At 41.8% G+C, this 70,822-nt stretch overlaps 5 protein-coding genes and 1 long non-coding RNA gene across 8 annotated transcripts; 4 read left to right on the top strand and 2 right to left on the bottom strand.

Annotated features, from left to right (window-relative positions):
- Positions 1-1,586: 1,586 nt before the first annotated feature.
- On the top strand, positions 1,587-8,354 carry LOC144894563 (rho GTPase-activating protein 24-like). The gene is made up of 9 exons (XM_078787685.1): positions 1,587-2,895; positions 4,349-4,462; positions 4,638-4,845; positions 4,925-5,057; positions 5,648-5,721; positions 5,805-5,926; positions 6,031-6,265; positions 6,368-7,237; positions 7,703-8,354. Exons 1-9 carry the CDS (start codon positions 2,844-2,846, stop codon positions 7,971-7,973), a joined length of 2,079 nt encoding a protein of 692 aa, XP_078643811.1. The 5' UTR covers positions 1,587-2,843; the 3' UTR covers positions 7,974-8,354.
- LOC131137839 (putative monooxygenase p33MONOX) lies at positions 8,260-13,525 on the bottom strand. The gene is made up of 9 exons (XM_058086197.2): positions 13,369-13,525; positions 12,783-12,959; positions 12,639-12,701; positions 12,284-12,459; positions 11,748-11,862; positions 11,526-11,653; positions 11,349-11,452; positions 11,086-11,267; positions 8,260-10,114 (listed from the first exon to the last, which is right to left on the bottom strand). The coding sequence occupies exons 3-9, from the start codon at positions 12,661-12,663 to the stop codon at positions 9,900-9,902; spliced, it is 945 nt and encodes a 314-aa protein (XP_057942180.2). The 5' UTR covers positions 12,664-12,701; positions 12,783-12,959; positions 13,369-13,525; the 3' UTR covers positions 8,260-9,899.
- Positions 13,526-13,822: 297 nt separating this feature from the next.
- LOC144894551 (uncharacterized) lies at positions 13,823-27,022 on the bottom strand. Of its 2 annotated transcripts, XR_013625164.1 has the most exons (4): positions 25,972-27,022; positions 22,838-22,999; positions 17,686-17,863; positions 13,823-14,660 (listed from the first exon to the last, which is right to left on the bottom strand). It is a non-coding gene; the product is annotated as an uncharacterized LOC144894551 (long non-coding RNA). The 2 variants fall into 2 exon arrangements; XR_013625163.1 differs by lacking the exon at positions 13,823-14,660 and having other exon boundaries at positions 17,519-17,863.
- On the top strand, positions 14,050-30,142 carry pof1b (POF1B actin binding protein). Of its 2 annotated transcripts, none has more exons than XM_058086196.2 (12): positions 14,050-14,604; positions 26,017-26,255; positions 26,337-26,361; positions 26,439-26,513; positions 26,605-26,697; positions 26,904-27,017; positions 27,888-28,040; positions 28,125-28,241; positions 28,322-28,459; positions 28,538-28,608; positions 28,688-28,802; positions 29,056-30,142. In XM_058086196.2, the coding sequence occupies exons 1-12, from the start codon at positions 14,260-14,262 to the stop codon at positions 29,059-29,061; spliced, it is 1,491 nt and encodes a 496-aa protein (XP_057942179.2). In that variant the 5' UTR covers positions 14,050-14,259; the 3' UTR covers positions 29,062-30,142. The 2 variants fall into 2 exon arrangements, with proteins under 2 accessions (XP_057942179.2, XP_057942178.2); XM_058086195.2 differs by having other exon boundaries at positions 14,055-14,604; positions 28,122-28,241.
- Positions 30,143-34,155: 4,013 nt separating this feature from the next.
- LOC131137837 (homeodomain-interacting protein kinase 2-like) lies at positions 34,156-36,603 on the top strand. The gene is made up of 9 exons (XM_058086194.2): positions 34,156-34,520; positions 34,593-34,784; positions 34,850-35,031; positions 35,096-35,219; positions 35,407-35,520; positions 35,621-35,707; positions 35,782-35,978; positions 36,057-36,317; positions 36,396-36,603. The coding sequence occupies exons 1-9, from the start codon at positions 34,317-34,319 to the stop codon at positions 36,589-36,591; spliced, it is 1,557 nt and encodes a 518-aa protein (XP_057942177.2). The 5' UTR covers positions 34,156-34,316; the 3' UTR covers positions 36,592-36,603.
- A 2,745-nt stretch (positions 36,604-39,348) lies between these two features.
- Positions 39,349-49,857, top strand: LOC131137841 (protein sprouty homolog 3). Its single transcript, XM_058086201.2, has 2 exons — positions 39,349-39,859; positions 45,631-49,857. The coding sequence occupies exon 2, from the start codon at positions 45,672-45,674 to the stop codon at positions 46,590-46,592; it is 921 nt and encodes a 306-aa protein (XP_057942184.2). The 5' UTR covers positions 39,349-39,859; positions 45,631-45,671; the 3' UTR covers positions 46,593-49,857.
- The last annotated feature ends 20,965 nt before the right edge of the window (positions 49,858-70,822 follow it).

Genomic DNA, 70,822 nt, shown 5'->3' on the forward strand with positions numbered 1-70,822 from the left:
AATATTCATTTCTGGTTTGCCCCAGTCAGTTTTGCACATAGTCACGTACAGCGGAACCTCGGTCAGTGACCGCCCTGGTTAAGGTGTTTTTTGGTTAACAATTTGTGCGCATTCTCTGGTTAGCGTACAATATGGCATCTTGTTTTAATACAATGAATGCATGAGTCTATTATGCAATTTTTTTCGACCCGTTGCCTTAAGTTGTAGCCTCCTATAGAGCAGCTACACACAATAACTCGCAGAGAAAAGTTTTTTTTTTTCATAATTTATATGTATTTGGTATTGTTGATTATGTGTAAACTGCATGTGTACATTGGATTTACATAATTTCATATGGTAAATATTGATTCAGTTGGCATCTGTTTCTGTTAGAGTCGGACCTTCCGGAACAAATCAATGATGCTAACCAAGGCTCCACTGCATTGGCTTCATTAGTTAAAATCTGAGGAAAACAAAATACCGCAAAAAAAATCAAAACAAAGAAAAATTTGACCGATTAGCCTGTCCAATGTCTTCAGTCGTTGCTGACACAAGCAGCATTTTCCCGCACATGATTAATTCCAGTGGGTACGAGGCGGTACTTTTATTTACTATTTCATTTATCGGAAAGCTTGTTACACACAAACACGCACACACTCGGTAATGGAGAGTATGTCGTGCGGCGTCACTTGTATCGACAGACAGCCGTTAAAGCTTTCGGCTGGGATTAAAAGTCTGAGAGTCGATCAATCAGGAAGATGCGATTATTACAGCATGCCTTTATAATCAATTGTAGTACCGTACTTTTTTCATGATTGTTATTATTATTATTATTATTTTTGATTGGGTGGGAGAAATCAAAGACAAATGTTTGGTAACCATTCTATTTTGCTTTGCATAAAATCTTTGCAGAGTAATGAGCATTTTGGAAACAATAAATGCAGTGGGATGAAAATTTCAGGACTATGACAGATGTAAATACTGTATTAAGACTAGGATTTGACAATACCGTATATTGTCTAATCTTCTGTTTTGTACATGAAGCTGGTAAGGCACAAGAAAAAAAAAATATTGAACTGAAGCCTTTTACATGGAGTTCAAAAGTTGACAGGGACAGCCAGCCTGGCTCACTTTAATGTCCACTTGAATCATGGTGACACCGTGTGTGTGTGTGTGTGTGTGTGTGTGTGTTGCAACCGGCCATATCTCAGCAGCAGCAGCAGCAGATTCAGAGCCAGATCATCTCTCTCCCTCTCCATCTATCTCTACATCTCTCTCCCTCTCTCTCTCTGCTGTGATTACTTGAGTAAAAAGAGCGCTGCGTCGCAGAGAACCAATTTTCCTAATGCACAGGCGCGCGCGCACACACACACACACACACACAGTACTGTTATTGATGAGGTAAATGGGGAGGGGGGCAACACAGGGGCACACATAGTGCTGGGAAATGTCGAGAGAGAGAGAAAGAGAGAGAGAGGGAAAGCGAGAGGGAAAGGGAGGAGAGTGGCAACAAGGGAGAAGGACAAGCTGGACGGGGGACAAAGACAGGGACAAGTGGCGGACAAGAGGGGGGGGCGGGATGGAGGAGCGGGACGAGGAAAGCCAGATGTTCTAGGATGGCAAAGGACGTCCAGAATGAGGGAGCGGATGACTCCTTTAGAATGTTGTTGTTTTTATGCGTGTTGGGAGAAGGACCTTGCAAGACAGGCAGATGGAATGATACTGCTTTTGTGTCTCAGCCAGTGATTCCTTCCACTTGAAGTACCCAGAAGGGACACAAAAAAATGGGATTACACAGGCACAAAGTCCGTCCAAAGTACCCAGAGACCAAAGGAAGAGCTTTTGTTGTCCACCGTGGGCATGGCTTAAATGTAGAAACCATTTTTTTAACCAAAGACTAAAGCGGAGGAGGTTTTATCAGGAGGAGGCAGCACCTTTTGGGTAAAGGCACTTTGAGGAGTCTGGAGTTTCCTTGGGAAGATTTCTAGGAACATTTCATTTGGACAAAAACTGCTCGTCAAGGACATGATCTCAACATCTCCACTTTTCAACCACAGGTAACTCCCGAACTAAATGCTGAAATTGTACAACAAGACGCTGGAAGACGCTGCTTCAATGATGGAAAACCCGAAACAGGTTTTTAGGTTCTAAAATCAGAATCAAGTCTTAAGAACCTTGGTCGCCCTTCCTTAACATCCTAAAGGAACCAGAACTGTAGGTCTTCTCCATCCATCCAGTGTTCCATTTTGATTCCAGATTGTCTATCCCAGTTGACTTCAGGCCAAAAGTGGACTACAACCCTGGAATAGTCTCAACTGTCAAGTTGGAATTGATCCTCTGTGAACCACTAAACCTTTTCCAGGAACTTGACCAAAAATCTTCAATCCCGCCAGTTTCTCACCCTTGAGATCATTGGCCAAAGCTGAGTCAGCCAATTGTTTGCGAATGGACGACGACTAGATGATGATGATGAGTGGGACACACCACAAAGGGCTACCATGCTTTAGCCACGAATGCTAACTGATGCATCAACTTCAACCTTTTGTTCATCTGGAGATCAGGGTTCTCTGATAAATTTGGACTTCTAACACTACCTGTCTCTGAAGATCCTTAAGAATCCTAACTTCAGGACATCCCTTCCATAAACTTCCTTGAAATTTTGCCAGATCAGGATATAATGAAGTTGGTTCTCCGAGTTTGTCAAAGCGATTCAACATAGCTTCTATGCAAACTAGCCTTCAAAAAAGCAACAGCGACAAGAAAAGGACAAGTTCATCATTTGCCATCATCATCACCGGGGCAACCGGAGAGAAAGAGAAAGCAAAAGAGAAAGAGAAAGAGAGAGAGAGAGGGAGTGCAGCAGCATGGGACTCAGCTGCTTCAAATCCTGGAAACATGACAGAGCAGGCCTCAAAGGTGACCCACTCTATCCACATATTACTTCTTAATCCCACTTGGTCATCTACGTATGTGTGTTTCGTCCTTGGGGGGGGGGGTGCTGACTCAAGGTTTTCAAGGTTCTGAGGCCAAACTCCATGCTTGATTTGACTTTGAAGAGGGGAGGGCGAAATAATTCGAGGCTACAACAAAAACCCAACGTACATACAACGTACCCGCTCGTTAGCATAATGCAAATGTGTAATATTCCATCACTGCCTCTGTTACTACCTCAATCATATTTATTTATTTAACAACCCAATACAATACACTCATATGTGACTTTACTCATCTGTATACATTATTTGCACTATGGCCCATTTATCATTGCACTAAAATGAATATATGTGCAATATGTCTGCTCCTGCATATGCTCCTGTGCAATACTATGTGTATATTTTGGATATCTTGTATATATTTGTATATATCTTGTTAAATTGTCTTTTTTACTCTACTTTTATATACCTTTTTTTAAACTTGCACTGCACTGATAGGAAAAGCTCTCCAATCTCGTTTCGACAATAAAGGCCATTCCATTCCATTCCATTCCATTCCATTCCAAAAGCACAGCAAACACTTGATTTCACAGAGCGATACATTCATTCATTCATTCATTCATTTTCTACCGCTTTTTCCTCACAAGGGTCGCGGGGGATGCTGGAGCCTATCCCAGCTGTCTATGGGCGAGAGGCGGGGTACACCCTGGACTGGTGGCGAGCCAATCACAGGGCACATATAGACAAACAACCATTCACACTCACATTCATACCTATGGACAATTTGGAGTCGCTAATTAACCTAGCATGTTTTTGGAATGTGGCAGGAAACCGGAGTACCCGGAGAAAACCCACACATGCACGGGGAGAACATGCAAACTCCGAGGCTGGAATTGAACCCTCGTCTCCTAGCTGTGAGGTCTGCGCGCTAACCACTAGAAAACCGTGCCGCCCCAGAGCGATACAGTATCAAGCAAAAAGACCAGTTTGTGACGTGCGATACCGTATAAAAAGCGAGAAAAAATTTGGGCAAAAAAAATGCATAATCGTATGAAAACTGGGGTGTACAAAACCGAGGTTTGTCTGTATGTTTTGGTATAGCGAAAGAAAAAATATTTTGTGTCTAGAACGTTCTAGTTCGGTATAGTATTTGAAATATTCCTAGCAAGAAGAGCGTGCCGAGGTCTAGGCTGCAGGTATCTATGGACTGTTGACAATAGTTGATATAGTATAGAGCCTTGTCCTCTTGTGATCTTGTCTTGCATTAACGTAATCGGATTTCCTCATTTGCTCTAATCATTCAATAGCCTCTACCTCAAGACTGACATTGGCTAGTCTGAAAAAAAAAAAACACTCGATTAGCCATCTTGGTAAAAAAAAAACTTGGACATTCACTCCAAAAACAATTAAAAGCAGAGCTGTGTTTGTGTCTTTAGGGAACCGAGACGTGTTGGCCAGTCCAGGCTCGTATTTCTTCTTGTCCAACAGCGCCGGCCAAGGGGACGAGTGGCTGAAAAGCCTCAACAAGGGGGTCTGGATCCCTTTCACAGGTATAAAAAACAAATGAGTCCTTTTGTAGGCTTGTTTGGTTTGGTTCAACCAGACATTGCTAAGCAACTTTGTTTGGAATTGTCCCTCCATGTGATGGTCCATCCAGTTTTGCCACAGATCAGTAAACAAGTCTTTCTGTTGACCCTACGGACATTTGGACTGTCTCCTCTGTAGGTGTTTTTGGTCAGCGCCTGGAGGAGACGGTGCTGTATGAGCGCCGTTACGGGGTCCGCTCAGTTCCCCTGGTGGTGGAGCAATGTGTCAACTTCATAAGAGAGCGAGGCTTACAGGAGGTTGGCTTGTTTCGCCAGCCAGGACGGGCCAGTCTGGTGAGAGAGCTGCAGGAGGCGTTTGATGCCGGGGAGCGGCCTTCGTTCGACAGGTGCGGTTACTCCATTTTCCTGTATGCCTCCTCAGTGTTGACATTTTCAGACTGCGAATTTGACTTGTTATGCATGCAGTAACACAGACGTCCACACGGTGGCATCACTGCTGAAACTCTACCTGAGACAGCTTCCAGAACCTTTGGTTCCTTACAGTCACTACCAGGACTTCCTGCTCTGCGGCACAAAGCTTTCCAATGACCCCATAGAGGTGATGTCCCACTATGTCTTGAATGCAAAAATGGTAATGGTAATGTTTTAATTTCATTTGAACATGCATCAGATTACAATTGAATGCATCACATAATCAGTTCACAGTTCCACATGTCCAAAAGGAGTAGGAAGAAGCAAAGCTTATTAAATCCTACCCAACCCTAACCCATCTGGTACTTTTACAATTAGTAACTGTTACATTTGTTCACTTCCTGCTTTCCTAATATAGTTTTAATTTTTTTGTGTGTTTTTTTTAAAATCACGTACGGTGATATGACCATCCAATGACATAATGGGTACCATAGTAAGTGTCAATATAGTGATATATATATATATACTGGTTCAAGACTCTTCATCCTTGTATTTAGCAAACATCAACTGCTTTTTCTGTATTGTTTCTTGAATTGGCTCATCGTTGTGCATTGTTTGAGGGTCTTACTCAATCCATTCCATAGTTTGATTCCACATACTGAAATGCTATGGCTTTTTAACGTAGTCCTAGCATATAATATCTCTTATAGAGAAGAATTGGATGACATTTTTAACAACAAAAAGGCTGCATTAAACTTTTTTTTTTTGCTGTTTCAGGGTCTAGAGGAGTTAAGGAATCTTCTTCAAGAGTTGCCAGTGGCCAATTATAATCTTCTGAAGTTCATCTGCCAGTGAGAACTTTCACAAACCCGAACTATATCGAAAAAGGAGGAGGTCCTGAGTTAACCTCTCCACTTGTTTTTCTTGTGCAAAGGTTTCTTAATGAAGTCCAGAGTCACTCAAAAGGGAACAAGATGAGCTGCCAGAACCTGGCTACAGTATTTGGACCTAATATTCTCCGAGCCAAGGCTGAGGACCTACAAAGCATCATGGGAGGTATATGCTGTATCAGGATGCTTTATGTTATGAATTCTGGATCTCACTTGGTGTGTTTTTTTTGGTACATAGTGTTAAAAATACCCTCAAAAAATGCATTGCAGGTGCAGCACTAGTCCAGGTCTTGATGTTAGAGCTGATCCGAGAGCATGAGTCTCTGTTCTCAAGAGTCTCTGCACCAGTTCCTGCACATCATGACGGAGGTTTTCAGGCATCACCAAGTGCTCTGAGACAACCTCATTTACACCAGCCGCCATGCCTTCGTCAGATGTCCCTGCCGCTTATTACAGAGAGATGCGGCGAATCGGGACACAATGCTCTGGATGGCCGCAATACCAGGTACTCTCCGTGAACCCTGACTTCCACAGTACTGCAGTCATCAATCCGCCGTATCTGATAGAACTTGGAAAGACTAACTTGAGTTTTTCTTGCTTACTGTAGCTGTAGCTCCTCTGCGGCTAATGCCACATCAAACGTATCCTCAGGCCACAAAAGATTCCTAGGCCACCGTTACACGTCCTCCCATCCGGAGAACTGCTTCTACCCTGTGCCTTCCTCAAGTCAGGCCTCGCAACATCAACCCGACGGGAACAATACTGATTACCACCAGCACCTCTCTAGTTGCGGGTCATCCCCTGCCAGTGCCCAAAACAAGCAGCCTAGATCAGTCCACATGGGCTGGATCGAAGCCTGGTCAGGTCTGGGAGACACAGTGGGTCATCTATGGAGTTCTGGTGCCACACAAGACACAGGTGAAGGGGCTGACGTTTCTCAAGTAGTCAGTCCGGGCAACAGTGATGCGCAGGAAGACAGCAGTCCGTCTGTTTACGACAATTTGAAAATAACATCTCAAAGTCCGATGATGGAGGACGTCACTGGTGAACATTTAGAGAACAACGCTGAGGGAGAATCTGGCGAAGAACCAGAGGAGGCATGGCAGACGGTGGATGAATCCTCATCATGGTCTTCCTGTGAGATTTTACCATTCGACAAGAGCAGTGATCCCGAGGTTAGTCCTGATATGACGTTAAAGAGGTCACACTCAAGTCAAGTAGAAGAAGACTGCCAAGAACAGAAAAAGAACACTGATAGCGAGGGTGACGAAGGACACCACTTAAACTCTCCAACATCCGTCTCAATCCTGAGCCCCATCAGCACTGGGAGCTCAGAGGTGTTCCTCCCCTCGGGTCCTCCTCCAGAACTTCCGGGTAGTGAGCCTCAATCGCAATCCAGTGATGCTCAATCGCTTCTGGCTGAGCTTCGGCAGCAGATGGCCCAGCAGAAGACCGAGTACCAGGCCAGGATACAGAGGTAAATCAGGTCTTTTACTTGCATCTTATAAAACACGGATACTAGAATCCTTAAGTCCAATTGACAATCTGTTCTAGCTCAGTCTTAGGCTTACGGTAAAAAAAAATAACAAACTAAGTGGTTCAAAAGTGTTTAGTATGTGGTCGTGTTTCAATGTCATGTGTGTCCATACCAAAATACTTTAAACCGGTCCCAAATCATTCATTCATTTTCTACCGTTTTTTCTTGACGAGGGTCGCGGGGGTGCTGGAGCCTATCCCAGCTGTCTTTAGGGCGAGAGGCGGGCTACACCCTGGACTGGACCAGCCAATCATAGGGCACATATAGACAAACAACCATTCACACTCACAGTCATGGTCCCAAATAATTGATCATGGAAATGCAACAAAACCGAACTATACGTCTTGATCAGTACCAAAACTAATACTTACCTTGCTCTAATGCTGCCTCTGTCCCTTGCCCCAGGTTGGAACGCTGCAATGACGCCCTCCAGCGACAGGTGGCGGTACTGCGAGAGGGTCTGGAGCAGCAGAAGCGGAGCCAGAGTGTAGCCGAGGTCAAGATCCGCAACATGGAAAGGGCCAAGGCTGCTGCGGATCGGCGGAACTCGACACTGCAGAACGAGATGGAGCTGTTCTTTCAGATGTATGGGAAGATGAGAACACGGGAGGGATTGGCTGATAATGATGATGATGAAGTGAGGGGAAGGCGAGAACGCACCTTGAAGAGCCTGTGAGAATGGAGGGAAAGGGAGAATTAGTGGATGATGGGTCAATCTTTCGATAAGTTTCACTTTTCTCTCAACCTTGGAGTCGTGTTTTGCTATTTTATACACTTAAGACATAGAGGAAGCCTTGCTATGTTCACTTTGCATGAATGCGCTTTCATAATAAAAGACAGAAAATACATTTTAGCTGTCAACTCTATTGAAACAAAACATTTAGTCCACGAACCAACTTCTCACAAATGAAATTCTATTAGCTGCATTGCAGGAAATGCTTAAAAACGAAAGACAAAAGGCCTTATTTCCAATGAGAATTGAACATTTATTCTCAAATGCAGTCAAAAGCAATGCTGAGACTTTCTGAATCAAGCTCAAGTCTCATGAAGAAACAATTTCAAGACAGACTGCAGTCCCGTTTAGAGTCACAGAGAAAGACATTTAATCGTCACGACTGCTTAAGGACAAGGGAACGCCACAGCAGGATGTCAGGTACGCCATAAAGGGTAACAGGTACGCCACAGTCTATTGTGCCAGTGAGGCGACTGGTCCTCTTACTGAAAAAAAAAAAAAGTGCAATAAAGACAAATTTTCACATATTGGACATCCAACCAAACACAATCTGTCAAATAAAAACCACTGTGGAACTGTTTGACATCACAGGATGAATCTAATTACGTATTTGTTTTTTTTAGGATTCTTTTTGTAAAAAAAAAAACATCTGCATTTAAACATTAGTGGTTTCTACTTCAAAACAAATCCTTCATATTTGACCACTTGAGTGTACTGCAGTCATCTCTTTGCTACACATACGCAAATACATATTCATTAAAACATCTAAATAATAAAGACATAAAACAATAAAATGTGGAATATTCAAGCGCGCAAGTTAGCTTGTTTTATAATTTTTTTTTTTGCTTCAAGATACTACATTTCGATTCCATGAGTCATTAGTTAGTGCAGCATGACAAATGAACAAATGTCATGTCCCTGGTGGTTCATAGCAAGCTAAGGTGCAATCATAAGAGGCTATTTAAAAGGCTTTACGAAAAGTTAAATTAAAGAGGAAGCCTATTAGACCAGTGTATGCCGACACTTAAAATATGGCCATGTTAGAAGTTGGTTTGGGATATTCTGAGTTTTAGATGTTGAGGGTCACAATGTACAATAGCTCACTTTGTAGCTTTAATCTTAACGGGGGTCCATTGGCTTGCAAGTGACCGCCAACATTGAATAGGCTTAAAGTTTGTAGTTTGACAGATTTTTCATGGAAATGTTGGCCACAAGAAAATTTGACTTTATAGTCACAAAACATCTATCCAGCAAACTTCAATGCCATTTATCCTTACTAGTGTCGTGGGTATGCTGGAGCCTACCCCAGCTGACTTCAGATGAGAAGCCGGGTACACCCTGATCACCAGTCAATTGCAGCCCTTTTTTGGAGAAAATATTAAATTTCCATGAATTTGTATGGTGATACTTTTTGTATATATGAAGAAATAGGAGGTCCCTTAGCCGGTTGCTGCGGTAGCTAGTTAATTGCCTTGGAAAAAAATGGAACTTCTAATCCAAATGCCTGAAGCTGTACAATTCGGCAAAATAAAGTAAACCTTTCCATTATTTCCCATGGAGGAATTTTTTTTTTCTAAATATGAACAAATTGGTGGACCATGACCTGGCTAGATTAAAGTGTGCTGCCATGCACTAATTTAATGGAATGATCGCATGATTTTACATTAGATTTTTTTTGTCTCAAAGAGCTGCCATAAATGTAGGTTAATGGGATGTGAACCACATTGAAATGTAATATAATGATGATTATGGACCAGGCCGCGCATGTTTCACATTCACTGACTCAACTGAATGATGACTGATGATGACTTCATAATAAGGAGCAGCGGCCAATCAGGTAACAGGAGAGACGTAACACTTCATCGGCGCCTAGAAGCCGGAGGGCGTGAGGATGTTCATGTCCCGCGGCTTGAGCTTGTGCGGGCGCGCCCCCTGTCGCCGACCCTCCACCGCCGGGATCTCCATTTTGGGCGGCGCCACCTTCTGGGCGTCGGGGCCGTCAGCTGTCAGCGTGCCCTGTGACTTCATGACCTCCATGGCGCTCGGCTTCTGGGCGCCGCGGTACGCCTGCAGGGCAAAGCCTGCTACATAAAGACAGAAAAAAGGATTAGCTTCCCTTGTGAGACAAAAACGAGCTCCGAACTAACCATAGTTGCATTTGGGAGTCTGAAGTCGAGAATGTACACAGACAATTCTCGCTATTATTAAATCACACAATAAATGAAAATTTGGTAATTTTGCCGGCCTTAATATTCTGTATTGCCATGTGCATATCTCCTCATTTCTCACCTCCACACAGGCAGGAAGGAAGGAAGGAAGCAAATTCACGCTGTGCATTGTTTCCAGCACAAAGGCATAAACCCACTGAGCTCTTTAGTTAGTCATACAGCCTCTCTGTCTCGGTGGGTGTGTGCATACACAGAGCGTTACGTAGTTGCAATTAAATTAATATTTTTTGTGGGAATTTTTTTCAGTGTAGTTTTTTTTTTAATAATGTTAAAATCTAATCTTGTACTATTTTCATTCTATTTTTATTCATTTATTGCTTGATTTTAACATTTAATTTTACCTTTTATCTGTGGTTTTCCTGTACAAAAGGGGCTAGTGGTAACATTAGGATTGGCTAAGATATTTTATGGGAAAAAGTATGCAAAATTATCTTATTAATTATTCATCACCATTTGATAAAGAATAGTATTTAGATTTTGTTCTTACCTACCTAAAGTCATGCAAAAGGCTTGCGCTGGGTGGAAAAAAAAAACAACTCTAAAAAAGGTTCTCCTCTATAGCTGCTGCTGGTCAAAAACATCAGCAGGTATTATATACCATACGCAACATCCAACGTGGTTGCCAGTCTGAAGGTCGCCCATTCACTTATTAACCCGCCGCCTGTTTTGTTTATGTAGGACTACAACATGACGTCACCTCTGTGTTTACACAGGCACAGATTGCTTGTTAAATATATTTATGAGTGATATTTAAGATTTTCTGACTGTGAGCAGGTATTCAAATTCCCTTTTTATGCAGGTTTACACAGCTTACATCTTTTATTTACCTGCATTAGAGGCATCAGAGCCCAGATCGGAGGTGGACTTGTGCACGAGTGGCCGCGGCCCAAAAACGCCCCAGCGTTCCAGCACTCCGCCTCCCACCGCCGCCCCATCTCCTCCTACCAGGTCCACGCTGCTGTTGGAGGAGCTGACGCTGATGTCAGAGCTCGTGCTGCTGAACCAGCTCCTGCATGAAACATGAACGAGTTACACATTAGCTCGGATGCTGTCACATGGTTGCTCGGCATGTTGATTTGTTTGTGTGTACCTGCGCTGCTGTTTAGGGGAAGTGTGGGGAGTGGTGGATGGAGTTGACTGGGCAGAGGAGTTCTGGCGCTCCTCTCGGGCCTCCATGCTCTGGATCTGCATTTTCTGCACAGCCGCGTCACGGTGAGTGTAGCACTTTTGTTATGTTGTATATCCTCTTGCTCTGCATGTGTCCTACCTGGAAGGATTCGGGCATACGATGGAGGTGACGCGTCTCCTCTGCCTTAAGGCCTTTGTGAGGAGTGTAGCTGGTATCCGTCAATCCCGCCTTCTGCTCAAACTTGTACATGCTGTCGTGAGTCTGCTCTGAAAAGACAAACGTAAACAACAAATGTCTGTGTATACACACACACAACTAGAAAAAATATACTAATGCAGAAAATTGCTGTCACAATCTTACTGGTGATGAGGGAGTTGAGGATGATGGAGGAAGCCTTGGTCTTCACCACGCTTTGTGACCTGGAGGGGGCACTGTCAGGTAAGTTAGACTGACGCGATGCACCACCTTCATCCTCCTGGTGAAAAAAAATAAAACAAATTTAAGTTAAAATGCAGTTTCCAATGTAACACTAATTGTTTTGTTTTCCAGTATAATATATATAATAAATGTGCAAAATATACAAACATACAAGGTGTCCAAAAAATTTAATAGTAATTTTATGAGACAAAAAGTTATATTACATAATATTAATGGTATATATTAATCATATTCAATGACCATTTGCAACCCTAGTGAGCACAAGTGGGATAGAAAGTTGATGGATGGTTATTTTAACGTGTGACAGCCCAAATTATTATGAAATAGGAAAACAATTGGCAAAATACTATTGGATTTGAGTTATAACATTATGAGTCAAAAAAGTGGAGGTTATGAAATAATAAACCTTAGATAAGTATAGTAGTATGTACTGTATGTGGTGTGGGAGATGGTCTCACCTCAACCAGCTGGTTAAACTTCCTATCTGGCACAACCGGGCGCCTCCACAGGTTGGTGATGTTGATGTCATGGGGGGGCGTGGACATGGGGGCCTCCAGGTTGTCGTCGTAGCTTATGGCCCTTCGGGTCATCCCGATGGGGAGCTTCATCCCACCCATCCCGGAGCCTTCGATGGCTGTGGGTACATATAATCGTTGATCGTCACTTGATACTCCAAAATGGGGATTCATTTTGAATGCAAAATGTGTTAAATTTGAGGATAACTAAGGTTGCTTTGTTCGTGTCACATGCTCAACAAAATAAAACTTCTCTAGTCATTAAAATGAATATTGCTTTTCCAATGCAAAAACTCACCTGGTAAGTCTCCTGAACCAGACATTGCTTCTGAACTATTATAAAGGTAAGATTTACCAGGACCTGAGGGAAAAGGTAATAATTATGCATAATTACATCCATTTTCAACAAGATCCAGAACAGAAATGATGGTAATGTGCATACGTAAGATTAAAGCAGGAGTGTAGAGCAGGCAGTAGAGAGGTTCATCCCGGCCTGAGGTGGTTCTGTGCTGCGGACAGGACTGATGGAGAATCCACTGAGGTTACATGAGGTGAGCTGAGAACACAAAGGCCCGCTGGCAATACATTATGGGTACGCAGCCAGACCAGGAAGGAGTAACTGCAGGAAAAGCAGACGTGCCAAAAAGCCATCAGCTAAAAAAAAAATTACCTTCCAAATAAATCATCTGCTTTTGGAAAATGTCACAGTTAAAAGGCTGACGTCATCACAAGGACTACTACATATAAAAGGGATGACTAGCTTCAACAACACGAATTGTTTCATCAAAACAACAGTGTGAGGGTATGTCAGCTTTGCCGAATTTGAAAACAGATGCCAAAACGTCACATACTTTCGTATAATGAGTTTTAAAACAACGTATGAAGACAAAGATCCCCAGCATACTTCATTTTGGCGGTTGTGACTGCGGTCTGGCATAGCAACATAGCGGAACAAGCCGCTGCAGAAGGATAAAAAGTTGCCACATAGTTGGCACCCTAACGACATATCTTGTCTATTTTTTCCTTACCAGGAATGGATTCCGTGGATTCAGGGAGGCTATAGGGTCACCCGTACCCCTTCGGTGATGAGTGGACTGTTTGTGGAATGACTGAATATTCGCTCGGCGGCCATTATTAACGGACTTGTTATATTGAAGGATTTCCGGGATGGATGAATTGGAAAATCCCGTTGCCATCTCGCGAGAATAGTGGTAGTACTAGTAGTTTCGCTAACACTGTTGTTTTTTGTAGATTAACCAACATTCGTGAGCTATATTCAGTCGACTCATTTTTACGTTATATATTATATAATCAGTAACCAAAAGTTACATTTTAATATTACACCAACAAGCCCACAGTTGCATGAAATATAAGTGGATGTCTCCATCTAGTGTCCAACGTGTAGCTAGCACATTCTCAAACATTTATAGCAATGGAAAAGTATAAAATATCAAATACATAATCTAAGACAAATGATATATGCTTTTGTGTTGTGACTGTGCACATACTCTTACCCTACTTAAGAGAATTATAAAAAAACAAAAGACCTACTGTCACATTCATGTGCTAAGCTATGGACGTTTCCATGGAGACCAGTGAGTTAACTTGTGACATCACATTTGGAGCCAACTGTGAAAACACGTTTTTTTTTTACTTGCACGATTATTACCTTGTGATCCGCCCACCTCCAGCAAAGGGCAGAGACGCTATTTGCATGCGGAGCAAGAGCACCTCCCTTCGTGCAAGGAAGATTCTCCGACTCCTCTAACCGGACTTTCCTCTCTTGTGCTGCCCGCAGAGGAGGAAGTAACATCGGGGGATTCGCACGTCTCCTCTCCGCTCAACTCTGGAAAACAACCACCAAACTTCCGTAAACCTTTTAACAACTTTTTTTTTAGTTTCCTCCACCCCCATCAAATATGTCGGTGCAGACGAGCCAGAAAACCACAACGACCACCTACCGGACCATGAACGTGGCCTCGCCCTCGCCGGAGCCAGTGAGCGGCGGCGCGGTGTTGACGACGACGACGGCCCGCTCGGCCTCCCCGCTGCAATACACCGCAGTCAACGGCAACTACAGCACGCTTCGCTACCTGGTTCCGGTGCAGCCGGCCGTGCAGCAGCAGTCCTACGTGCTCATGCAGCAGCCAGTCATGCAGCAACCACTCATGCAGCAGGTGGTATCTCCCGTGTACCTGCAGGGCGTCCCCCGCTTGAGCGTCAGCAGCCTGGACTCGGACCTGGTGTTCCAGCAGCAGACCACGGTGAGGTTATTCGCGCCGTCCTTGAACGCAACACTTGTGTTGTTTGTAGTTGCAACCTACCACATCACAAAATTTTCTTTTAAAAGCGCATTTTCAGGTACACTAGCACCTACTACGACAATGACCTTTCAGTTTTTGATTGACGCTGTCATAAATGTGTTACTACGGTGGTACTTTGCTGCACTGTATCATGAAAATGTTGCTTGTAGTATTATAAACTGCCGGTGTCCGTGTACGTGTGTGAATAACACAGATAAATTCCAATGAGAAGTTACAGTAACTCCACTTACATGATCTAAAATGCAGCAAAAGACCCTGAACACAGCACAGTGGAACCTCAAAAGTTGAACAAAATCTAATAAAACGTAAAAAAAAACTACTCACAACCAGACAGACGTGTAATAGCACATAATAACTATTAGAGGCTAACTAAAATAACTAATTAATAACTAACTAAAAGTCAAAAACAATCTCAAACATCAAATATAAAGTAAAATGCCTGACCTCATTATATATATATATTACATATACGTATATTGACAGTATCTATTTAATGTTACCTATATTTACACCCGCTCTATGGTTATCATCACCCTTTTGCTCTAGCGCAGGTACTTCTATATATATTACATATACGTATATTGACAGTATCTACTTAATGTTAACTATATTTACATCCACTCTATGGTTATCATCACCCCTTTGCTCTCGCGGAGGTACTTCTATATATATTACATATACGTATATTGACAGTATCTACTTAATGTTAACTATATTTACACCCGCTCTATGGTTATCATCACCCCTTTGCTCTAGTGGAGGTACTTCCTTTGATGCTTACTGAGCTACAGTCTCATATGTATACTACATAATGTATAATGTTAATGTTATGTTCTTTGGTTATCATCACACTCAATGGTAGTGTCAAAAAATAAACACACTGATGCTCACTGAATTGAAGTTTCACAAGATTTGCCGACGTCACACATTAATGATGGTTTGACCTCCACATTTGTTTGACTTTCGAGGTTCCACTGTCATACGGGGCGTTTAAAGACAAAAACAGAAATACGGCAATGCATGATGATGTATCTTCATTTAGCTTCCCTGCAGGAGCGTACGCGTCATCCATGTGCAAAGTGCTGTCATTTGCATTACGACTGGCAGATATTTCGGCTTTGCCTTTGCATGCGTCAACAATTTCCGGAGCTTTTGTCTTTGTTGTGTCGGAGACGCATGCATGCGAAAAAAAAGTTCTCTCAGATGATGTTTTTGTTGTGGTGTCTGAATGCATGAATTTCTTAACACGCTGCTTTGACTTCTGGCGACCTATCATGAGAAATAATCTGTCATCACGGTGGAATTCACTCAAGAGTGATGTATGTGTTTTACCAGATGGAGTGAAATTAAAAGTCACACACACACTTACACCTCATCATGACACATGGAAGGTCCTGCACATGCTCCTAGATTGACCTCACTAACCTTTTGGCCTTTCTTTCAAGATTCCTCTATTCCTGCTTTCATTTAGTCTCCTTTATAACTCTTTAAAGGGGAACTGCAATTTTGTTGGGAATTTTGCTTATCATTTAGAATCCTTTTATGAAACATGAACACGTATTTCCTTCCCTTTTCTGTGCATTACACATGAGAAAACGAGTCAATATGATGCACCTCATTGGGACACACCTATTTTGACTATGAAGCCCGCTTAAAAAACCTCTAACAGTATTTGCATGGTTTGATATCCATGCTGTGATCATGCATTAACGCGCACAATGATGATAACATGAAATAGTTGCAGTATCTTGCCGTATTTTGATGATTTAAAACACAATGTCCGCTCTTCTCGGGATGGCTGTGTCTTCCAGCACAAGACGGGTGCTCCAGTTCTCAGGTAAAAAAAAAAATGCAGACGGCAAACGAGCATCTTGTTGAGTGTTTGTAGCAAAATCGAGAGCTAGGTATCCACTCTTGCGTCTGCGAATGACGCTGAGGCTAGCGAATAGTGACGCGTCGTGTTAGTCGGCTAGATAAAAATAGTTTTTCATGTTAGCTGCTACAATAATAATATCGCTGTAGCTTGGTTAATATTTTCTGTGAGGGCTTTAGAGTCAAAATAGGTATTTCCAATGATGTACGTTGTTAGCTAGCTCATATTAACTTGTTTTCTTGTGTTATAATGCACAGAAAAGCGAAAGTCATATGTGTTCATGTTTCACATAAGGATTGTGAATGAGGGCTTTAGAGTCAAAATAGGTATTTCCCATGCTGTCCGTTGTTAGCTAGCTCATATTAACTTGTTTTCTTGTGTTATAATGCACAGAAAAGCCAAAGTCATATGTGTTCATGTTTCACATAAAGATTGTTAATGAGGGCTTTAAGAGTTAAAATAGGTATTTCCCATGCTGTCCGTTGTTAGCTAGCTCATATTAACTTGTTTTCTTGTGTTATAATGCACAGAAAAGGGAAAGAAATATGTGTTCATGTTTCATATAAGGATTGTGAATGACGGGTAAAAGTGCAGTTCCCCTTTAATGGTACTGCAAGAATTCCTCTCCTTCTTTTTTATATATAAAAAAAACTACTTTCCATCCCAACAATTCTCACCTTTGAAAACGTTTGGTCTCCTGTTTGAGAAAGTGATTAAAAAAAAAAAAGAACCACGCCCCATCTGGACTGCCAAGGTGGCACACCTTTAAGCTCAAAGACAAGGGAAAAAAAAAAACCCTCACATTCTTTCACCAGGTTGGATCGGCCCGATTTGATTGCCTTGGTCAGAGGTTAGGAGGCGGAGCTGATAAATCTTGTCTGTAAGATATGTTGCTTTACTGTTCACGTCATGTAACGTCAGGCAGGTTTTGGTTGAATATGCAAACCCAATGTTGGTTACCCACACCCATATGTGTAACATGACATATCTCATGTGGTGGAATGAACACATATGTGTTGTATGCAGGTTCTTATTGTGCTCTTTTTCAAGGTGTTGGGACTTTAAAAAAACTCACTGTAGCTCTATTGTACAATCATTGTAATGATTCAAAATCAAACCTGAGTAGCTACAGTACTTCCTGTGCTTACGTTATGGAGTTGAACCGGCCCAGTGAGGCTGTAAAGTTGTTGTGATGGTACGAGAACAGTAGTAAAACGTTTGAGGCCAGTAACATTCTTCACGTTGTTGTTGTGCTGCCACTCGGTGTTGGAAGGCTCATTATGTAACGCTGTGTGGACCTTTTGTTCTTTTTAGTCTCCAGCAAACCTGCATTTAAACATAAAAGCAAAGTAAATGTTAATAAATATGTGAAATAGCCTGAAGGGGAGGTGTACATGACAGATATAGCTGTGAGAACTATTACAATAGTAATAATATTTTGGCCTCAAACTGTTTATAATGATCAGATCGCACAAGTGTGCCTCAGGCTGGCCTCAATAAAAGGCCAGTCCAAAGTGTGCAGTATAAACACACAACACAATGAAGGAGTGTGCAATCTGCATGCTGATTACAGGAACAAAATGGGTGCAAGTGTAAATGCCTCCCCCAGGAGGGTTTACTCACTTTGTTCATTCCGCTATAGAACCAACATGCCCAGGCGTTGATACATATACACAAAGTGAACCCTCTTGTTTCTTCTACTGCAACTTTTCACTCAAGTACAGTTTCTTTACAAAGTGGCATCACATGTGTGCATTTGCCAGTGGCCCCGCCTCCACCCAGGAAGATTCTTTTACTTTGTTCATTCCGCTATAGAACCAACATGCCCAGATGTTGATACAGATGGAGAATACAGTTTCTTTATAAAGTGACATTGCATGTGTGCATTCGCCAGTGGTCCCGCCTGCACCCAGGAGGGTTCTTCTACTTTGTTCATTCTGCTATAGAACCAACATGCCCAGGCATTGAGACAGATGCACAGAGTAAACCCTCTTGTCACTTCTACTGCAACCTTTCACCATATTTTTCATTGAAAACATAGTTCTGATGGAGAATACAGTTTCTTTACAAATTGGCATCACATGTGTGCATTTGCCAGTGGCCCCGTCTCCACCCAGGAGGATTCTTTTACTTTGTTCATTCCGCTATAGAACCAACATGCCCAGATGGAGAATACAGTTTCTTTATAAAGTGGCATTGCGTGTGTGCATTCGCCAGTGGTCCCGCCTGCACCCAGGAGGGTTCTTCTACTTTGTTCATTCTGCTATAGAACCAACATGCCCAGGCATTGAGACAGATGCACAGAGTAAACCCTCTTGTCACTTCTACTGCAACCTTTCACCATATTTTTCATTGAAAACATAGTTCTGATGGAGAATACAGCTTCTTTACAAAGTTGCATTGCTAATTTGGGGCCCGGTGTGCGTATTACAGCATTTTCAGTTATTTTTGCAGGTCTGTGTGAACAGGAATTCTTCAGATAACTTTAAAAAAATGCAAAGAATATACTAGGTTGTTGTAATGTGTGACTGACAGAGGTCTACTTTTATAGCAGTGTACAATCATCATGTGCTTGATGAGCCGACGGTGAACAAGGTTCCGGTCTGTTAATTTAACAAGCATTTAACAAACATCGAAAGCTTTTAGTCGTGGGCCGATCCAACTCAATGCACCACTCTGACTTTTCACAGAAACAGGAGAACAAAAATGTCTCAGTGCACTATCGTCGTGGGGGGGATTTAGTGGACTTTGTAGCTTCCTATGAATGTCCGTCTTTCTTCCCTCTTTGTCTTGACATCTTAGAGCGTGAGCAGGAACTCGTCCTCAGGGTTCAGCCTGTCCTCCAGTCCCACCAAGAGCCCCGAGCCCAGTGTGGAGGAGGAGGAAGAGGAGGAGGAGGAGGCAAGACGCACACAAACACACTCAAAGTTTAGCTTTTCCATTAAAAAAAAAAACACGTCCTTTTAATTGATTAAAATCGGCGGGAAGGAGATATCTTGTAACTGCACAAATATGTGTTATTTTTCCGCAGAGAGCCTTGCCTCTGTTTGGGTTACTGCACATTTATGTTGATAAAAATTAGAGAACTAAACAAATAAAACAGTAGCTCTAAAGAAATTGCATTTCTCCAGTATATGCAGTATTATATATTATACTATATAGTATTATATGCAGTAAACCTTTGGATCCACTTTGTCATTTGCTAGCATAGGAAAACATTTGGGGCTCTTGCAACAGTTCCTCTTAGGTTTTTATAATTGCATGGCATCCGTGTGTGTATTCTCAGTATTCTAGAGTATTCTTGAATCGAACCACTGACAGGAACAAGGGGGAAATCATCATCAAGGACACACCCATAATGATGAAGCATGTGAATTTTGTGAAGTAAGCTTTCCACTACTCAGTGTATACTGTATGTGATAAAGTATTTAAGGGTGTGTGTGTGTGTGTGTGTTGAGTCGAAGGCGTGTCCAGCCACTTCCCAGACATTTCTGCGGTGGGAGGGTACATTCCACTGAATTTCAACCTGCATGGTCACGTATAAATGGGTGTTGTCGACATTGAAGACAAGTGATTTACTGTACAGCAGTTACACTTTTTCTTGGAAGCACCTGTGAAGGTGTTCCAGTGTGATTACGCCTCGTTTCTTCACAGGACCAGATCGATATCTTTTCAATGTGTTGGAGACTCACAGCGAAGACGTTGTTCAGTCGGCTATTTCAACCCTCGTGACAAATCCTGAATACAACTTTGCTCGGAATTACTCAGATGCAGAGAGTACAAGGAATTAGGGATAAACCATTTATTCGGGGGGATATATAGATTATATTTACATATAATTTGATACTCGTTTTTTTGCTAATATCGGGCAGATATCTGGATTTGGACACCCCTAATTTTAATAATGCTATTACATTTATTTTATTTTTTGTATAAACACATTTATTCCAGAAATAATAAAAAATTAGATAATAATACAATATTCGGGGGCTGCACAATGGTCGAGTGGTTAGCGCAGACGTCACAGCTAGGAGACCCAAGTTCAATCCCACCCTTGGCCATCTCCGTGTGGAGTTTGCATGTTCTCCTAGTGCATGCAGGTACACCGGTTTCCTCCCACATTCCAAAAACATGCTACGTTAATTAGCGACTCCAAATTGTCCATAGGTATGAATGTGAGTGTGAATAGTAGTTTGTCTATATGTGCCCTGTGATTGGCTGGCCACCAGTCCAGGGTGTACCCCGCTGCTTGCCCGAAGATGGGGACCCTTGTGAGGATAAGCGGTAGAAAATGAATGAATACAATATTCTAGTTCATATTTTTAACGATTTTGTATATTTCCAATACCTAACTTTCTGCCTTTTCTCCAGAATATCTCTTTAATCTCCACCATAAATGACAGCTTTACAGATGACATGCCTACCGTAATACGTGTTGGTGTCACTTACAGTAAAGTCAATTTACTACTGTTTATTTTTCCTAACAGGGGGAAAAAGTAGGCATCTATTTGTGGCGTTGTGTTTCTTCTCTTTTATTATTGTGACTGCAGTTTGTAGACTATTTCAGTCTTTATTTTATGATTAACGAGTGAGGTCGAAGGTCAATTTTATCACGCCCTAACCGAAACTATCCCATCACCAAATGAGATGCATCAGATTATCTTCTGCCGGCAGACCCGTTTGCCGCAGCGAGGACAGAAATTTCCCCTCTTGTCTCCGAAGAGGCTTAGTTTTATCGGAAGATGACAAGCCACAAGCCACGCTCATCCGAGACGTTCGTTCGCACTTCGGCGAGGAATGTGAAGTATTGCCAGCTAATCACAGGAGAGCTTGTGGTGAAGCGAGGATGCTGAATAAGTTAGGGTGAAGTTTTCTTATAGTTTTGCTGTTGAGTGTCAAATTAAATACCTTCACATAGTGGAACGTTACCAGGAGACCACTCAGTATAAAGGTGTGTGTGTGTGTGGCGATGTAGGTCAGTGTGTGATCCAGTGGCTCTCAAGTAATCTAATATGTTGTTGTTGAGAGAGCAGAAGCAACGAGTCAGTTTACCACATTGTTTCTTTGCGTGAGTCTTTTGTGTTAGTTGGAATTTAGAGGCATCATTTGATTCAATTGTATTGCCGTTTAGAGATGCAGTTATCATTTTGCTTCTCTGTTAGTGCTCTGAATGCAGAAATGCACTCTATTGTAAATAAATTATTTATCGTGTGGAGTCTTGATATTTTGTTTTTTTTGTGTGACTTTAACCATGAAGTTGTCGTATTCCTCCTCCATACATACTCTGAAGGCAGAAATATACAGTGGTGTGAAAAAAATATGTCTTTTTTGCATTTTGTCAGACTTAAATGTTTTAGATCATCAAACAAATGAGTCAATGATAACACAACTGAAGACAAAATGCATTTTTTTTTAATTATTAAAGGAAAAAAAAAACGCCAAAGCTACAAAGCTGAAAAAGTGCTTTGTACGGCTTTGGGACTCCAGCTAACCACGGTGAGAGCCACAGTAGTGGTGAACACCAACAGTAAAATATGGTGGTGGTAGTGTGATGGTATGGGGATTTTTCACAGCATCACGACCTGGACTACTTTCTGTGATAAATGGATCATGAATTCTGCTTTTCTGGAGAATATCTAGCCATCTGTTGGTGACCTGACTCCAATTGAGATGCATGACTTTAAAATGGCGCTTCATGCTGGAAAAGCCTCCATTGTGGCTGAATGACAACAATTCTGCCAAAATTCCTCCATAAGAGACTCATTGCAAGTTCTTGCAAACGTTTGATTGCAGTTGTTTGCTGCTAAGGGTGGCCCAAGCGGTTATTAGCTTTAGGGGGCAATCACTTTTTCACACATGTGGGTTTGGATCACCCCTGTTTGTGTTCGGCTGTGTTATCATTGACTAATATTTAAATTTGTTTGATGACCTGAAACACTTAAGTGAGACAAACGTGCAAAAAAATAAAAATAAATGAGGAAGCAGACAAACACGGAATAGTAGTCTTTGTTTGTCGTCCATTGGTTTCGCAGCACCTTCGCTCACTTTCTGTGCAGGAATGACAGGCATGTCGGAGATGTAGGATTACCCCCACCTACCCATCCCACCCCCGCGGCGCTGAGACACACCCGTGTGAGCCCTCGCACGCTTTTTGACACTTGTTTTCCATTAATTGACTTGACAAGATGGATTAAGTATTATGATTTTCCCTTGTGACTTTTTGATTGAAGTCTGTCATTTCATCTTCCTGTTCATTAGATTGAAAAGATGATCAAATGATATCAAATTTAGGATGTTTACCTTAGTATGGATCGACCTCAAGTGCTGCAGGTATCGTGCAGATTTCAGTCCTGCTTTGACACAACAGTGTGACAAACACTCAGGCCCTTGTGGAATCTGGCGGGGGGAAAATGGGCACAGGCACACGCTGGCTATTTAAGAAGGGATGACGTCAGTGGAGCCCTGAAAGAAGCCAGACATGGTACAATTCAGAGTTCAAATTACACTCAGCCAACCTTGGGACTTGCATAGAGGATACGTGTGATGATAACCATAGAACCAACATGGGACTAAATTAGAAATTGAAACAATAATGCAGTATTATGGAAGTCAAACAGCATGACAGGGTGTGGGTAAGGCCCTCTTCTGGTGAAAGTGCACAATACGTTCTTCATAAAGGCATGAACTACAATGGAGAAGACATTTAATGACTAATTGGAAAGTATATGCGCAAGGCCGGGCTGCACGGCGGTCGAGTGGTTAGAGCGCAGACCTCACAGCTAGGAGACCAGGGTTCAATTCCACCCTCAGCCATCTCTGTGCGGAAGTTTGCATGTTCTCCCCGTGCGTGCGTGGGTTTTCTCCGGGTACTCCGGTTTCCTCCCACATTCCAAAAACATGCTAGGTTAATTGGCGACTCCAAATTGTCCATAGGTATGAATGTGAGTGTGAATGGTTGTTTGTCTATATGTGCCCTGTGATTGGCTGGCCACCAGTCCAGGGTGTACCCCGCCTCTCGCCCGAAGACAGCTGGGATAGGCTCCAGCAACCCCCCGCGACCCTCGTGAGGAAAAGCGGTAGAAAATGAATGAATGTCTACTATATTGGGTGATACAAGTGTACAAGTGACTATAGGGGTGTTATTTAATGTTTACAGGGCTCTAATAATGGTGAAAGAAGTACACTATACATGAATAAGAGTGTTTAGAAGGTCATAAATAGGTTTTATATACTCCATTTATTAACTTTAAATCCTAATTTCCAGAATCTCACTTATCGCGGTTACCAAATGTAGCTATCGCCATCCCTATATGTGCCCTTTGATTGGCTGGCCACCAGTCCAGGGTGTACCCCGCCTCTCGCCCAAAGACAGTTGGGATAGGCTCCAGCATCCCCGCGACCCTTGTGAGGAAAAGCAGTAGAAAATGAATGAATGAATGAATGAATGAATGAATGTCTACTATATCGGGTGATACTAGTGTCAAAGTGACTATAGGGGTGTTATTTCATGTTTACAGGGCTCTAATAATGGTGAAAGAAGTACACTATACATGAATAAGAGTGTTTAGAAGGTCATAAATAGGTTTTATATACTCCATTTATTAACTTTAAATCCTACTTTCCAGAGTCTCACTTATCGCGGTTACCAAATGTAGCTATCGCCATCCCTATATATTTGATTGGCTGGCCACCAGTCCAGGGTGTACCCCGCCTCTCACCCAAAGACAGTTGGGATAGGCTCCCCCCCAAACGACCCCCCAAAATGAATGAATGCAAGGCCTGCAGCTAAAGCCAATCACTCATTCATCATGTCAATGGACTGAATGGAACCACTGAGTGTAAACAGATGTTTTGCAATTATGTGGAGAGATAGACGTGTTTATAAAAAGTTAGCTTCTGTGTTTAAACTTGCATATCTGATATATGACTAACAAGTGTTTCCAGGAAGTTGAATCCTGCTAAAAATATCCTGAATTGATGTTTCGGTCGAGAGCTGAACAAGCACAGACATGCGGTATCAGACAGTAAGAGGCAAACTTTCGCTTGATTGTCATATCAGTCGCTGGAAGTTGAGAGTCAGTCAGGCAACAAGCTCACTAAAGAGGCTGACAGGTGGATGTTTGTAAAGAGTGAAGGTAGTATGCACGCGGCGTGACTTCACATAACAGGTTATGCAACATACGTGTGTGAGGTGATGGGTGTGTTTTGGACTTTGTTGGCTCAGTGCAGATGGAGCGAAGCAGTGCTTGCACACACACGGTGGGAACTCGGGCTACTGTCTTCACAGCCTGTCAAGTTCCATGTTTGGGAAAATCTTGTCTTAATTGTGGCTTTGACAGAAGGGCTTACTGTGGAATGCCGATACCGATGATTGAGATCCGAACAACTCCGCCTTTGCAGAGATAACAAGGCTCAGTTTGGACCTGCTAACTAAAGTTATAAGAGGTCAGGGGTTGACTTTTAGCATGTGGCCTGCCAACCTCATGCAGGCCATCAAACCTGCAATAAAAATTTGTTGTTCTGGTGATCAAGTCTGGTGCTTCTGTGTCTCATCAAACTTTATAGTGACATCACTAGCCACATTTACATGAGTTTATCTCTTTCCGAATGACCTTTCCGAAAGCAATGGTATCCATGGAAAGGAATATTCCAATCGCGTGTCTACATGCACCGCTATAATCAACCAGAATAGTCAATGGGGCATGCGTAGTAAAGCGTAAACACCAACATCACGTGGTACCGACTTCCTTGAGTTTTTCTTTCACTTGTTGGAATAACTCCGTATTGCCAGTTTTTCCTTCGTCCGGTCTTGAAATTTAGTTTGAATCAAAAACAAACTTTCCGCAGCAGTCCAGTGCCGATTGCTCGCCTCCATTTTTTTTAATCGAAGAACGTCTTGCTGAAAGAACGCACCCGGAAACAGGAAAAGATAAAGTACAATCTTGCTAATATTTTATAATTAAGCTCGGCACATGTTTTATATAGATATGTATTTTCGTTTTTTAATAAAACTGGACTTGTGAATGGCGTATAGAAGGTTTTGGCGCTAATGCACACGAAAGCTGCTTGCCAACAGCCAATAAACAACAGAAGAAGAAAAACACCACGAAGAAGAAGAACGCAGTTTGACAACTTTCCGTTTAAGCGGGTACAAGATACCTCAATCGGATTGGGGAAAGGAATATTCCACCCCTGCGAATCCCATTATATATTCATTCGGATTGGCACTTTTCTTTCGGAATGAGGTGTATATAAAGGTTAAATTCTTTCCGTTTGAGCAAATAACCCGAATGGAATTGGAATATTTGGGTCCATGTATACGTGGCTACTGACACCAAGTAATGAGTACTACATGTTGTCATGTCTTTGATTGTGTCTTCAGAAAATGCATCATGTATGAAAATAATGCAACGAGGGAATACTGTATTACTTACTAAACATCAGGAGTTGAAGTTGTGCATCTGCTCTATTCCTGACAGGAGGAAGAGGAAGATGAGGCGGTGGAGGTGGAGGAGGTGGAGATCGTCAACGTCATCCAGCAAAAGCCACCGCCGGCCATTGAGAAGATCTCCAGAACGGAAGTGAGGACCGACCTGAGCGACATCCAGGAAAATAAATTAGACACACGCTACTTCGCAGCCCTGCTGGCAGACGTGTACAGGAAGAACTGCGACATCCACTCCTGCATCTCCGAGCATGTGTCCAAGATCAGAGGACAGTAAGTACGCCGAGGATGAAGAGTAGCGATATATATATAAACTAATGGAATAAACACGTTCCTATTCATTGTCCTCAACAGGAAACTGGATCTCAGCAACGACAAGGTGAGTTAATGACAATCTACACTCACATTTATTCGGATACTACTTTTTTCTAATAGTGCTAATAATGCATCTTCAAGGGGGAGGACGTAGAAGCTCTTCTCCCTAAGGGAGCCACTGAACTGACCAAACAGCAAATCCGATACCTTCTGCAGGTAACAATCAGCAGATCTGGTTCCGTCTTGAAATTGCTGTATGAGCTCATTGTAAACAACAATGTGTGTGTTTTGTGTGTGTGTGTGTCAGACACGCCTGACTGCCGATAAGAGCATGCGTCTGCTGTTGTCCACCTTCAGCAGCCTGAGAGAGGAACTCCTTCACATGTCCGAAGACTTGCGGGTAAGAAGGCGTAACTTCAGTTGTTTGAAGACCACTAGAGACAAGTTAGAACACAACATCATTCAACATAGTTAAATACGACGCAAGGTTTATACTTCAGGACGGATGCTAATAACATATTTCCTCATGTAGTTTTACGTGACTGATAGGATGGGACACGTGTAGATCGAGACACGGGATAATAAGCTGCTGTGTGTGTGTCATAGCGTCTGGAGAACGAGAAGGAGTCCCTGGAGAGAGACCTGGCCTTCAAAGCGGATCAGGCTCGGCAGTACGACAGCCTCCTGGAGGATGTCCGTGAAAACAACCGTCAGCTTCAGGTAAAATGTCACGTTTAAGCCTGTCCAGTTCCGTGTGATACGGTTTGGAATAGTGTTTCCGTTTTTTTGGGATATGTAAGCGGGATGGCGATAGCTACATTTGGTAACCGCGATAAGTGAGATTCTGCAAAGTAGGATTTAAAGTTAATAAATGGAGTATATAAAACCTATTTATGACCTTCTAAACACTCTTATTCATATATAGTGTACTTTTTTCACCATTATTAGAGCCCTGTAGACATGAAATAACACCCCTATAGTCACTTTTACACTTCTATCACCCAGTATAGTAGACATTCATTCATTTGTCGTGCTGGAGAGGCGAGGTACACCCTGGACTGGTCGCCAGCCAATCACAGGGCACATATAGACAAACAACCATTCACACTCACATTCATACCTATGGACAATTTGGAGTCGCCAATTAACCTAGCATGTTTTTGGAATGTGCGGGGAGAACATGCGAACTCCACACAGAGATGGCCGAGGGTGGAATTGAACCCTGGTCTCCTAGGTGTGAGGTCTGCGCGCTAACCACTCAACCACCGTGCCGCCCTATAGTAGACATAATATAAATAAGCCATCTTAGGCATGCAGGATAGCTTTGACAGCGTACTTCCTGGTGGCTATTGTCTCAATGTAATGTTCCACTACACCTACAGATCAATGTAGTGTGCTGCTTTTGATAGTTAAAGACAGACTCACAGCCAATAATCAATAAGAAGACAAAAATGTACCACTTCCAGTCAGAATAGGAGAACCTTTTTTCCTTCTGTCATTTAAAAAAAAATGCGATATATTGTTTATATCTCTTGAATCAGCTGTTATTCGCGTCTTCAGTAGAAACTCTCATCTTCTTCCTGCGTCCAGCTCTCCCTGAAACAAACCACAGCTTCCCAGCGTTCCCTAGAGAGCCAGCTGATGAGCGCCCGAAACAACGACTCTGGTCGCGACTTCACCATCAAAGAATTGGAGGTGCGCATCAGGGCTTTGGAGAAGGAAAACGAGATGCTGCGACAGAAGGTAACCTTTGCCGCCCCCCGTTTCAACCTCTGACATGAAGTGCACCAAAATATACAAGAAGAATATTTGCCCCCCCCCTAGCAGGCAGGCCAGGCCAACAGCACCACGCTGCACATCAGGACCGAAGAATTGTCGCGTCAATTTAGCGAGCAGCTCGGAGCGATGAGACAGGAAAAGGACAAAGAGATCGAGCGGCTGCGGGTGCGTGGGGATACATTGCGGTCATATACCGCTACGGGTTTCTCGTTTAAGTCGCATCATTTCCGACATCCTTCCTTCAGACTCAGATTACAAGAATGCAAACAGAGATCACAACCGAGAGATCCTCGTCGGCGTCAGAGAAGAGCCTCCAGTTGAAGATCTCGGAGCTGCTGGCCATGCTGGAGCAGAGACAGACCACCATTAAGAGACAGGAGGAGGTCTTGAGACACAGCACGCTCATTCGGTTTGTTCTCATGACGCAAATCGGCTGATTTCCATCATCATTTCATCCACAGGAGATCAGGAGGCTCATGACGGACAGGACCGACAGCTCCAAGAACGTCACAAAGACCATCATCACAAAGAGGTATGCCTGCGAGACCGTGCTGCTGGTGACTTCATCATCAGCAAGCCCTACCTGAAAACGTTGTCTTTTATCATTGCAGATACAGAAACCAGTACCCCATTCTTGGCCTGCTGGGTGACGACTACCAGACCACTTCGTCTCTAAACGAGGACAAGACCATCGTCATCGAGAGTAGCGGGGAGGTTATCAGACGGGTATGAAGTATTAGTCAAATGCTACTGATTACTCACAGTACTAGAAACAAGCACCACACAAACACTATTATATGAGGAAATGGCGCCTCTTGGTGGTCAAGAGGTGCTACTGCAGGAATTTCTTCTTTGGCCACTTAAGGCCGGACATTTTCTTGACATTATTCGATAGTTTATAGTTCCATGATATGTAACTACATGGCTTAACAATTCACTCACTGAACTATTAAAAGATGTGTCTGCTTCTCTCTAACAGGAATGAGAGAAGAAGAAGAAAAAGAAGATCGAGACATTACCCGTCCTGTCTCCACCATCGTCCCGAGTCTACCCTAAACATGGGATTCTCACTTTTTCATGACTTTTTACACACAAAATACTAATTCCAGAAATACTACATTGACTAATTAGCAGCAAAAATGCTTTTTAGATTTTCCGTAGAGCCATCACAGGCACACGGAAGGTGGAATTGTTGCTATTCTGCATGTAAATATTTAAATATATATTTGTGATACGGGCGTGCTCAGTTTAAAGTTTCGAGAAACGCCGTGATAAATGTCCGGGGGAGTTTTGCTTTGCAATTTAGATCATAATCTATTTAAGGATTGTATTTTTTTTCACAGACAGTGGGGGAGAGGTTGCATGAAGAGATGGGAGGTGTTTGGGTCAGGTGGGGCCTTGGTTTACTGCGTTTAAGAACATTTTTTAAAGGATAGTATGATGTTTATTGTGTTGTTAGTGTTGTGAATTGGGTTGAAACGGCTGCAGCTAACCTACAGTTAGTGACCATGTTGCATGGAAACCGCCTTAAATGTTCTAAAAGAACATTTAGCATAAATATTTTTGAAAAATTGAGCGCTAGCACATCTTTAGGCAGCACAATTCCACAAATATGGTTATCCTATATACTGTAATCACATTTCCACCAAGAATTACAGTTCAGTTTAGGTTCATAAAAGTAAACAAAGAACATTTGTCAATACATATATGGGCAGCAGCTCTTCCCACAAACAAATGGCCAATATTGGCATATCGACTTACATCTTTTTGGTACCTCAACACAAGGGGCAACAAAAGGTGCCAAAAATTGCATACCGTACCGTACTGTGCCATAGTTCCTGGTGGAAACTGTCCAATTAGTAGTACCTTGAGTCATTGGCATGCTCCCAAGTTGGCTATTTACTTCCCAGTATGCTAAGCTAATTTAACTGGTTGTAGCTAATTTATGAATAGATGCTATATATGTGCTTGTAGTTTTCTGTGTTTCTAAGCGATTTGGGGCAGCTTTAGCTCGGCTACTGTGTTTCTGCTGTAATAAGTTTGGGAATAAAATCAATAACTTTCAATGTGTAACTGTTGTGTTTACTTTAGATTCTTCATAAAAAATGCTACACGTAGCTAGACATGCTAAAAAAGTGTGTACGATGTACATATGCAGTACCTCCGCTACTCTGCAGAGGGCACCAGCGAGGCATAAGAATCTATAGAGGAATAGTAGACACTTAAACTACACTTAAGACAGCGACTGGACTACAAAATATGCATTTACCATAAATGAAGCTAATGTGTTTACTTTGTAACTAAGTAACCGCACTGTTTTTGAAGGAATATAACCTGAGGAGGCACCCATCAGGCGGATTTTACAATGTACATATGCAGTACTTCCGCCACTCTGCAGAGGGCAACAGCGAGACATACGTATCACAACTGTAGAAGAAAAGCAGACACTTAAAAGTACACTTAAGACAGCGACTGCACTACAAAATATGCATTTAACCATAAATGAAGCTAATGTGTTTACTTTGTAACTAAGTAACCACACAGGAATATAACCTGTTATTGACAGGTGAGATGATTCTGAATTTTTTAATTTGGACCCAAAAATACGTATTTACTTCCCAGTTTACTAAAGCTAATTTAGCTGGTTGTAGCTAATTTATGAATAGATGCTATATATGTGCTTGTATTTTTCCGTGTTTCTAAGCGATTTGGGGCAGCTTTAGCTCGGCTACTGTGTTTCTGCTGTAAGAAATTTGGGAATAAAATCAATAACTTTCAATTTGTAACTGTTGTGTTTACTTTATGCTAAACGTAGACACGTAGCTAGACATGCTAAGAAATATGTTCGATGTGCATATGCAGTACTTCCTCCACTCTGCAGGGGGCAACAGCGAGGCATACGCATCACAACAACTGTAGTAGACTTTAAAATACTACCTTAGAATACAAAATATGCATTCACCATAAATGAGGCTAATGTGTTTACTTTGTAACTAAGTACAGTAAAGTGTCGTTATATCAATATTCTCGGGAGTCGGAAAAAATACCGATATAACCGGACTATCCATATATCCGATCCTGCGCCGAACGGCATTAAAAGTGGGCGGATCTTTGATATGGCATGTAATTTTCTCCTTGAGTTCATGGATTGCGTATCTAGCATGCTTTTGTACTACAATACATTTTGTACTACAGTAAATAAAAATAAATTTACGCTGTAGTGATTACCGGTTACCGGGACATAATTCACCCCGGAACATAATTCACCCCGGAACTATCGATAGGGAAGATGTTGCCACCCAGAGGGGTAGGCGAGAGGGACGGGTGTTTTCCGCTGTGTGTGCTGCACTCTGGTGGTGGAAGTGTGAAAAATAAAGTTGACTGGAAGCAGCCGTTCGCCGTGTTCTTTTTTGGTATTGAAATCCTTAAGCAAAGATTGATTTAAGCTGCTTTTGTATCGATATAAGCAGACCAAATTGGCTGGCGGGAGATGAAAAGGGCATCCTACTAACCGGATTATCATAATAACCGTGTATCGTACTAACAGAGCTAATTATATCATAAAAGACTAGAAATTTGCCGGGAAATGAAAATAGTATCGTAATAAGTAGTAATTCGTTTTAACCGATATCGATACAACGAGACTTTACTGTAAACGCACTGTTTTTGGAGGAATATAACCCGAGGAGGCACTTTCAGGCGGAACAAATCTGTCCCTTTGACAAATGTAATTGAGGACCCCTGTTCAAAAGAATCCTCTCCAAAGCTGCTGCAACCAAAGCCGCCGCCAGCAGAGAGCGCCACTGACTCTGCGCTCCTTTTGCTGCGGGGGTCATTGAGTGGAGCGCAGAATAATGAGGTCATGGCAGCTCTGTAGGGCTTGTTGGCTGCCTGTCCACTGGCTTTCCCTTCTCCCGAAGACAAAAGTTGCTCGCTGAAAGTCCCGTCCAGAATATAAAAGAGACACACATGAAGGATCGGCTGGTTGAAAAGTGTAAGCCAATAGCGGTCGTGCGCAATACTTCATCTGCCTGCCGTCCTCTGTCCTCGTCTCACTTTCACATTTCTTGACTGAATCGATGATGGGGGGCCATTCTACAGTATGTAGGCCTTGTAAATTAATGATGAGGCGTGACTGTGGGGAGGGTGGGCGGTGTTGAAAACAATTAAAAATCAAAATTCAGCCTCAGATGGGACACTCCTGATGATGATTATATTTGGAACTTTGCAATGTATTAACGAGCAGTCATCTTCGACTACACTAAAAATGCAAAAATATGATATAATAAACACAGCAGACTGAGTTCCTTGTTTTTCACTTTGCGAAGTAAGATTCCTTATTTATAAATAGAATATTTCTGTAGTTACAACATAGAATACCTATTTACGACCTTCTATAGTATGTTTTCCAACATTAGAGCCCTCTAGACATGAAATAACACCCCTATAGTCAACTTTACACTTGTATTATCCACCATGGCAGACATAATAAGACATTAATAAGTCATTTAAGACAAAAATAAGACTCATGCTCATGTGTGTAAACATATTCCTTAGGTGTTCAGAGATGAGTATCAGCGTTGCGTGGGTAGCAGCCGTAACAGTCGAAAGTGTGTATCTGCATTAAAAACCTGTTGTTTCTGCGATCAAGTCTGGTATTTGTGTGCCTCAGCGATCATTACAGTAAGTTACTGACACTTCGTATGTAGAAAAATACATATAAAATAATATCATTGAATGCGTCTTTTCAAAGCCTTAATTGTATTTTAGTTCTTGTAGACATGTTATGCTTGAAAATGCCTAATTTAGGTAAAAATGTTTGCTTAAATATGCATTTTATTCAACTAATAGTAGGCAATTTTTTGAAAAACTGTAGTAGAGTGAAGTAAAGTTGTGGGCCTGACTGTTAGGTCGATAAAAAACGGGAAAAGAACCGGTTCAGAGTGTCCGGTAGGATAGGAAGAATGACTGTAATATCTAATATTACATATAATTACATATAATACATACAGTATATAATATGTAAACCCAATCTCCTCTGAGGCCTGGGGGGGTTTTCAGAGGCAGGAAGAGCGAGACATCAAAGTTGTTATTAGCCATAATCAATGCCTCGGCATTATGAGGCCTACCCTCCACTGCCATCACTAATCAGATCAATATGCTTCATTGGCATGGACGGTTGGTACTCTACTGATATTGGCAGAAAAAGAGCATGATTTTTCATGATTGACACTATCAGTAAGGTATTAATTTCACTTTATGGTTATAGCGGTAGCTAAATAATGTAACGGCTCTTGTATTAAATCTCATTACATTCAAGGTTTTCCCCTATTGATTTTATTTGAAAAAGCTACACATCAAAATGAAAGCCCCATTCAACCATATTGACCCTCCCTCCACCTCCATAGCAGCCTGCCAGGCCCTATCGACCCTTTTTACCCCCAGCAACCGGGCCCTGCGCCTCGGATAGGTTGTCCAGTAGAGCTCCCTCTGGAGTGTGGGTATATGAAGTAGAATCTACACGGGTTCGGGAACATATAAACTCAGATAGTTAAGGGTCTAAGTCATGCTCAATGATTTCACATTGTTATTGTATCACAGTCGGCTGCATCTGCGCTTCAGAAGGCAGCGGATGTGTCTGGGAGGGACCCAGCAGAGGTGGCTAAACCTGCTTTTCATTCAGGTTTTCAGTTAATAATGTGACAAGACTAGAAATAAATGCATTGTGATATAGAAAACGTGAGTTGGGCCTTGGTGAGCCCTCACATTGTGATCGGTATTGGTATCGTTGTCAGACCATTTCACTCATGGATCATCGGATTCTGTATCGGCAGCATAAAATCCCTAGTTTTTATTATTAGGTACACGTTTTTATTACATCTGTTGGTTATATTACAACATTTGATCAGGTTATGAATAAATATGTATGATTGCTTGAACTAATTTTGTAGTGCAACTGTGATGTCAGACATCAGTTACACAGTGTATGTGCTTTTACAACAACAACACAGTATAAATACAATATAAAGCATGGTGCTATGATGTCGAAAAGCACAGTGGAGTCATCAGAGGTATCGACACTTTAATACATTTTTGTGATATACCTGTGCTTGGGTTAACCGGATGTAGAACCATGTCACTTCAGCTTCAACTATTTAGGACATTTAGTCATATTTTTGTTGAAATGTTTAAGATTGGAAGGTGATCCATGATTGCAGGCAAAGAGTCGTACCAACAAAGATGGACTTCCCCAGCGTGACTGGCGATGGTCTATACCCAGGAGCCAAGCTTCACTCACCATCCAGCTGCTACAAGGTGCTCTCTGTTCTGGGTGAGGGCACCTTTGGGAAAGTGGCAAAATGCCACAAGTTGGACAACAACAAGACAGTAGCGCTGAAAATGATCAGGAATCAAGGGAACTTTGCCGTTCAGGCGAGGTTTGAGGTAGACCATGTCACTCGAGTGTTGTCACTATTGAGATGAATGCAAACTAATGCAATCCCAAAATATCTGCAGATTGAGGCGCTACAGAAAATCCAAGTGTTGGAAAACTCCAAACACCACTTAGTTCAGTGGAACAGCACATTCTGTGACATGGGTTATATTTGTCTTGAATTCGAATACCTGGACAAAAGTCTTTTCGACTTCATGAAGGAGCGACATTTCAAGCCTCTTCAAGTGAAAGAGATCCGACCCATCGTCCATCAGGTAGGTTGACTACTCAAGTCAGCATTAAGTAAATCAGGCCCCAATTTAACTGCCACTTTTTTTAGCTCGCTAGGGCTCTCGAACACTTGCAGGCTGCATGTATGATTCACGGCGACCTCAAGTTGGAGAACATCATGTTCATCAACCATCAACAGCAGCCCTATCGGGTCAAAGTCATTGACTTTGGCTTGACCCACGAAATCTCAGACGCCAGACAGGGCTCTTATATTCAGAGTCGTCCGTATCGGTGATTAAGTGGAGTCGTGCTGCGAGATAATTTCCGTGGCCTTGACTTCTTGATCCTTTCTCAGGTCTCCAGAGATTTTGGTGGGGGCACCGTACAACGAGGCGATAGATATGTGGTCTGTGGGATGTGTGACTGCTTTCTTGTACACCGGTACGCTGATATTCCCTGGAAAGAACAACTACGAAATGGTACGTGATGCGGTTCATCCTGAACTAAATTGGGAAGCAATACCACAGTTGCCTTTCTGTACTGGTGTGTCAAAAGTCAAAGGAATTGGATCTTAGTCGGAATATAGCAGTCCATTCATTAAGTGTATCGGTGTTTGGATTGACAGGTTTTTCAATTTGTGTCTTTGTTGTTGTATTTCATCTTCAGATACGATATATCACGGAGACTCAAGGTCCGTTTCCGGATAGCCTTCTGGCTTCTGGCAAAAACACTGGACAATTTTTCCACAGGGAAAACGAAACCAGTCTCTGGAGCATTAAGGTACATTCCACCATTTATGCTGTCAAATTCCTAAAACTTTGCAAAAAAGTTGAATATTCCCAGCTTATCAAGACTAAACCTAAATACTGTCTCTCTTCAGACAATGGAAAAGTACCAGCAAGAGACGGGAATAGTGGTCAAGACAGTCAGAAGGCTTAAGTTAAGCTCTCTTGACCACCTCCTTCAAGTACGTTGTCACTCAAAAACATCACCAAAAAAAATCACCATGAGGTTCTGACTTGTGTGATTTTTTTTTTTTAGCTCCAGCAGTTCCAGTGGTGTCTCACTAAGCACCCGTCGGAACAGGTCGTGTATTCAGCCGACATGCAGATGTTTGTGGACATGCTGAAGGGAATGTTCCACCTCGATGCATCCCAGCGGATGACGCCTCGTCAGGTGCTGGATCATCACTTCATCAGCATGAGCCACCTATGGCCTCATTTTGCCGTCAGCCCTCAGTAAGCCGTCAATCTGATGATCATTGTGTCGTATTTTCACTTGCTCTTCATTGGGTTGGTCATTTTTGTGGTGGTCAGCGTCAGGTTTTGCTGCGGGATAATGGCGGTCTGTGAGAGCAAAGTACCTCATGGCAGGAAGTCTGGAGCTTTGCAGCAGAAGACATCAAAGATGACACACTCCGTACTGCCCTGCCTTCCCTCGGAGAAGGTTAATAAAAAAACTGGTCCTTGCAGGATCAAGAACAGAGTCCAGTCAAGACAGAAGAAGAAACCTAAGCCTGGCGTGGTTGAACAACCGAACAATTTCCACAAAAAGCTAAAGACAGAAGCTCAGCACAGGTAAGCTGGAATACAGCATCTTCACACTAGAAAGGAGATTCCAGGTTGTCACTTCTAATTCCCGTATTCCTCATAAAGTTGCATGTCCGACCACCTCTACGTCAAGTCTCTGGTTGACTCCACGCAACCCGCCCAAGTTCCTGGTAGGAGCAGCTTAAGTCAGTCCAAGCTCTCCAAGAATACAAAGCAGTGTCCAGATCTTCATGTAAAAAAGGAGCCAAGGGTGTCGCTAAGGAAGGTCAAAAAGAAGCCTCAGGATGAAGGACAGAACTGAATCCCAACGTCAGATGAGGGTTAAGGAGCGGAGAACATGGGACAGTCGTAAGAACGATGAATGGACCATCAGGATCTCTCGACATTGGGGTAGGATTTCAAAAATAAAGGCCTACAATGGTTGGGTTGTTAATATTAGGACTTCATCAATCAAAATTTGTTCTCAATCAGAAATCACTCCACACTCTTTATTGCTCTCTGGTTCTACCATATCTTACTTATTGTGTGGAAATATGGGCTAATAACTATAAAAGCAATCTTCACTCGCTAAATGTACTGCAAAAAAGGTCAGTAAGGATAATTCATAATGCCGCCTACAGAGAACATACTAACTCCTTATTTCTAAAATCAAGAAAACTTGCTGATATAGTTCATCTTCAAACAGCTAAAATAATACATAAGGCTAAAAATAACCAATTAGCTAAAAATGTCATCCAATACTTCTCTACAAGAGAGGAGAAATAGGATCTCAGGGAAGAACTACATTTGAAACACTTATATGCTAGGACTACGTTAAAAAGCCATAGCATTTCAGTATGTGGAATCAAACTATGGGATGGATTGAGTAAGGAAATCAAACAATGCACAACGATGAGCCAATTCAAGAAACAATACAAGCAGTTGATGTTTGCTAAATACAAGGATGAAGAGTCTTGAACCAGTCATGATGTGCTATATATATATATATCATTATATTGATGGTTACTATGGTACCCATTATGTCATTGGATGGTCATATCACCTCGTACTTCAGTACGTGGTACATTATTTAAAAAAACAAAAACAAAAAAAACCTTAAACTGTATTATGGAAAGCAGGAAGTGAACAAATGTAACAGTTACTGATTGTAAAAGTACCAGATGGAGGGGTAGGATTTAATAAGCTTTGCTTCTTCCTACTCCTTTTGGACATGTGGAACTGTGAACTGATTAGATGCATTCAATTGTAATCTGATGCATGTTCAAATGAAATTAAACCATAATGACACACCACCTTAAAACACTAAAACTGGAATTTTTACTGAATAAACCACCCATAATGTACATGAATAAATGATTGTGGAATTTACTAAATGAACTACCAACGATAAAGCACTGAATATCAAGATTGTGAACGATCCCTTCTTTTTTTTGCTTCCAAGCAAAAACATCACAAAAATGAAAAGAAACTAAAAAAAACTCACCAAAATGTCCACTACATGATCGTAGAACGCTAGCTTCTCCGTCACCTCGACATCACATATGTTAGCTCAGCGCTGCCTGCTCGGTGCGGATCCCCACCCACTTTGCTTTGTATCAAAGACTTCTGGAGCTTCTGACACATAGTCCCTTTGATTACCATAATGACCCAGCATGCTTTGAGGCACAATATTGGTTTGGTGTTGTACATAGATATTAGAGTTGCAGTTATTCATTCATTCATTTTCTACCGCTTTTTTCCTCACATGGGTCGTGGGGGGTGCTGGAGCCCTGGACTGGTGGCCAGCCAATCACAGGGCACATATAGACAAACAACCATTCACACTCACATTCATACCTATGGACAATTTGGAGTCGCTAATTAACCTAGCATGTTTTTGGAATGTGGGAGGAAACCGGAGTACCCGGAGAAAACCCACGCATGCACGTGGAGAACATGCAAACTCCACACAGAGATGGCCGACGGTGGAATTGAACCCTGGTCTCCTAGCTGAGTTGCAGTTATATTAGAGAATTTTGCACTGTGATTTTATACATAAGCCGATGCCATCATCCAATTATCTTCTATTGTAGCTTTGATGCAGCCATTTTTAAAACGCCTTTGTTCCTAAAGAATTTCCCTGAGCTAAACCCCTTTTGTCATTTATTTTCACACCCGTCATCCCTCCCCGTCTCGAGTGAACAGGGCGGGTCCGAGCGAGCAAAAGTGGGCATGTCCCACTGATGCACTCCCCCTCTCATTAATAAAACTTTTATTCACAATCCAGGAAATGCATTCGAGCCCCGGTGGCTGGAGCTCCTCTCAGACAGAGGAAATGGCCGCCTGGCTGACAGCCAATCCTGCTATTTCAAGGGCTTCATCCGGAGCCAATCAAGCCGGGCCTGGTCACTTAATGGATCAGTGTCTGGACTCATCTGCGTGCCCACATATCAAAGGCAATTAGAGAGGGGGGGGGTGTGGGTGTGACCGGACAACGAGCTACAGGGACGGGACGCTGGGAAGTGTTGAAATAAATGTTAAAAACAAAAAATGATTGACATTTACAGTTTTACCAGTTACATTAAAATATCAGTGCGGTGTTGGACGACATCAATAAATAATAAAAAAAAAATAAATAGAAATGATAGCTATCAAGATGAAGGATCATATGCCATAGCTCACCAGGAGGTGAGCAGACTTTTACAACAAAGTATCAGAGCTTTTCCTGGAGAAAGATGAGCTACATGTTCTGAATTTGTTCCCAATTTCTGCATATGGACAACATATTTATAAACTAGAGAAATTGGGCTACATTGTGAAGACTTTAATCAAGAGTGGCGCCCCCTACTGGTGTGGATGACTCACTGTGGAACTTCAGCTCACTGAAAGTGTTGTTAACTTGTAAAATGTTCATCATGAGCTGGCTGAAATTCAGTGAGAGGAGCGGGTAAGGGGTGGAACGAAGGAGAGGAGGAGGCGGAGGAGGAGGAGTGTCACACAGAGAGAGAGAGAGAGAGGGGAGAGAGAGAGAGAGAGAGAGACAGTACGCAACCCTGTCATTCATCTCTGGAGAAGAGAAGTGGAAGCTACAATAGGACAGGAAAGGAGGAGATGTTTTTCTAACATTTTGTGCATCCAATCTCAAACTTTTAAAGGGCTTCTTACGCAACATGCACTTTTAACCCGTTCCCCGTTTTGATGCTGCACTATGCAACTTGTTTTTTTTTTTTTTATCACGCTGACAGCCCTCTTTCCAGCATCCTCGGAGCATGAGGAGATGTGCAAAACTTGTCTGATTTTTGAGGGGAGGTGCGGGAACATGACCTCAGGAGGACGCACCGGGATCTGAGAAGGAGGAGGAAGGAGAAGAGAGCACATCCTGCTCACAGAGAGCATCTATGTAGCCTTTATATGCACTGATTGACATCAATCCTAATAAGCCATCACAAACTATGACTAGGACTTCTTTAACATTTTAAAAGTCAATTAGGGCATTAAAAGCACATTACGAAAGATCTATGAGTTTTGAGGGACATTTGCATAAACAGACAGGAGTCACGAGTGCAACATGGATCTGCCGCCCATCAGAGGTAAGCTTTAAACTATTGTAAAGAACTATTTTTCTTTTGTTACATGATGGTATATTGGAATATTATATAACTATGCTTTAAAAAGATGTAATAAATTGCTATAAACCTTGTGATAAAAATTAAGAATTCATTATAATTTACTTATAAACACTTAGGCTTATTGTAACGTTGTACTAATAGTACTTTCCCAACAGTTAAACCAATACATTGATGTAAAAAGTTTTCGGCCATGTAGTACACAAGAGTTCAGTTGTGGAAGCGATCGGGTGGATTCCGTAGCTGGAGTTTATTCCAGTACGACCCCTAAAAATGGCCTGGAACATCCTCACTGTGGGTTTTACAATACATGTACTTTTTGGATTTTTATGCATTTGTTGCGTCGTGACATACTAGGTGCCATATTTTGTGTCTAATATATTTTTATAACTTTCCAAAGGCTGCTACAGAGCCCTAAAATATGTATATTTTAGTAAAAAAAAAACAAACAAACCTATGATTGAAAACTCTAAACGCAATTTTGGTTCTCGTTTGGGCGTATTCCCAAGGAGGAGTTTTAAGTACAATCCCTGGAAATGACCCAAATCCTCACCACACAACCAAAATGGCCGACGACCTGTAAGTTTTGTAGCGCGTAGCTTTTTTAAAAGTTGATTTTTTTATCAAACACACCGGAGTCAGATGCTCATGTTTGATACCTTTACAGGAGATACTACTGAGTGGGGGAGTTGCACCCCTACAATATGTACATTCCATTATGTTAAAGCCGTCAATAATAATAATAATAATAATAATAATAATAATAATAATAATAATAATAATAATAATAATAATAATAATAATAATAAACAAAGGAATTCCAAGAGGGTTGTTGTTCAGGTTCTAATAAGGAAGAAACATTCTAAATTTCAGTTTTCTGTTTTGGCATTTTTAAAATCACACATTATATGTTTTGGGACAGGAAATCACAGTTTTATGTGACTTTAATATATATTTGATATGTAAATATGCATCCTTGATGTTGATATTACTGTTTAATACATGGCTTCCTTTAACAGCATGGGGTCCCCATAAGGGAAGTATCTCCAGTAAATGGGTGTGTGTGTGTGTAAATGTGATGGGGACACGCAGGGGTTGAAATTGATTGTCCTCAAGGTCGGATGCAGAACGTCGATACCCGATGGGTGGGCCGATGGATGAGTGCATGATGATGATGATGATGATGGAGTGATGGGCATGAGAGGAGAGGAGTGGCAGGGTTTAACCAGCCATGGGCGGCCATGATGGAGCCGAGAGACAGTAGCGAGGACAGTAGCTGTGGGGCGGAAGAGGGGGAGGAGGAGGCGGGATGATGAAATGGATGAATGGATGATGGAGGGTGGGGATGAATGGACAGGGAAGTGTTTTTTTTTTTTACGCCGCTAATGCTTCTGGCTAATGCACTGTGCAACCACAGCGCTACGGAAATGTAAGATTTGCACTAGAAAACAACTTAGTACGTCAGATTGTTGCACAAAAGTATCTGGACGCACTTCCAATCCATTTACAGGGACTTGGTTCGCACAAAATATGCACAAGAACATCAGTTTTCGGGTAGTCAGGGACGACTCAACTGTATTGTATTCTCTAGGGAGAGGAGTCTCACTGCGCAAATGTACAATTCCATGCTTCTATCCTTGTGGGAACAGTTTGGGAAAAGCCCTTTTCTGTTCCCAGTGCACAAAACAAGGAACATAAAGACATGCTTGGATAGGTTTTGTGATGAAGACACATTTGGGATGAACTAAGTGACCTCACACAGGGACATCATTCCCATAGACACTCCCAAATATGTGAGCGGACTCCATATTCACTTCCGGTGTGACATTGTTCCGCAACGACGTCCTCTCCAAGCGTCTACGCTGCATATTTCTATGTAAAAAAAAAAATCATTAATAGCGTCGTGATCCCTCGGTCATTCGCTGACCCCTTCCTGTGACCCATCCCCCCCTACCATCCCTGGCCTGCAGTGTCTATTTCAGTCTTTCCGTCAGGGTCAGATTCAGCACATCCGGTATCTCATCAAGTTTATTGTCATCCAATCCTGCTGCTGCGCTCCCCGGAGGACACAGAAAGGGAGGAAAGCCTCTGGGTCTTAGCGCCGGATATATACATGTACATATGTGCAATAATCATTCTATAAGCGTGTGACCAGCCTTGTTATCAAGGTAATATGGTAATATGGAGTAATAACTATAAAAGCAATCTTCACTCACTAAATGTACTGCAAAAAAAGGTCAGTAAGGATAATTCATAATGCCGCCTACAGAGAACATACTAACTCCTTATTTCTAAAATCACAAATACTTCAACTTGCTGATATAGTTCATCTTCAAACAGCTAAAATAATGCATAAGGCTAAAAATAACCAATTACCTAAAAATGTCATCCAATACTTCTCTACAAGAGAGGAGAAATATGATCTCAGGGAAGAACTACATTTGAAATACTTATATGCTAGGACTACGTTAAAAAGCAATAGCATTTCAGTATGTGGAATCAAACTATGGAATGGATTGAGTCAGGACCTCAAACAATGCACAACGATGAGCCAATTCAAGAAACAATACTAGCAGTTGATGTTTGCTTGAATTAAAAATTAAAAATTAAAAATTAAAAATTAAAAATTAAAAATTAAAAATTAAAAATTAAAAATTAAAAATTAAAAATTAAAAATTAAAAATTAAAAATTAAAAATTAAAAAAAATAACAAATATAAATAAATAGCAGCACAGCGTTCTAGTGGTTAGCGCAGACCTCACAGCTAGGAGACCAGGGTTCAATTCCACCCTCGGCCATCTCTGTGTGGAGTTTGCATGTTCTCCCCGTGCATGCGTGGGTTTTCTCCGGGTACTCCGGTTTCCTCCCACATTCCAAAAACATGCTAGGTTAATTGGCAACTCCACATTGTCCATAGGTATGAATGTGAGTGTGAATGGTTGTTTGTCTATATGTGCCCTGTGATTGGCTGGCCACCAGTCCAGGGTGTACCCCACCTCTCGCCCAAAGACAGCTGGGATAGGCTCCAGCACCCCCGCGAACCTCGTGAGGAAAAAGCGGTAGAAAATGAATGAATGAATGAATATAAATAAATAAAAACAAAATAAATAATAATAAAATAAAAAAAACAAACTTAAACTATATCAGGAAAGCAGGAAGTGAACAAATGTAACAGTTACTGATTGTAAAAGTACCAGATGGAGGGGTAGGATTTAATAAGCTTTGCTTCTTCCTACTCCTTTTGGACATGTGGAACTGTGAACTGATTATGTGATGCATTCAATTGTAATCTGATGCATGTTCAAATGAAATTAAAACATTACCGTTACCAATATGGTCGAAAGACCTGACATCTGTGTATGATGTGAGGAACTTAATTTCGGTATGAATTCCGACTTACAAATCGACTTACATCACAGACTAAGAATGTTACTCTTTTGTAACCTGTAGAACCGCCTGTATTCTAATTAATGAGGGGTGAGGTCATGTTACCTTAAAATGAAGGATTATTTATCCTACCAACGTTTCACTGAACTTTATCAGGGCATAAAAACTATTACCTTTCTATCAGAGAATCAGCGCCACCTACAGGAATGACAGTATTATCCAAACTACCTGGCAATAAACATAACTAATACACAATTAAAAGTTAGCGCCCCCCCCCCACCCCCAAGAAGTACCAAATCTTTAAATACAGTTTTGTCTTCTTTACAAGAAAGTGTCCTTAAACATAAGCAGCATTCCATAACATTTGTAATGAATTTGAGAGGGACTTTCTAAAGTGCTGTTTATTCCTGTCTGGAGGTCTTTTGGGACAGGCTGGGGTGGGGGGTGGGGGGTCAAAAATGAGAGGAAGTGCGTAAAACAGAAAGGGCAACTCCGACTTGTGGGGGGGTCACTGCAACTGCAGCGGCTTTTAAAATAGCTTGGATGCTTGAATGATGTCATCGAGAGGAGGAGCAGGAGGAGAGATGCGTCGTCCATTAAAAACCTGATCGACCGTCCAGACTCAGCGGAAGTCAAGGGGGGGGGGGGCGCTTTAGCATGGATGGAGCCGATTTCGACCTTGAGTGAGCGAGTTTACAAAATGTTTTAAATATCGTATAATTTTAATAGAGCTTTCGGATTGGGTTTGTGCAAATATGGCTAGTGAAAATTGTGTTTCTGTATAAAAACGAAGCTCAATAGTACTGTGTGTGTGTGTGTGTGTGTGTGTGTGTGTGTGTGTCCACCCGTCCCATCACACTGATACTCCCCCAGCACAAAGGTCCTTCCTCAGGTTACCACATTGCCAACACTAGCGCTCTGTTCAGCCTTTTCTCCTCGTTTCCCTTCAAATCCGACTCACTTTTATACACTGGAGGGTTATTTTTTCTTCACGTAACTTTCAGACAGGAAGTTACTGATAAAGCCGTTAACCCCCCCCCCCCCCCTCGTCTCTGCTGATGGTAGTTGTATCCATGGGAACGACAGTTTGGGGAGTCAGGCCCCGTCGAAGCCCCGTCCCTTGCGCACATTAACGCTTTTGTGACCCGTTGGCTCGTCTTGTAATACGAGAAGGGAGGGTCTAGCCTGGCGCACACACACACACACACACACACATATATACACACACACACACACACACACACACACACACACAAATACACACACCATTTGCTGTTGCCAGAGGATTACTAACTTCCCAGCAGGCACACGGAGCATCACTTCCCAAAACAACAATATGCTCCACGACACGACAAACACGAAACAATAAGTCATTCAGACATTACCTTTTTATTGTAGATATGGAACGCAAATATTATTGCTTCTGTATCTTTGCACAAATTCTCATATTCTAAGGAATTTGTAACAAATTGAAATGTTTCTGGTTAAAGTTGTTGTTACTAAGGTGGTGGAGGTATAGTTTTGAACTCAAAGTGACAAAATTAGTAGTATTTGTCACCTATAACTATGACTCGTTATTATTTGTACTATCATTTATTTCTACCAATAATGGTGTCGGTGCATAAGTGATGCTTGCAAGCTAAGAATATGTGTCGTCTGAAATTATTAAAGTTTCATCTTGCAATGAGGCGACTCCAAATTGCCCATAGGTATGAATGTGAGTGTGAATGGTTGTTTGTCTATATGTGCCCTGTGATTGGCTGGCCACCAGTCCAGGGTGTACCCCGCCTCTCGCCCGAAGACAGATGGGATAGGCTCCTGCACCCCCCGCGAGTGGTAGAAAATGAATGAATGAATAATTTAAGTTTTGACTGAGGCTGCACAGTGTTTGAGTGGTTAGCACGCAGGCCTTGCAGCTAGGAGACCCGAGTTCAATTCCCACCCTCGGCCATCTCTGTGTGGAGTTTGCATGTTCTCCCCGTGCATGTGTGGGTTTTCTCCGGGTACTCCGGTTTCCTCCCACATTCCAAAAACATGCTAGGTTAATTGGTGACTCCAAATTGTCCATAGGTATGAATGTGAGTGTGAATGGTTGTTTGTCTATATGTGCCCTGTGATTGGCTGGCCACCAGTCCAGCGTGTATCCCGCCTCTCGCCCAAAGACAGCTGGGATAGGCTCCAGCAACCCGTGACCCTCGTGAAAATTAATGAATGAATGAATGCAAATGACGCCCTAAATATCACTTTAGAGGACTCTACAGGACCGGAATGGAACAGTTTTTCCGTAGTTTTTTAGAGTACTGCAATGCAGCATTTGCATGAGCATTTTTCTGCTTGTGTTTTTGCAGGTCTGACTGATGTACCGTGAGCAACATCACGTCAGTGTGACATGGACCCGGCTCACTCCTTTAGGATGGAGATAGACAGGATGGACCTCCAGCAGGTCCCGGTGCTGTCGCTCGACCAAATCCGTGCCATCCGGGCCCACAATGACTACGTGGAACGGCCTGTGGCACTGGAACTGGCGTCCCAATCTGGAATTTTCTACACCCACGATGAGCATCACCCGCACGGAATATACTCCCAGCACTCCCAACCTCCCCGCCATTCCGCCATGCCCCGCAGCCAAAGTCAGCAGCAGCATGCTCACATGTCCCACTTAAGCCGTTCCAGTACGATAAGCTCCTCCATGTCTCGGACCAGCGCCGGCTCAGACCAGAGGTTGCTGGTGGGGTTGACGTCATCGCACTCCGGATTGGCCTCAGTCGTTCGCTCTCAACCGAAAAGAGAACTCAAGTCCGATACTTCTCTGAGTAAAATCCTGTCAGAGGACGAGCTGGGCCGGCACCAGTTCATCTGCGAGCGGTGCGCTCGCTGCAAGTGCAAAGATTGCTGCGCACCGCGCCGTCTCCCCTCCTGCTGGGCCTGCGAACAACGCTGCCTTTGCTCAGCCGAGAGCGCCGTGGAGTACGGAACCTGCCTTTGCTGCGTCAAGGGCCTCTTCTACCACTGCTCGGCCCAGGACGATGAAGACAACTGCGCCGACCGCCCGTGCTCTTGCGCCCCGGCCCACGCCTTCGCCCGTTGGGGCACCATGGGTCTGTTAGCGCTGTGCCTGCCCTGCCTCTGCTGCTACCCCCCTGCCAGGCTGTGCCTCGCCCTGTGCCGGTGTGCCCACGACCGGGCCACGCGTCCCGGTTGCAGATGCAGCAACACCAACACCGTGTGCCGCAAGATCTCCGCCGTTTCCAATCCCAACCCGGGTCATCCCTCCATTAGCAGCGGAAAGGCTGTGGAGAAGTCGCTATGACACGCCCGGGTCGGGATAGCGGGGACGTTCGGATGATTAAAATCCCCCCTAGCAACAACAAGAAGCCAACCAACTAGTGCTTAACCGATCTCGTATGACTCCATCTCAGGAGGGACCAAAGCTTTACTGTGCCTGTTCGCCTTGGAAACTACAAGCTCAACCTGAAGAAGAATCTGACTCAACTCGGTCTTTTCATCTTCTGTCTAATCCGGATGTCTAATGTATTTATTTATTAACGAACCTCCTACCGACTCTTTGCGATCGATACACAACAACGGTGGACTGAATTGCAACAGACTTAAGAGGACGTATAGAAACTTCCAACTACAGGTTACGAGCGAAAAAAACGATATTCGCAGCACACGTCACACCAAAAAAAGGGACCACGTACTGTCAACTAAAATCTCAATGCCATTAAGCTCATTTGTAAAGGAAAAAAAAAAAAGCACTATGAGGTAGAAAGTCGTAGGCCGCCATGACTTGTGAATCATGGATTAGCTAGAGGGCTACTTCCCGGGTTCATTGGGGAATGACAATCAAATGGGTGTGCCATTGAGTGGACGATTCCATGGTTGCCATGGGGATGTCAAGTTGCACCTTTCTTCCTCGGATCATGCGCCACCACCGTTCTACAAAGTTCTGGTTTTTTTTGTGTGTTTGTGCTCTGTAGTGGTGTTCTAAGACGTTTGTGCAGTATCGTTAAACTGTTCTATGTTGAACGGTGGGTTATCCAATTACAGAGTAGGGGGGCATCCGTCCATGGTGTGTGTGTGTGTGTGTTTTTTTTGTGTGTATGCGTATGTGCGTGGAAGCCAGCACAAAGACGAAGGAACCTCCTGTGATCTTATTTGCTGCTACATCTTAGCGATAGTCTGATCAGGTTTCCTCTGGAAACATCAGACTGTCGCCAACCACCCTCGTAAGACCACCGCCACCGCCGCCGCCGCCGCCCAGTCCACCCGTAACTCCCATATCTTTACCCCATTCATTCACAGGTCTAATAATTTAGAGCATTTCAAGGTGTATTATTCATTCGCACAAAAAAAAGTCTCCCATCCCTTTTGACTCTTAGACCGGGAGGGTCTAAAAGCCTCAGTTTCCCGGGTCCATTGAGAGTTGATCAAACAGGCAATTAGCTTCATGATAGCTCTTAATGGGCCAGACGAGAACGGGGCCGGAGGAGGAAGGAGTTGCGGTGTTTTGGGCGGACACAGAGAGAGGAAGAAGGAGGGATGATGGAAGAAAAGGGACCAGGCTCGGATTTCTTCGCCGGACATGAGGGCATCAGATGAGTGCATGTGTGTGTGTGTATGTGTGTGTGTATGTATGTGTGTGCATGTTTTTAAGTGAATGTGTGTTTTTTTTGAATGCATGAAAATCACCCGATGCGTTCAATGTTCCTTTGCTATATTTTTCTATGTAAATATGAGCTAACCGCAGCGTTAAAAGTATTTTTATTGGGCTTCATTATAACGACAACAGTGTTAGAACGTGCACTTATTTCAGTCCTCTTGGTGATCAATGGAGGAGCTTTTAGAGGAATGTCAATGTCAGTAGAACAGCTAGCGATGGACTCGACAATCGCTGTGAGGATTTAACGTTAAAAGTGAGAAAAATAAAGTTTGCAGGATCACTAATGTTCATTCAATTCATTTTTTTGGATCCATATTCAGTGTTTAGTGTTGCAGACCACCATTAATTAACAAGTACTAACAACCATCCACAAAACATATGTAATTCAAATGTAATGCAAAGTTCAATATTAAAAATTACAAATACAAACGAGTAGCAGGGCCACTGTGATTACATAAAAAATTTGAAAAATAGTATTATAAAAACTATTATTTATATTTGGATAGTTAGTCAACAAAAATGTTATATTACATGAATCAAGATGTAATATTACGCAAAAAAAATGTCATAAAGTTAAGGGAATAGCGTCTATACATTATGATAAAAAAAAAAGATCCATGTTGTAGTATTACCAAAAGTCATAATATTATCGAGAAAGTTGTGAGAATCAAGTGTTACAAAAATATACAGTAGTTTTGTTGAAAAAAGTTGCAATATTATTGTAATAAAAAAATAATTTTAACAAATTTAAGCCAAATTTCGTCAATTCTTTCTTGTTGTAATGTCAATATACATTAATGCTTGTAATGTTATGACTTTATTCTTTAAAATTAAGTTGTTTTTCAGCATAAAAATCAAATTATATATTTTATATTATATTTGCATTAGACTTGAATTGTTTTTCTTGTCATATTTAGACTTTTAGTGGATTTAAGATATTTTTGCCTTGATAATATTCTGACTTTCCTCACAATTAGGTTATATTTTCACATCATTTTTACGTTAATGCTATTAGTATCCTGTTTCTTTTCTGTGCAGCGTCTTCTTCTTTGCAAAAGTCAAAGTAAAGTAAGTTTTAGTGCCATTTTTCGACTAAATTCACTGGATGTTTGGAACAAATTGACGAAATTCTAGTGAGAACACTGTGGCCCCGTTATTCTCAACATACTCAATCGTTTTCTTTTCTAATTTACAAACAAACAAGAACACATCTGCAGCTGATTCATGCATTCTTTCTAAAAATATGCATTAGTCCATTTTCAAGCATCATGCTTAAAAAGATCTTGTCAGAATGAAGTGGATTCAGGTACGTTTGTGCTGTTGTTTTGTCATACAGAAAGAAAAAATGTAGCCTGCATGTGAAGATTGAAAGACTGAAAGACGTGTGTTTTTTTTTTTTTAAAGATTTTTTCAGTTTCAAACTTTTCAAGTTCTGGCAAACTGTAATTCTTCCATAATTTTGTTTTGAGATTTCCTTCCTTCTGCTTAGCTTTTCCTCCTGTGTCTCTGCAACCGAGCATCGCTTTTGGTACAAAAAAAAAAAATTAAAAAATTGGCACCTCTTGTATGTTGTAGAGGAAATTTAAGGAGAGTATATGGAATAAATATTATATAGAAGTCTATCTAAAAGTAAATATATTATTATACATGAACAATACGCACATTTTCTTTCCTGTTTCATTGCAGAGGTTGTGTCATTTTGTTTTGGATATTTATTTACAGGTTAATCACCACCGAGATAGATGGCACTGAAGGGTATGAGATTAATAATGACTTTAAGATAAGAGTGTGGTTTGTATTATTTTTACATTTTGGGTTGTTGTTTTTCTTACTGCTGGTGTGGCCGCTGCCACCCTCCAGGCTGAAGATCCAATAAAAGGAGCTTTGAAAAGCAGACCACGTGTTTCTTCTTTGGATGATCATAATAATGGATGATATTCAGGTCATAAAAATGCATTAAGGGTTATGCAAATGTTCCAAAAGATGAGTCTGTGTGTACAGTAAGTTGGATATTGATGAGCTTTCTGACTACATACAGTGAAGAAAATAAGTATTTGAACACCCTGCTATTTTGCTATTTCTCCCACTTAGAAATCATGGAGGGGTCTGAAATTTTCATCGTAGGTGCATGTCCACTGTGAGAGAGATAAACTAAAAAGAAAAATCCAGAAATCACAATGCATGATTTTTTAACAATTTATTTGTGTGATACAGCTGCAAATAAGTATTTGAACACCTGTGTATCATCTAGAATTCTGACCCTGAAAGACCTGTTAGTCTGCCCATTAGAAGTCCACCTGCACTCCATGTATCATCCTGAATCAGATGCACCTGTTTGAGGTCGTTAGCTGCATAAAGACACCTGTCCACCCCATACAATCAGTAAGACTTTAACTTGTAACATGGCGAAGACCAAAGAGCTGTCCAAAGACACCAGAGACAAAATTGTACACCTCCACAAGGCTGGAAAGGGCTACGGAGCAATTACCAAGCAGCTTGGTGAAAAAAGGTCCACTGTTGGAGCTATCATTAGAAAATGGAAGAAGCTAAACATGACGGTCAATCTCAATCGGAGTGGAGCCCCATGCAAGATATCACCTCGTGGGGTCTCAATGATTCTAAGAAAGGTGAGGAATCAGCCCAGAACTACACGACAGGACTTGGTCAATGACCTGAAAAGAGCTGGGACCACCGTTTCCAAGGTTACTGTAGGTAATACACTAAGACGTCATGATGTGAAATCATGCATGGCACGAAAGGTTCCCCTGCTTAAACCAGCACATGTCAAGGCCCGTCTTAAGTTTGCATATGACCATTTGGATGATACAGAGGAGTCATGGGAGAAAGTTTTATGGTCAGATGAGACCAAAATAGAACTTTTTGGTCATAATTCCAATAAGCGTGTTTGGAGGAAGAAGAATGAAGAGTACAATCCGAAGAACACCATCCCTACTGTGAAGCATGGGGGTGGTAGCATCATGCTTTGGGGGTGTTTTTCTGCACATGGGACAGGACGAGTGCACTGCATTAAAGAGAGGATGACTGGGGCCGTGTATTGTGAGATTTTGGGGAACAACCTCCTTCCCTCTGTCAGAGCATTGAAGATGGGTCGTGGCTGGGTCTTCCAACACGACAACGACCCGAAGCACACAGCCAGGAAAACCAAGGAGTGGCTCCGTAAGAAGCATATCAAGGTTCTAGCATGGCCCAGCCAGTCTCCAGACCTGAACCCAATCGAAAATCTTTGGAGGGAGCTCAAACTCCGTGTTTCTCAGCGACAGCCCAGAAACCTGACTGATCTAGAGAAGATCTGTGTGGAGGAGTGGGCCAAGATCCCTCCTGCAGTGTGTGCAAACCTGGTGAAAAACTACAGGAAACGTTTGACCTCTGTAATAGCAAACAAAGGCTACTGTACCAAATATTAACATTCATTTTCTCAGGTGTTCAAATACTTATTAGCAGCTGTATCACACAAATAAATTGTTAAAAAATCATGCATTGTGATTTCTGGATTTTTCTTTTTAGTTTATCTCTCTCACAGTGGACATGCACCTACGATGAAAATTTCAGACCCCTCCATGATTTCTAAGTGGGAGAAATAGCAAAATAGCAGGGTGTTCAAATACTTATTTTCTTCACTGTAGAAGAAGAAAAAACGCAATAAAGTTACAAAATAATGTAATATTGTTAGAATAAAGCTGCATATTTTTTTTACTAAATAATAGTAAAAAAATAAAGTCCCAAAAGATGAGTCTGTGTGTATAGTAAGTTGGATGTTGATGAGCTTTCTGACTACATAGAAGAAGAAAAAACGCAATAAAGTTACAAAATAATGTAATATTGTTACAATAAAGCTACATATTTTTTATAATAAATAATACTAAAAAAATAAAGTTGATGGTCATCAAAATGAGAAAAATTAGAAAAATTTGTAAAATAATTAAAATAATTTTATCCTTATTAATTTTTATTTTTACCCCTTTTATTTTATTTTTACTGTCCTTAAAGATTTTTACATTTAATTATTATATTTTAAATAATTTTTGGTTAATTTTTTTACATTTTTTTAGCATGACTACAAAAATTAAACAAAAATGCAAATAAAATAAAACACAAATGCTGTAGGGGTGTCACAAGACGATGCACAAGATTTGATCTATGAGAATGAGATGAGATAAAAATTTACTGTGCAATAAAAAATATAAAAAAGCATATGCTAATATATGGTTTTCTCCGGGTACTCCGGTTTCCTCCCACATTCCAAAAACATGCTAGGTTAATTAGCGACTCCAAATTGTCCATAGGTATGAATGTGATTGTGAATGGTTGTTTGTCTATATGTGCCCTGTGATTGGCTGGCGACCAGTCCAGGGTGTACCCCGCCTCTCGCCCAAAGACATGAGGAAGTGAGGAAAAGCGGTAGAAAATGAATGAATGAATGCTAATATATAGCACTCTATATATAATATAATATAATATAATATAATATAATATAATATAATATAATATAATATAATATAATATAATATAATATAATATAATATAATATAATATAATATAATATAATAATTTTACCGGCCCCGCCTCCACCCACCTGGGCAAAAAAACTGTATGACAGACAAAAAAGGCTCACTCCGTTCATGCCATTGTTCTATGGCACAAATGCACCAAGGTGGTGAGACAAATGCACGCTCATCCACTATCATGTTTTTTTTTTCGGAACAAGACATTTTACCACGTTTTAATCTCGCAAGATCTTGTGGTACGAGATCTTGTGACACCCCCCCTGATAGATAGTAAAGTTATCAAAATGACATAGCGGCGTTCCGCATGTGTCATGTCTGCTCAGTGATGAGTTACGAATGAAGACATTCTTCCTGCTGTCCAAGTCAAGAGACAGACTGATGAATGATGCCACTTCCAACCACAACCTCTGACCTCGCTGTCAAAGCAGTGGGCGTCAAGAGGTTCTGGAGTGGGGTGGGGGGCTCCTCTGTGGAACCTAACCCCCCCCGCCCGCCTTTCTCCTCTTTCCACCTTGTGCCTTTTTGACTCTGTTGTATCCACACGGGCCATGTCCTCTTGCATGCTGGGAGTCCCACACTACTGCTCCGAACATGCCGCCCCCCCGCTCTTTCCTGGCACAAAGCCAGCTGTCCGTCAAACAGCTATACATCTGTCAATCACTCATGAAGGTTTCAGAGAATGTTTACTCAGATGATCCCGAGGAAGGCATTTTTTGTTGCTGTCAACACGGAGTGGTCTAAATGAAAGAGGGGGCAAGGGTCACGGTTGGCTACACATGAGCATCCCAGGGGAGGGTGGGGACTGGTGGGGTGTATCAGACTGTGAGTGATGATGCCCCCCCCCTCTCAACCTGGGGCTCTTGCCATATAAGGAGACAACACTGCCTATGAACAATTGCTAAGAGTGCTATTATCCATGTTGGATTTAAGTGTTAATAAATCGTCCATGCTAATGATCCCAAACTTTGCACTCAATCAGAAATCATGAGTCCGAGGTATCTATTAACTCGGCTTGTATGAGTGCTTTGCTTGGCTGCTGCCAAGTATATAGGCCCAGTTATCCGACGAACACAAACGCACCAAAACCATAGTAGAATCAGATGATTCATTTGAATGGGTTCACTGATTCGATTCACTGGACTCAGCAAGGACACTTCAAACTGAGATGATTCATTCATATGGGTCCGCCGACTCGAGATATCGGACTCACCGGATTTATTTAGATGATTCATTTGAACTGGTTCAGTGACTCAAGTCAGCTGACTCGGATAATTAATCTCAATAGGTTCACAGATACGAATCAGTGTATTAAACACTGAGTCAGCGGACTCAACAAACCCAGAGCTGATCCATTTGAATTGATTCATTGACTCGAGTCAGTGGACTCAGCAGTGACACCTCGGACTGATTCATTTGAGTAGGTTCACCAGACTCGCGCTCACCAGAATAACAGTAGATTTAGATGATTCAGTTGAACTGGTTCACTGACTCAAGTCAGCTGATTCACTATAAACACAACCGACTCAGATAATTCGTTTGATTTGGTTCACCGACTCTAATCGGTAGAAACCGCACAGATTCAGATGATTCTACTGAATTGATCGACTGACTCAGATAATTCATTTCAATAGGTTCACAGACTCGAATCAGTGTATTAAACATTTGAATTGATTCATTGACTCGAGTCAGTCGACTCAGCAATGACACCTCGGACTCAGATGATTCATTTGAGTAGGTTCATGAACTCAAGTTATCGCACTCACCAGAATTAACAGTAGATTTAGATGATTCAGTTGAACTGGTTCACTGACTCGAGTCAGCGGATTCACTATAAACACAACTGACTCAGATCATTTATTTGATTTGGTTCATCGACTCTAATTGGTAGAAACCACACAGATTCAGATGATTCGACTGAATTGATTGGCTGACTCAGAAAATTCATTTCAATAGGTTCACAGACTCGAATCAGTGTATTAAACATTTGAATTGATTCATTGACTCCAGTCAGTGGACTCAGCACTGACACCTCGGACTGATTCATTTGAGTAGGTTCACAAACTCGAGTTATCGCACTCACCGGAATAACAGTAGATTTAGAAGATTCAGTTCAACTGGTTCACTGACTCGAGTCAGCGGATTCCCTGTAAACACAACCGACTCAGATAATTCGTTTGATTTGGTTCACCAACTCTAATCGTTAGAAACCGCACAGATTCAGATGATTCTACTGAATTGATCGGCAGACTCGAGTCAGCAGATGCAGACTCGGATGATCCATTTGAATTGATTCACTGAATTGACTTGGGATCACTAGGATCACCGGAGACTCGTTGATTCTGCTGAATTGATTCACTAACTCAAATGAACCTAAATTGCTTCACTCGCCTAAGTCAGTGGACTCACTAACACACCTCAGTGATTGTACTGATTTGAATCACTGACTCAAGTGAACTGCATCACGTGAGTGAGTCAAATCCATAAAATCAAGCAAACTGACCATCACTTTAGGACCAGCTCTCAGTAAAAATGTTCAAATACAGTAAATACATGTAAGAGAAAGCACACGAAATTCACAGGGAGGAGGATGGTGGGGTGAGGAGAGGGTGTGCGGTTGGGGGGAGGGAATGGGAATGTTATCTCCAGGGGTCACACAGGTCAGGCGAGAAGCTTCAACTCGCTTCCTGTTCCTGCTGCTGCTGCTGACATGACAACGACAACCTTCCTCTGGAATTTAAACGCATCCTCTCCCAACTCCCAAACATTCGTCACATATTGTTTTTCTCACATATTTAACAAATTTAGACTCAATGTTTTTTTGCGTATGGAATTGTTGGCATGTGTTCAAGCATGCATCTGCTGCGTTCAAGGACACAGATAAAAAAAAAAAAACACACACACACACATCTGCTTCCAACATGTTCCCACCCTCTTTAAAAGCTCATAAGAGACTCTGACTTGGTGTTGTTTGCACAAGATAGAATATAGAAATGGAACAATAGAATATATTTATTCCACAAAGTCAAAGCCCTCATAGGATTAAATAAGCTTGGCTTACTCCTACAATACTAGTCAAAAAAAGCCAATATGGAACATCCATAATTATAATACAGTAAAGTCTCGTTATATCGATATCGGTTATAACGAATTACTACTTATTACGATACTATTTTCATTTCCCGGCAAATTTCTAGTCTTTTATGATATAATTAGTTCCGTTAGTACGATACCCGGTTATTACGATAATCCGGTTACTACGATGCCGTTTTCATCTCCCGCCAGCCAATTTGGTCTGCTTATATCGATACAAAAGCAGCTTAAATCAATCTTTGCTTAAGGATTTCAATACCAAAAAAGAACACGGTGAACGGCTGCTTCCAGTCAACTTTATTTTTCACACTTCCACCACCAGAGCGCAGCACACACACCGATTCCCGCACTTCCTGGTTCACAGGTCATGCTCAACCCGCCCCATATAGCTGGCCAAACACATGCCTGCAACAGAAGAACCAACTGACATAGCATACGACATTGTTCTATAGTATAGAACATTGCCCACTTTTAATGCAGTTCGGTGCAGGATCGGATATATGGATAGTCCGGTTATATCGGTATTTTTTCCCGACTCCCGAGAATATCGATATAATGTGACTTTACTGTATAACTTTTACCGTATATGGTTCCATGACCTATCTCCATAAGCTTTTATTTTGACAAAGAAAAATGTAGGTCAATACTTTGAGTTTTTATCACTACACAAATGTGACCCATCACGTGCATCAATACACACACACACACACACACACACACACTCAGTGATGTTCAGTGTGCATCCTGTAGAGGATGCAGAAAGGAAGTGATTGAATAATTCAGCATATTTCCTGAGCTGTAATGGCTCAGTGTGCTGCTGATGGCACTGGGCTGCATGCTCAGTCATGGGGTTAAGTGCTGCATCTTCATCCATCCAGCTTTGGAGGTTCACTTTATTATATTAATAATGATAGTATAGCGGCCTGTGAGCTATCAAAGGCTCCAAATGGCAAAATCAAAAGTATTTTGCACACTTTTTCATGGATAGTCATGTATAATAAGAAAGAATGGAAGCAAGACTAAGGATTTAAAAGCAAACAGTCTATAGAGTGGCTTTAAATGAGCTTACAGAAGGTTCATAATGGTAATTTTACACATTTCTTCATGTAGTCTGTAGAAATGAGAAAACCAAAAAAATATTTCTCAGGATATTTTATACGGCCTAGCAGCCTTCAAAATCATTGAATGAAGACCTAAAACGAATGAGTGAATTTTGCACGTGTATTTTCTGCAGAAATGGCAAAATTAAAAAGCATATTGGAAAATTTCCATGTGTAGACACACACACCTCCACCAAGCGCAATAGTTCCATAAATTTTCACCATAAATATTAGTTCTACTAATTATTTATTTTAACTTCATATTTAGATTCCTTGACCATGAAACCATACTATAGTCGGGTTTGAATGATTTATAGAATGCTAACGATTTAAACATGCAAATGTTAGCATAATAGTGCTGAGTGTATATATATATGTATATATATATATATATATATACAAATTTCCCCACTGAGGGACAAATAAAGGCATATCTTAAGTGCCCAATGTTAACATGCTAAAATGCTATTGTTAGCATGCTAAAATGCTATTGTTAGCATGCTAAAATGCTATTGTTAGCATGCTAACACCAAGCTTAATAGTGCCTATTAATGAAAATGGGTAAAAATGCTACTGTACTAATGTTAGCATGCTAATAATGCTAATTTGCTAATGTTATTTGCATGCTAACATCTAGCATGATAGTGCTAAGGGTTCATATATAAGTGTCTACACCTGAGCAAAAAACTAGACCATGAAACCATACTATAGTCGGGTTTGAATGATTTATAGAATGCTAACGATGTGAACATGCAAATGTTAGCATAATAGTGCTGAGTGTTTATATATATATATATATATATATATATATATATATATATACTATATATACAAATTTCTCCACTGAGGGACGAATAAAGGCATATCTTAATAAGTGCCCAATGTTAGCATGCTAAAATGCTATTGTTAGCATGCTAAAATGCTATTGTTAGCATGCTAACACCAAGCTTAATAATGCCTACCAATGAAAATGGGTAAAAATGCTACTGTACTAATGTTAGCATGCTAATAATGCCAATTTGCTAATGTTAGCATGTTAACATCTAGCATGATAGTGTTCTAAGAGTCTAAGTGTCTACACCTGAAAATAGCAAAAAAACTACAGTATGCTAACACCTACCATGCTAGCAATGCTAACATGTGAATGTTAGCATGCTAACACTGAGCATGGGAGCACCACTGTGGTTATTTTATAAAATTTACCACAATATTTATGCAGCTTAATTCATAATTGTGGAAAATAATAATCTGTTCTTTTAAACTACTACCGGTAAAATATGCCAGTGGTGTTCTTATATGTTTTTAGTTTTAAAACATACATGAATATCATTACCTTAAAAAGAAAACTGCAGTGTTGTACTGCTATTCAGTACATTCTAATGATATATTTTTAGATTTGTGTACTTTTATTTTTTTTTATTACAAAGAGTGTACAACAAAAGTGGGTGTTTTGTGTCTGTATTTTGGGAAAGGGGGCAGGAAATCCACGGCCCTAGGCAGAGTGTAAGTGGGGGCAGTGAGGGGTGTTTTATATTTAGTGGTTGGGTCCAGGAAGCAGGATGACACTTGTTAAATGTTACTGAGAGCCTTGTGGCTTCAACCCAGGTTCCCACTTTCCCACAGTCCAGGACGGAAATGGCCGGATGGAAGCCCTGTTCCCTGATGGCGTCCACTCTAAGAACTCTGGGCAATAATCACTGCAGACAGCCTCCGGAGGGAGGGTGGAAGTGTCCCAGTGCAGCATACTTCTATTCTGTTCTTCCACTGGTCATCACTGATTGTGTATTAGCTTAATCATGACATTAGAGTAACAGAATCATGTCAGATTTCACAATTTGATGGATTTGTGTACGCAATATCCTGTATCTTCATTTAGGATCCACTTGTTTAAGTCCAATATTACTATCATTGTTTTTGTTTGGGGTTAAAAACTACCACATTCTGGCTGTTTCATTCATTTCATTGATGACAACAATATAAGATTGATCAATCAACCGTTTTTTAATAATTAACTTGTTTCTGTAAGTGTTCTTGACAAAGGCCTATAAATAAAAAGTATTGTGTTTTATTTACAGTATTTATAAATGTACATAAAAAGTTCTGGCAGCTAGTGTTGATACTAAATGGGGTTGTAGCGCCCTCTGCTGGACCACTAGAAAACCCTCTTATGGAGCTTTAACGGAAGTGCAGTAACAAAATATGAAATTATGTGTGTAAATGTGTGTACATTTACATGTGGTATATATGTAAATATATAATATCCTGTATATTTATTTATATTTATATATTTATATTTTTAATTATATATTTATATTTATTTATATTAAGTGTATTATTGTGATTGTAGTTGCATTAGTTTACAACAACACTGTAATAAGTATCAAATTATATTAACTATATTAACTAACTATATTAACTAAAAGAATAGCACTACCACTACTACTACTACAGTATTATGTTTGAGCTGCAGTACCATGTTTAGACACAAGATGTCAGTATTAGAGCACTGTTGCTGCTGTCAAAAGAGACACTTCAGACAATCACAGGTGCTCGCCACCTACAGGTTGTATGCTTTAATGCAACAATTAGTAATTAAGACTGTAATTAGCAATGTGTGATACTGTATTTGTCATTAGAAATACGGTTGATTTTCCCAAAGTCATTCTGTGAAAAGGAGGTGAATATATGGACTGTGAAGGTAAAGCAAAACCTGTATGCAAATGCATTTTATTTTGTGATTGAAACTATTATTGCACATTATGTTTATTATTATGGTTGTTGGTATGAATATATGAGCAAAATAAAGATGAATATAATATTCAGTCCTGCTACATGCAGTTCATGCAAGGGTCACTGGAAACTGTATTAATAACCTTTGAACCCCAAGTGAAAACTGTCTCTTTCTCTCTAACACACACACACATGCACACGCACACACACATGTATGGGCGGTGGGAGCAGCAGAGTCAGAGGCTGATCAATAAAGAATGCTGAGGGAGGGTAGCTGTCACTCATCAATGTCTGACATCTGCAATGGGGGATCCCTCAAGTTTGTGATACCTTCACTGACTCGCTCACTGGCGGTTAATAAATCCACCAAGGAGCCTTCATCGCCCTTTGTTTGTGTATCAGTCAGAAATGACATTTACATACAACATACACAAACTTGATCCAAGGGGAGACTGAGGGTGCCTCAGCTGAACTACCAATAAAGGAGACTCATTTTTTTCCAAAAGGACACTCTGGGTAATCTAGATGAGACATTTTATCGGAGGCTGCGACCGACACTAAGAGCGCTGTAGATGAGACATTTTTTTTACAGCGCTGCAACTGAGACTAAACATATCCAAGAGGAGACTAAGGATGCTGCAGCTACGACAACACATATACAGTTTAAGAGAAGACGAAGGGCGCTGAGATATAACATATCCAAGCGGAGACGAAGAATTCTACAAATGATCTTAAACATATCCAGAAGGAGACTATGGGTGCTAAAATGAGATTAAACATAGGGGACTATGGCCAGTGCAACTAAGCCTAAACAGACCCAAGAGGAGACTAAGGGTGCTGCAGCTAAGATTAATTGCAGCTAAGATGAAACATAAAGCATATAAAAACAGTTAAAAGAAGACAAAGCATAAATATATCCAAGAGGAGACTAAGGGCACTAAAATTAGATTAAACATATCAAAGAGGAGACTATGGCCAGTGCAACGAAGCCTCAACAGACCCAAGAGGAGACTAAGGGTGCTGCAGCTAAGATTAATTGCAGCTAAGATTAAACATACAGTATATAAAAAAAGTTAAAAGAAGACAATGCCTAAATATATCCAAGAGGAGACTAAGGGCGCTATAATTAGATTAAACATATCAAAGAAGAGACTATGACAAACACACCCAAGAGGAGACTAAGGGTGCTGCAGCTAAGATTAATTGCAGCTAAGATTAAACATACAGTATATAAAAGAAGTTAAAAGAAGACAATGCCTAAATATATCCAAGAGGAGACTAAGGGCACAGCAGTTAAACCTAAATATATCCCAGGGGAGACTTAGGGTGCTGCAGTTCAGACTAAACATATCCAAGAGGAGACTAAGGGTGCTGCAGCTAAGATTAATTCCAGCTAAGATGAAACATACAGTATATAAAAGAAGTTAAAAGAAGACAAAGCCTAAATATATCCAAGAGGAGACTAAGGGCACTAAAATTAGATTAAACATATAAAAGAGGAGACTATGGCCAGTGCAACTAAGCCTAAACAGACCCAAGAGGAGACAAAGGGTGCTACAGCTAAGATTAAAGATACAGTATATAAAAGAAGTTAAATATATCCAAGAGGAGACTAAGGGCACTGCAGTTAAACCTAAATATATCCCAGGGGAGACTTAGGGTGCTGCAGTTCAGACTAAACATATCCAAGAAGAGAATAAGGGCTCTGCAGTTAAGTCTAAATATATCCAAGAGATGAAGGCGGCTGCAAGAGGAGACTGAGGACAGCAAAGTGGAGACTATGGAGTACAATATTGAATCCGAGTATGTGTGTTTATTCTTGGTAATTTTCTATGTGCACATTTTCGACTGTTACAATGATGAAACTGCTGAATAAAATAAAACGGGCGGGGCAACCTGCAGCCGATGGACCACATCAGGCCCGCAGGCATATTTGATCTAACCTGCCATGCAATTTGAAAATACAAATAAAAGTTCAAAGGAAGTGTCATAAAAACAAAACAAGGAGCGGACCCGCAACAGCCAGCCGTCCGGCAGGGAACCCTCCCTTTTCTGATGTTTGGAGGCGTCTCACTCCGGGGGCGCTTCAATGCACTCGAAAGCACTACCACATTCAAGGGGGGCTCCCTGGCGCAGCTCTGCCAGGAGCCTTCAAAGCGCTACTAGCTTGATATTCAGATTTGTGTTTGATTTTGGTGTTTGCTCGCTGGCCTTCAAATAAAAGCATCCACAGATCAAAATGTTGACTTTGTGCTGAAACATCCCAGACACCTTGAGTCAGAAAGGAGATTCTCTTTTATCTGGTATTACCGTCACACGCTGGCAACATAACCAAGATACAAAAGTAGCATAAATACAAAAGCTATTGATGAAGGGGAAAAGTGGTGATGATAACCACAGAACAGGAAATGGAACAAACAACAACATAGGAAAGGCACATTCTGCGCAGTACGATATGACCATTACAATTCATACAATTAATATCACAAGGGGCGGCACGGCGGTGTGAGTGGTTAGCGTGCAGACCTCACAGCTAGGAGACCAGGGTTCAATTCCACCCTCGGCCATCTCTGTGTGGAGTTTGCATGTTCTCCCCGTGCATGCGTGGGTTTTCTCCGGGTTTCCTCCCACATTCCAAAAACATGCTAGGTTAATTAGTGACTCCAAATTGTCCATAGGTATGAATGTGAGTGTGAATGGTTGTTTGTCTATATGTGCCCTGTGATTGGCTGGCGACCAGTCCAGGGTGTACCCCGCCTCTCGCGTCCCTCGTGAGGAAAAAGCGGTAGAAAATGAATGAATGAATGAATGAATATCACAAGGCTTTGGTGAAGTTGTTCACGTTTGATTCTCATATCATATTCCACATATGTGTGTTTCTCCGATAAATAAAAGCTTGTGATATGACCCAAGTGTTACATCACAGCCCGCAAGCCTTCTTTCAGGCTAGAAACTGCTTAGCAGCGTAGCTTTCCATGCAGTTCGCTAACTCTGCTAACATCAGACTGCAAAGACGAGAGAGAATTAGGTTGGTAGTTATGAATCGGGTGTCATGGTCGCAATAACGAACAGTGGAAAGCAACCACGCGCATTTGAAAGTTAAGATGCTCTGGTTAGGTCTCGGAATTATTGAATTCAGTGTATACTGTATTGGCAATTCTACATTTTATATTGACCTAATTTTTATTTTTTTTTAATCTGAAAATTCTGAGGGCAGCACGGTGTTCGAGTGGTTAGCGCGCAGACCTCACAGCTAAGAGACCAGGGTTCAATTCCACCCTCGGCCATCTCTGTATGGATAATATATGGTTTTCTACGGGTACTCCGGTTTCTTCCCACATTCCAAAAACATGCTAGGTTAATTAGCGACTCCAAATTGTCCATAGGTATGAATGTGAGTGTGAATGGTTGTTTGTCTATATGTGCCCTGTGATTGGCTGGCGACCAGTCCAGGGTGTACCCCGCCTCTCTCCCAAAGACAGCTGGGATAGGCTCCAGCACCCCCGCGACCCTCGTGAGGAAAAAGCGGTAGAAAATGAATGAATGAATGAATGAAAATTCTGAGTATTAAATATTATTTTTATGCAAATTAATGTACAGTTGAAATATAATTTTCTATAAGTTGTATTTAAATTAAACGATAAAACAACGCTGTGATTTGCTGGCGACCACTCCAGAGTACACCCCGCCTCTCACCCGAAGTCAGCTGGGATAGGCTCCAGCATAACCCCACGACCCTATTAATGATAAGTGGCATAGAAAATGGATGGATGAATAAAAGAACAAAAAACAACATATTTCTTATTTTTAGTTTAGATTATTTTCAAACATTTTCATTAAAAAAAAATCCAAAAAAACCTATGGTTTTCATTGAAAAAAAATAAAATTAAACATGTTGTAGAAATACAATTAAGCACTACAATAACAGTAATAATTGTTGATACTACTTGTAATAATTAATAAAATAATATACTTTTGCATAAAATAAAAGAAAAATATACATATAAAAACAACAGCATTCTTTGATTTTTCCCTATGCTGCCTTGGATGGAAAAAGTTTGGACAGCCGTGAAGTACGGGCTACTCCAAGTCGACTATTTTTTTGCTTTCATTAAAAAAGAAAAACATTTGAGACAAACGGGGCAGAAAAAGCACAATAATAAAGATTATTGTGAAATCCCTAATGAGAAAGATGTATTAATTTTGCAGCAAGAAGGGGAAAAAGCTTTAGAAATTTGATCCGGGGTGGGGGGGGTTAATCAATGTGAGGTACACAAAATATAAGAATAATATAGCGGAGTCTTTATATGTTTTGTCATTATTACCCCTCCAAACAAATGATCATATGTTTTAAATACAAAGAAGAAGCTCGGATTGGGGAGGGGGCGCCGCTTTGTGGGCTAGTTGATTTCCCCCTTATTCTGTCTTTTGGTCTCTTTTCTCCTTATTTAAAAAAAAAAAAAAACTGATTGAAATCCCAGCAGGCCTCATTACGGCGAGCCCTCCAGAGAGACCGTGGCGGGGCTTTAAGGTCTTCAAGTAACGATTGAAACATGATTTGTATTAAAGCCAAGCGGCTTCCTTCACCCGTGCGTCAAATTAGCGGCAACCTCGAGCAGGGAGGGGAAAAAGGAAGAGATATCCATATACCGTTCAAAGAGCCGTGGGGTGACATGTAAAGTTTACAATAGCAGGTGAGACTGTTTTTACTGCGTATCGCACATTAATTAAAAGACGCCCCCCCCAACCGTCTTTGATGTCGACGACTCAATCCCAAGAGATACAACACAGTAGCTGCCATGTTTGAGTAATCAAGGCTTTGTTTTCCCTGTTTGTTAATGGAAAGGGTTTAACCTTACAAATCTACATTACTTCATCTCATCTCCAAGAAGCTGATCGAAATCACGTTCACTTCCAGGTTACCCCGCCTCTTTCCCAAAGTCCGCTGGGATAGGCTCTAGTGGCCCGAATGTGGACAAGTGGTATAGAAAAATGAATGAAAACTAATATTTCATCATGTAATGCCTCTCCATTCAGGTCAGTCCTATCAGGTCACTTTCTGGTACACCCTTGTCAGACCCCTTATTTCCGACTCGAGGGTGGTCATGGGAGAAAAAAAGTCGAGCTCTTTTCCAAATTCGCCTAACGTCTTGTCTCTCTTCTGGTTTGTCTGTGAGAAAAAAGCTTTGAAAACGAAAGAGGGAAGGCACGGTTATTGATCGGCCCTCGGGAAGGTGCCAGCCCCAAACGGGCCTGTGCTATCATTGTGAGCCAACCTCCCAACCTCTAACGTGTATTGATCACTCCCAGCTATAGTAGAGCAGATGACTGACAGCGCAGTCATGATGCAGCTCAACTGTACCTGGATAACAGGTCTTCAAGCTTATACCATTTGGTTCGGTTCCCAGTAAGTAGAGCAGTAAGCAAAAGGTCTAGAGTTGGACTACCTTGGGTTTTTGCATATCCGGTTCGGTTCCCAGTCAGGTAGAGCAGTAAGCAAAAGGTCTAGAGTTGGACTACCTTGGGTTTTTGCATATTCGGTTCGGTTCCCAGTCAGGTCGAGCAGTAAGCAAAAGGTCTAGAGTTGGACTACCTTGGGTTTTTGCATATCCAGTTCGGTTCCCAGTCAGGTCGAGCAATAAGCAAAATGTCTAGAGTTGGACTACCTTGGGTTTTTGCATATCCAGTTCGGTTCCCAGTCAGGTCGAGCAATAAGCAAAATGTCTAGAGTTGGACTACCTTGGGTTTTTGCATATCCAGTTCGGTTCCCAGTCAGGTAGAGCAATAAGCAAAAGGTCTAGAGTTGGACTACCTTGGGTTTTTGCATATCTGGTTCAGTTCCCAGTCAGGTCGAGCAATAAGCAAAAGGTCTAGAGTTGGACTACCTTGGGTTTTTGCATATTCGGTTCGGTTCCCAGTCAGGTAGAGCAGTAAGCAAAAGGTCTACACTTGGACTACCTTGGGTTTTTGCACAATGATGTAGCTAAGAGCTCCTATCTAGCCCGAATTGGTTGAAAAGACTAGCACCAAGAACCAAAGAACCAAGAACCAAAGACATACAGCCTGACTACTACTTAACGACAACAAGAAGCAATCGGCATAGACGATATAGACAAGCATCAGCTCTGCATCTTTTCCAGGGAGCCAAGCCCGGAGGCAGAGCAGCAGAGGGAATCTGACCCTGCAGGTCGAGGAGGATTAAGACTATATCCACCACTAATGATACCAGTTCATCTCCCAAATCCCTTCAGGATCAATAAAACTAAGCTTATAAGAGTCACTGATCTCTAGTGGAGTAGGCTTTTATCCAGTATCCAATATGGACGTTGCCCAAATCCGAGAAAAATGGCGGCTTAAAACCACAATTGGTTCTTTGACCATTTTTGAATGTTATATAATGATGGGCTTGTGTATGAGATTTTGTGCGGATGCGAATATTTTATAACTCTCAGAGGATTTGGGAAAGGTTCACACTTGGGATCACTAAAATAATTGACTATTCTTTATCAACCGACTGATGAACTGAGGTATGTCTAGACCCCCAACCTGTGGTCGGTACCCCAGTGCAGGGAAGATTCCATAAAAAAGGTACAATATGGATCAAGTATTTTGGCAGCTTTTACAATTTTTATCTAAAGATACACATGTAAAACCCAACTGTGGCGAAACTGCTGCCTAGTGGGTTTATCTCCGGGAGAAAAGCGAGTGAGACGAGCCCCCCACAGGGAGGATATATATTTGTTGCATGGAGTCTGACAGTTTTTCAGATGTAACAAGCAGATCTAAAGTGACACTAAGAGGAAGGGAGATGGAAGCAAACATTTTTTTTTTTTTTTTTTGGTCTTTGTTGTCCACCAGTGCACATCTACCCCTTCCAAAAAAGAAAGCCAACCCCCCCTCCTGGAAAGACAGTGCTCTCATGGGAGAAGTCATGGGGAGTATGTGTTGATGGCGCCTTGATCAAGCCTTCATCCCTCCCTCCCTCCCTCCCTCCCTCCTTCCTTCCTTCACCCAAAACTGCACACAGACACGTCCCACTTTAGCCTGATCTCTGCATTGGTAAACAGCCCCCTCCCCTTCGTCGTGATGTCACAGATGAGAAGCGGTTGACATACGGCAGAGCCATGTCGAAAGCGTTTTATGGCGTAGCTCGTTTAAAAAGTGCAACTCTTATTCAGGAAACAGTGTCTAGCTACGTACATTCATTAACCTCGCTGCTCCAAATTAACCCATATTTAAGACGCCACAATTCTATGAATATGTAAACAATATGTAAACAGAGCTTTACGCACTAAAATTATTTTTGTCCCAGTTCCATTCTTCATTGAAATAACACAGCAAATTGGGCACAGTTTTAGCTAACATTATACTGTGTGTGAGTGGCAAACGGTAAAGAGGAAGGAGAGAAGGCGTGAGAGGGTTTAACACAGCCGAGTGTAATCTTAACCAATCAAATGAACGCCTCTAATTGCCTTTAAATGCGCAGGACTGGACGGTGACATTAAATAGCGCTTTCTGTGATTGTTCATTCCACTGAAATCTGCCTTACACTCTGAAAAACCTGCCTGTGAGGTTTTGGTTTTGGACGTGTGGGCAGATTTACCACTGCACAGGGTGCGCTTCACCTGCGCCAAGAATAGACCAGATCGGAGCTGGAGAGTTTTTTTTTTTTTTCACAAAATTGTCACTCCGCCCTGCTGAAAATGTGGGCACCTCCCTGTCATCTCAGCGGAATGTGGCGCACCACTGTGCGCAGCCAATATTTGTTATAAAAAAAGATACTACTTAATATGATGGGCTATTGCTAACCAGTTGTCTCGCTAACTACCGACTATAAGTACCAGTCTTTCTAGATACCGGCTTATTAACTTATGTTCCTACCTACCTACAGTACAAAAAATCGTACTGAGGTATATAGCTAGTTCCCTAGCTAGCTTGTTACTAACCTAGACCAAAACAGTCATCAGAGAAAGCTAGCTTGCTAGCCATCTAGGAGTAAAAGAGCCCAGGATTATAATGAGTATGTAAATAAAGTTTAAACAGAGTTTAACTGATGGCATGGCTCAGAATTTCTAGCAGTTGATGTTAGCAACCTTCATCAAAGGTCCCCTGAACCCCGATTTAAATGAAAATGGTGCCTTCCAAAGAACAGGAAGGAAATGATTGGTAAAAGTACTGTGCGAATGGCAAACCAGCGCCCCCTACAGTATAGGATATAAAACAGCATCTTTTTGTAATGTAAGCATTGTGCCAATGGCAAAACAGTGCCCCCTACAGTACAAGAGGTAAACCTGACTGGGAAAAATTGGAAGAAAATGGGCACGATTTGGCAAACGGAGACGGAGAGAGGCTGCTACAGAATGAGCGAAGCAGCCAGGAGAAGGGGGAGCAGGCGTGGTGGTGGTGGGGGGGTTAAAATTCTTTCAGATCAGGTAGCACTTAATGGGCCTCGTTAATATTCATAGTTTCCTCGGGTACGGCGAAGGTTAAATTTTACTTACTTTTCAAGTCTCATTACTAATACATGATGCCAATAAGAATATTCAAAGCGGACAGGTGACCAAAGGTTGATGAGAAGCGTACCTTTTCCTCTGACATTTAAAACACATTACCATTTTAGCCCCCCCCGTTCAAAATCGCAGCAGAATATATCAGCTAATCGTGTCTCGTCTATCTGTCTGGCTATCTATAAAACTGCATCATACGGAGTGCCAGTTTGAGCTAGTTTAGGGGGACCAAAAATCTTGTTTTCCTGGGAAACTTTTTCGAAAGCAGTGAAAATGTTGTGGTTTTCAATCAGAGATATAAATCTTTTTATTTTTGACGTAATGTCTTTGTTATTTACATCATTAATTTGAGAGAGGTATTTTTTTTTTAAGTTACATTTTCTAATAAATTACACTGTGGAACCTCGGTTATTGTGTTTTCTTAATTTACGCCACAATTTTGCCTGGTTTGCATTTTCCGGTTACCGTACAATATGGTGCACGTCTTGTTATTTTGTTTTTGAGTCCAACTGTGGTCTTAAAGGGGACCTATTAGGCAAATTTTTCGGTCACACTCCCAAGTACTTAAGAGGATTGACGGTGTTGTGCCGCTAGCTGAGAATCCAACTTTGTGGAGTTGATAATGAACGGCTATATTTTTTTTAAAAGTCTGCCATATGTGTTGGCAACTGAATCCGATCCGAAAGTAGAGACTGGATAGTCCAAAGTTTCTCAAGAAAAGAGGCTACTACAAGACGTCTCTGAATGGTAAGCTTTCGCATTTTAACGCTGTGTAATGTGGTCATTACACGTACCAACCTAACTCAAATGTATAAATCTGTTGACTGCTAGTTACATAACTAGTTTGCTACCGACCTGGCCTGAAACAACCTTCAGGACCAGCTTCAGTAGCGGTTCCCAGGTGTACCTGTGGTGACATGGCGCCGCTTTAGGTGAGCAAAGTGGTGACAAAAGTCGCCATCAGGATCGATCAGCGTCAGCCGCGACTTGACATCGTCATCCGACGTGTCTGCTGCCGGAGGCAGTCGCTGCGGCAACAAGGAAGGAATGACAGCAGAGGAGAGGACAGGTGACAGCCAGGGAAGTGTACGCGCGCACACACACACACACACACACATACACACACACTTCATGTTTGACAGGGGGGTGATTATGATAATGCTAATGCTAATTTCATTCATAAATGTGAGAATGATGAGAAACACTATATGTAATAAGCTGGATCAAAAATGTGACAGACAGAAGACGGCATTCAGTCGGATGCAGACCTCTGTCAAGGAGTACACTTTTATATAGAGCATCCTTAGCTGTTGTTGAATAGACCAGCTATGTTCATGGGCGAGTCTTCGCGCATCACTATTGGCGTTAACCATCTTTGACAGGACAATCACCACTGTAGAAATTCATTCATTCATTCATTTTCTAGGGACAAGGGTCGCGGGGGTGCTGGAGCCTATCCCAGCTGTCTTCGGGCGAGAGGCGGGGTACACCCTGGAACAGTCCAGGGTCACCAGCCAATCACAGGGCACATATAGACAAACAACCATTCACACTCACATTCATACCTATGGACAATTTGGAGTCGCCAATTAACCTAGCATGTTTTTTTGGGAATGTGGGAGGAAACCGGAGTACCCAGAGAAAACCCACGCATGCACGGGGAGAACATGCAAACTCCACACAGAGATGGCCGAGGGTGGAATTGAACCCTGGTCTCCTAGCTGTGAGGTCTGCACGCTAACCACTCGACCGCCGTAAAAATAAGTCACCAAATTTTTGTCTAAGGGAATTAACATTATGAGTATTATTGTAGTTGTTTGTTGTGTTGCTGTCCAAAACAACAACATTTAGATGGATGATCTAACCTTGAAAGTAAGAGTAAAGTGGTCTGAACGTCTCACCCGGGTCAGACCACCTCCTCCTCCTCCTCCTCCTCCTCCTCCTCCTCTCACCCGAATCCCAGCTCGCTTGTTTGTCACTTAAACGACCGCTTGCAGACTGACAGGCCAGATATCTGAGTCTTTAAAACGAAACTACCAGGACGATAAATTTTTCATCCTTTCTTATCAGTGACGGACAGGCTGCCGGGTCCCTCCCAAAAAAAAAAAATTCTGTGCTCTTCGGCGTCCCCCGCGGGCAACTCCTGCAGCCCCCCGGAAATGGAGGTTTTCATCCTAAACGGTGGTAAATGGCTCGCCGCACAAATAATGCATAAACAGCTGTTTTGCCCAAGTAAGTTATCCTCTTAAAAGATTCAGAACCCTCTCTCTCTCTCTCTTTGCCGTCCTACAGACTCTCACTCAGTTAATTCATCAATTTCTTATGATAGCAACAGTTCGGCTCGGCGCGGGTGTTTAAGTACCAATTAGGGAGGCGGGATCCCCTCGGCCTGTTGTGCCACACCTCTCCTCCTCCTCTTTCAATGCTTCCCATCCTTCTACCGCTCCCCACTTCCGTCCATTTTTGACATATTTACAGTCTCCTCCGGCAGCGGTAAGTCCGTCCTTCACGCCTGTCAAATCCCAGAAGTTCAGACAAAGTCCAAACCGAAGGAGTCTTTATTAACTTTTTAGTACCTTCAATTATTTATGGTGGATAATGGCTGATCAAAAGGCGGAAAACACACATCAATCAAGGAGAATGTCAACCAATAGAGACTTCTCTTTGCTCTAATATCATTTTTAATCTACCCCCCGCTGGCATTTGGACTGGAAGTGTTGTCCAAACTCGAGCCTTGATGCTGGAATTTAGACAGTTTAAACGTGTTCTTAGTAAGCCCAACTGGCAACATACTGTTTTGTATGTGTAGCTTTCATGCTAAGGAGCAATGTTTGCTCATGCTTCATAGTATGTGGCACCAAGAAACGTCATCTCGCTAAGGGTCAGATGCGGCATCATGTCCACAAGGAATGAGATTAGTCCTT

This window comes from Doryrhamphus excisus, linkage group LG21 (genome assembly GCF_037039965.1).
Source record: "Doryrhamphus excisus strain RoL-2023G ecotype Guam linkage group LG21, RoL_Dexc_Guam_v1.1, whole genome shotgun sequence".
In the NCBI taxonomy this organism is placed as follows: Eukaryota; Metazoa; Chordata; class Actinopteri; order Syngnathiformes; family Syngnathidae; genus Doryrhamphus; species Doryrhamphus excisus.

Excerpts from the sequence above, each read along its gene's own strand:
- LOC131137839 (XM_058086197.2), bottom strand. The coding sequence starts at position 12,663 with ATGTCTGGTTCAGGAGACTTACCAG. Across the intron at positions 11,863-12,283 it reads AGTTTAACCAGCTGGTTGAG|GAGGATGAAGGTGGTGCATC; the intron begins GTGAGACCATCT and ends TTTTTTCACCAG. Across the intron at positions 10,115-11,085 it reads CTCTGATGCCTCTAATGCAG|CAGGCTTTGCCCTGCAGGCG; the intron begins GTAAATAAAAGA and ends GTCTTTATGTAG.
- LOC131137837 (XM_058086194.2), top strand. The coding sequence starts at position 34,317 with ATGGACTTCCCCAGCGTGACTGGCGATGGTCTATACCCAGGAGCCAAG. Across the intron at positions 35,032-35,095 it reads ATTCAGAGTCGTCCGTATCG|GTCTCCAGAGATTTTGGTGG; the intron begins GTGATTAAGTGG and ends ATCCTTTCTCAG. Across the intron at positions 35,521-35,620 it reads CCAGTCTCTGGAGCATTAAG|ACAATGGAAAAGTACCAGCA; the intron begins GTACATTCCACC and ends GTCTCTCTTCAG.
- pof1b (XM_058086195.2), top strand. The coding sequence starts at position 14,260 with ATGTCGGTGCAGACGAGCCAGAAAACCACAACGACCACCTACCGGACC. Across the intron at positions 26,514-26,604 it reads AAATCCGATACCTTCTGCAG|ACACGCCTGACTGCCGATAA; the intron begins GTAACAATCAGC and ends TGTGTGTGTCAG. Across the intron at positions 28,609-28,687 it reads AAGACCATCATCACAAAGAG|ATACAGAAACCAGTACCCCA; the intron begins GTATGCCTGCGA and ends TTATCATTGCAG.
- LOC144894563 (XM_078787685.1), top strand. The coding sequence starts at position 2,844 with ATGGGACTCAGCTGCTTCAAATCCTGGAAACATGACAGAGCAGGCCTC. Across the intron at positions 4,846-4,924 it reads GAGCGGCCTTCGTTCGACAG|TAACACAGACGTCCACACGG; the intron begins GTGCGGTTACTC and ends TTATGCATGCAG. Across the intron at positions 7,238-7,702 it reads TACCAGGCCAGGATACAGAG|GTTGGAACGCTGCAATGACG; the intron begins GTAAATCAGGTC and ends CCCTTGCCCCAG.
- LOC131137841 (XM_058086201.2), top strand. The coding sequence starts at position 45,672 with ATGGACCCGGCTCACTCCTTTAGGATGGAGATAGACAGGATGGACCTC.